Genomic DNA, 52,567 nt, shown 5'->3' with positions numbered 1-52,567 from the left:
GCCTGGGTGGAGATGGGTACCCGCAGGGTGGATGCAGCCCATAACTCATCCTCTTCACTGATGGGCAGAGTGGGTGTAGCTAACAGCTGCTGATCGGTGATCGTAAAACATGGCCAAAAGGAGGTTGTGATATCTTTGTGTTTCTCATTTTTTTATTAGAATGTGTTTACAAATAGTTTAAGATAGGGAGAGATGTTTTCTGAACTCTCCTACTACAACTAGTGTGTCTAAGTATGCAAGCTGTGGGACTTGGGTTTGCATGAATTGAGTTGTCTATCAGTCATTTTAAAGCCTTTGAATACCCTTTGTGCGTACAACCATGCCAGGAAATACACATAACTGTATTTATCTGTCTACCCGCTTATCTCTGTGTATCTATCAATGAATCATTTGTATAGCACACATATTCAGTGTGTGTGTATGGATATGCATGTATGTGCTGTCATACGAATGACAAATACGGTACAGATGTGGGCAGGTGGGTGGATATATACCTACACACCGCACATTTCTTTTCAGCATATAAAATAGTTCCACATACTTTGTATGGTAAAGAGGTATAAATGTGTGTGCAGGTCGGTGGGCAGTGTGAATCTGTGTTACTTAAACAGCTCCACCCCTTCCAGGTGTATTATTAAGTATAGTAAGTAGGGTGATATAGATAGATATGGTTTGTTCTGTATGGTTATTAACATACAGCCTGGCCAGATAGAGCATGTAGGTGCACATGCATGTCCGTGCTCTTTATGGAAAGTTTCTCTTTCCATAGACACGTGAAAACAAAAAAACCTAAGCAGCCCCTCCCTCCGCAAGCAGCCGCAGACAGGCAGTGAAAAGCCTCTACCCGTGAAGGTTTTGCTCCAGCACACACTCAGCTCTCCCCAGGCAGGACGTGGGTGGGGGCCACGTTCACCCCATGTGTGCTTGAGGGCAAAACCCTGCACCCGCTGCACCACGGCCGCAGCCAGCCCCGCGGGGTGGGGGATCGGGGCCTCCTCGTCCCGCGGAGACGCACGGGAGGAGCCGCCTCATCTCGTCTCGCCGAGGCTGCTAGGGTGTTCCCACAGTCGAGGGGAAGAGGGACTTTGGCTGCAAGTGGATGGAGTGGACTGGAAAACAACTTGTGAGTAAAGGCGTGATCATTACATTGCACGGTGCTAGAAAGAGATGCTTCAGCTATTGCTCCCAAATGCTGTTTTTTTTTCTCTGGGGAATTTTTAAGCTTTATCTGTCCTGATTTTTTATTTCTCCTTTGTGGGTTTCTCCTGTCTGTCTTCTTTTCCCAGCTGTCTATCCCTGGCTTTAAAAACCCCAATGAAATAAAATCCCTAAGGGGCTGAACTTCAGGGAAAAAAGATCCCCAGCAGTAAGGAAATGGGAAGAGAAAAAGGAAACAGTAAATCAAGAAAATAGTTTGTCATTTTGTTGACGTCTTTAAAACAAACCTGTTTTACCTAGTTGTGATGTCCCTGTTTAAGAAACGCGGAGCTGGTCTGTGAAGCAGAGACAGACCCAGCAGGGATGAGTCAATGCCAGCGAAGGGACTCCAGTGGGGACATTCTTCACAACTACAAAGGTAAGAGAGAGTGGTTGGCATCAGCAAACACTTTTGCTTCTTCAGGAAGCAACTTTCTGTATCTCTGATAGCATCAGCAATCCCTCACTTTCACTGGGTGACACCAGTAGATCTCCCCATGGTTCACCCAAGAGGACAATACCATTTTCCTCACCCTACACATGCAGATCATCCCACCATGAAGGAAAGAGAGGACATATGGTACCAGACTCTCCTGGCTAAGCTGCACGCTCCTCACTGGAGGACATGGCTGAGGTGCTGAGGTGAAAGAAGGTGACATGCAGCAAACACAGGAGCATCTCAGAGTTAGGAAAGGCAAAGGAGGCACTGGGCTCCAAGAGCACAACAGCAATGTACACTCACTCTGGGAGCATGTTAGCGGTGAGAGAGGGAAGAGGAAAAGCTGGTCGAGTCCTTGCTGGAGAGGGAAAGCTATCCATGGATGATGTTGAAAGCATTGAAGGTACGTTTGTATGAACTGGGAAGAGCTCAGCTGGGAGCTGGTGGCTTCAGTGTAACTGTCAGACACAGGGCCACTTCCCCTTATGCAAGGTAGGTGCACTCAGGAGTATTAAATGCTTTAAATCACGTGACATGAAGAAATTCCTGCCAAGGTGTTTCAGGATTCAGCTAAGGACTCCCTCTTGCAGTGACTTTTGGGAACGGGTGGAGAAAAAGTGAGGTTGCGAGACTGAAGAAGGACAAGTGAAGGACTGGGCTTTAAAAAGGGGAAGGTGCTAGAGCCCTCTCAGCTTAATTCAACTGCTGGGAAAATGCCAGCGCAAACAAACCAACCCTTTGCAAGTACCTGGAAACAACAGGGAAGTGAGGGATTTATCAGAACCAAACTGGGGGATTTATCAGAACGAAACTGGGTTAAACCAATGCAGTTTTGCTGCTATGGCAGCACAACAAACCCTGAGGATGTTGAGGAGCCGTCTGAGCTTGGTGGGGTTTCTGCCACCACCTCTCCTGTGCCATTGTAAGGGAACGGAGGCAACACAGACCTGGTGCATCCACCACAAGCTGGATGGGAGGCCAGCATCCATGGTCTGAGCACAGGCTCATTGCCAAGCTGGGAGGATGGAGGAAGGTGGCTATGCAGGGCCTGTCGCACTGCTGGGGCTTTCCAATCTACTCATTAATGAGATGGGAGATGGAGCAAAGAGCATCTGAATTGCCTTCATAGGTGAGGCTGAGCAGGGTGGTGACTCCAATGGAGAACTGGAATTTAAAGTGAACTGAGCTGAGTCCAGGTTTTTCACTTCTCCATAGGCTGCCTCTCAACAGGGCCAAGCGCCAAGATACCCCTTGGGGCAGGAGTGGCAGCCACGTGGTAGGGGCTGGGGAGCGGCTGGGGAGGGGGCTGTTCTGCTGGAAAAGCTGTGGGGACGCTGAGGGTCACAAGCTGGCTCTGAGCTGCTGTATCCCACCCAGGTGTCACAGGTCAGGCTTTACCAGTGTCAAGAGGAGCACCACTGGCATGAAACAGTCAAGTCTACCCTCTTTCCTCTGCAAACTGCCAAACGGTGGACAACGTGGCCTCTGAGGGGAGATGTAATGTTTAGACTCAACTGGAGAAGGCTGGTGACAGGGGATATTGCAAGAAACATTCAGATTGTGCAGGGAGAACGGGCAGGGACAGCCACGCAGGGGGAGCTGAGGTGGTGGCTGTGCCTTGGGCATGCACTGGGGGCTGGTTTCTGGGTCCAGGCTTGTCCTGGGATTCTCCAAAAAAAGCAAGCCTTGGGATTAAGGAACAGCCTGGCCCTTTCTCTGCCTTACGCAGCAGGTTGGAAGCTCAAGCAGCATTTCGAAAGCCTGCCTTGTCCATCCTGAAAAACAGCTGTAGAAACAGCCTCTCCACTCAGCTTATCAGCTCACCGAGTGGAGCAGAGTGACTGCGATTAAAAAGAGCTGTTTCCTGTTGCACGCGATCGCTGGCAGAACCGATAAGCTCAAGGATTTGATCTCACTCCAAAACTGTCACCTTGGTACCCACAGGAGAGCCGTAAATTCTGGGAAAAAGATCCTGGGAGGTGTGAGCAGCGGAAACCTATGGCCCTTGGCGTACGCGCGTGCAGCACTTAAGAGTTTGGACAACAACCAATCTCTCACCGTTTCAAGCGGCTGATCACTTCCTCGGCACTGGCAAGTCACTGACAACCCGTGCGAGCACAGGCGTGCCCAGCTCATGGGCACGAGACGGCTGCAGCACCCACCAGCGGCGCTGGACCGTTTCCTACAGGTGCCTCACAGTTTCCTTGCTCACAAGCGGGTAACCTCGACTCGCAGCGGGTTTTCCATCGCCTGCACTGCTGGACGGTTGTGTGATACCAGGCGTGTAATTGCAGCCCTGAGGATGGTGAGAGCTGGTCTCTGGATGGGATGAAAAGACAAAGTTTGCTGGTTTCTTATCAGCTGTTTGCTCATGCTTATCGCAATCAATTTGCTTGGATTTTCAGACCCCTAATTAACCTGTAGGTGAGCAGTCGTGTCTCCTGGTGCTAGTAACTGTGCACTCTTTATCAAATAAGATTATATTTTCCACCCTTGCAGGACATACTGAGATGCTGCTCAGACTTGAAAAGGCCATGATTTATTATTATTATCTTCTGCTGCTGCTAATTCCTTACTATGAATTTTTTCAAGACAAAAAAAATGTTGGAGATGGCTTAGTTTGGAGAAATTAAAAAGGCAACTTAAATACAATCAAACTGACTGTGTGCTTGGCTTTCCCTCTCCCCAAATGCCCCCATCTTCTGTATTTGCTAAAGCTGGAGTAAAACTAGAATTGGGCTGAATTCCAGGGTGGAAAATAGAGATGTGACATCAAAATATTGCTTGGTTTGTGACCTGTTCCCTTATAAACTGTAAAAAAATCATCCATTGACTAAAGCATTGGGGGTTTGGACATCTGTCAGGAGGAGGTTTCCCTGCAGGGTGGGGGGTTTAGAAGGAGCCGAGCTCGAACAGCATCGTTTTCTTTGCACAAATACCTTTGCTTCCCTCAGAAACTCGGTCGACTTGCTGGGTATGTTATTAAAGCAGCCACGTGACGATGGAAAATTGAAGCTGGGAAAATGAAAGCATCCATGAATAGAAACCAGGGCAGGAGGAGAGGTGTCCAGAGCTCTGCTTCAACAGGAATCTTTGTGCGTTTGCGGGCTGTGGAGAGGCGGCCAAAATGGGACTCGAACCACGGTGGGGAGGAGAAGCATCTCCATCTCCATCGGCCCCGCTTGCTGCCAGCCCTGCCATCGGCGCGGGCGCTCCTTCAGCCCTGGCGCGGGGCCGCAAGGCGCCGGGGGCCACGCGTGCAGCTGCAGGGCGCCGGAGCGTGGCTGCGGGGAGGGAGCCAGCCCTGGCCGGTGTCGGGGCGTCACGGCCCGGAGGGTGCGCAGCGTGATCTCCGGCGGGGACCTGCTGCTGCTGCCACAGGTTCAGGCGCCCGCAGAGAGAGGGCTGCGTGCGGCTCCTGCGGCAGGAAAGCCCCTTTCTGGGCAGTAAGTTCCTCTCCAGGCTGGAAAGTCCCTCCTGAATTAGTGCTTCAGGTGAGCTCTGTCTGTTTATCTCGGGAGACAGACTTCTTCCATGTCAGGGAGATTCCGACCGGTTCGAAACTGCTGTGTATCCCATTCTCCCACAGAAGCATCCAGGCATGGCCCTTTATGGTGCTCCTGTAATACCTGTATATCACAGAGGACAGTGTTTGCAGGGAAAAAGAGCTGTTTTGTACCTGGTCCACCTGCGTGCCACACAAGAGGTTCTCTCTCTACTTTATTTTGGTTCTTTCCTATTTTTTTTTTGGGTCTTCTGACTGAAGCCTTTGTTTGAGTGGGGTCATACCTGGCTCTTCCTCTTGCCATTGCCAGCACAGGTTGGCAGAGGTGCAGTGTTATCTGGGGTGATTTCACAGTTCCCTGTCCTGTTCCCAGGGTGATGGTCAGCCTTGTTTCAGTGTCTAATTGTATCAGCTGCTAACTGGCAACTCGTTACAGAAAACATGGAGAACCAACCCCTTCCTCCCCGCTACATGTGTTGCCACAAGAGAATATGACCCTACACTTGGAGGAGGGCTGATGCTGAAATCCAGCTGCCACTATGACTAGAGATGGCCCATACAGAAAAGGCAGGAGGGGGAGGTCTCCAGAAGGGCCCTTTAGCTAAATGAATTTTGGGTTGGGATCACAAAGTTGATGACCATGAGGGGAGTGCTGGTTGTGTGCTATGGGAACTGTCCAAGGAAGCTCACTGGCATCCTCCCTCTGTAGCTGTGCAGCGGGAGAGAGTCCAGTTCTAGAGAGAATAAGGGGGAGGGTGAAGGTTTAGGACCAGCAGTGGCCAGCTGAGAGGTGAGGAGTGAAAATATCCAGCAGCAAGTGGGAAATCCCACCTTGAAAGATGCTTGTGAAGCATCACCAAAGCAAGAGCACATCTGACAAAGGGGTGCCATGTAGCCAATGCCACCCTTTTCCCCTCCTATGCAACCACGTGGGGCTCGTACCCCACTCGTGTCAGTGCATTGGCCTCACAGCTCACCTTCCTCTGGCATTTGTATGGGAAACAGCATCAGTGTGGTGGTTCCTGCCTGTGGCTGGAGCTCCTGCACGCTGGGTGACTCCTGCTGAGGAAGGACAGACACAACATGCATCAGAACTGATGGACAGGCACAGGACAATAAGCTATTGAACCATGATGCCCAAACCCTGGGCATGTTGAAGAAGATAATTCTGATGCAAGCAGGGACAAAGCTTTTGCAAACAGGATCCCACGTGTCTATGCCCCAACCACGCTGCCCACAGGGCTGGTCTGGGGTCTACTGGTGCCGCCGTGCTCTGCAGCGATTCTGTACCGGGGCCAGGACACGTGCGTGGGTCCTTTATGAATGGGAGTGAATGTGAATGAAAACAAGACAGGGGAAATGAGGATGTTATCATCTGCTGTTGTGTGCTGCTGTTGTTTCCCCGGAGCCTTCCTGCCCGCAGGACGGCTGCTCGGGGCGGCGAGCCAGCCAGGGGAAGGGGATGCTGCTCATCGCAGCAACTTGGCACCAGCGCAACGAGTGGGAATTGAATGCAAGTAACGCTGACAGCCAGTTCAACTGCCTGCTCCTGCCTTTCTCTCCCAGTCAGGAAGGAAGTAGGTTATTTTTAAATCTGGGGCCCAGGTACGTAACTATACCTAATGCTTTTTCTCATGTAAAAGAAGATGGGAAGTGATACGGTATCAACTGCAGTTCCCACGCTCCCTCTATAAGTACTTTCTCCCCTCAACCCACTTACCCCAGAAAAGCTCAGCACCTCAAGCACTGCTCTAGATAACACCTGGGGTGATGATCTGACCTAGCAGGGCCCTGGCTATAAGTGGGGACAGCACTGGTTGTGGCAGTCACCGGCTGGAGGGGTCGGCCCATGCTGTTGAGCTTTCCTGAGCACTTTGTGCAGTGAACCGTGGGTGCATGCTCACATGCTCCATCGGCTGGCTGGACTGACGGAGCTGCTGGGTTCACCCCAGCCCTGCCTCCACATCCCACAGGGAAGAACATTTATCTCCTGATTTGGGCTGGGTCTGCCGGGTCCATACATCCCTCCCACATGCCAGCCTGGGCTTATGCCAATGTGCAAATGGGTCTCAGCCCTAACTGAGTGTCAGGGCACTGACAGACCTCAGCAGCCCTGCACAGCCTCACCTGGGGCCCCGTCTGGGCTCATCCTGGGAGTTGCACTCCCGACACTGAGTCACGAGTGGTGACAACGTGGCGCCCTGCTGAGCACAGCCAGACCTGCTCCAAACAACGCCTCTGTCAATGCAATGTCAAACTTCTCTGCGAGCGTGTTCCAGAAGGGGCCGGGCATCCCCTGCCCAGGCTGCGTCCCTGTGCTGGCAGCAGGCAGGGGCTGCTCTGGGCAGCTGCAGGGGCTGGCATTGAGCAAAAGCAGATGTGTGCGAGATGCTCCGGGCGGGAGGCGCTGGCAGAGGCACAAAACGCCGCGCTTGGAACAGGGAGCTGGAAAAGTATCTCCTTGGACAGACTCCTCTTTGTCTCTCGTAGCAACGCTGTTTATTTCGAGGTGCTGGGTGTGCAGCCTCAGGCACTCCCTCTGCCTCGGCTGGGAGGCGGCGGCGCTGGAGGAGTTGTCCCCGCACAGGGTGGTCGGTGGCACGGCAGAGGCTGTGCCAGCACCAGGGCTCAGCGCGTCTGCCCCGGGACAGGCTCATCCCAGAGCAGCCTGACCTGCATGGCTGGATTTTGGGGATTAGAGGCAGGGCACAGCTGAGCCCTCTTTTGCCTGCTCCTGCATGTCCGGAGAGCACCGGGTGAGCATGACCCGCACGGGGACAGCTTTCTCCTTGAGGGACTTCTCTATGAAAGAGGAAGTTGTCTTGAAATAACTCTGGCGCTTCCCTTTTCGCTTTGCAGACTTTGAAGTGTGCTGCAGAGCCCGGCAGCCGCCCCGGTGCTCTCCCGGCACCCACTGACCTCCTCGCTGGCAGAGCGGACCTTGCGATGACTCCTCCAGGACCCCGCTCTGCCCCTTCACACTGGACGGGACTTCGGGTGCACGTGTGACTCGCCGGGCTCCCCGGTGCCTGCCCTGAAGAAGCAGGTAGAGTCCTGGAGGGTGCGTTGCTCCTGGGTCCATGCATGGGGAAATGCAGTGCTCATCTTTTGTCTTGTCTTCTCTCTGCTCCTTTGAGGGGGACCTGCTGCTCTGCTGGTCCCCAGTGCTGCGCTTTTACTGGGGAGTGCTTTATGTCTTAGAGATTGCCAGTGTGTGCGTGAGTGCTGCATCCTTGTGGATGAAGGAGCCTGGAAAGCACTTGAAAGGGAGTTGGTTTGGTTTCCTTTCTCAGGGTGAATTAGGGGAGGGGGCACCGATGGTGCTGGAGAAGAACGTGCTGCTTCTCTGCAGGAGGGGAATATTTGTGCCAGCTTCCCTTGCTGCACCCCGCCAGCGAGCGGGGTCCTGGTGGGAAACACAGGGTTTGCCCTGGAGCCTGTGCCAGGGAGGAGCGTCGGGACTTTGCTGCCTGCGCCCCTGGAGAAGATGCGGGTAGTTCTGATGTTGTTACTGCTCTGGCACTTGTTCAAGGCCCCCAGCCACCCGCTGCACACGCATCCCCTCTGCACGCCTCGCAGACAGCAACTGCTCGCTGCTCGGCCCAGATGGGGCGAGTGCATTACATCACTGACTTGGGGCTGTTTCAGCACTAGCTCATGCTTATTCATTTTGCTCTGTGTGAAACAACTCCCAATTGCAAGGAACGGAATCACCTGCCCAGAGCCGCTCCCGGCCATCACCCGCTCTTACCCCGGCATCGCTGGGACTCCCCCTCCCAGCTCCTTGCCCCGTAGGGCAGGCAGCGCTCAGGCACCCAGCCCCGGGGAGAGGCTGTGCTCCAGATTTTGCTGCAGTCTGGGGGTGGCTGGGGCAGTGCACGCTCCGGCGCTGGCTGTTTGTGCAGTCGTGTGGCTGCCCGGCTTCCCCTCCCCTTGGCCTGGGGCCTCGTCTGTCCCTTGGGAGCCCAGCGCGCTGCAGCGGTGACACGGCAATAAACAGCGATGGTGGTGGCGATAACGAGGAGTGTGCAGCAGCCCCGTCCAGAAAGGAAACAAAAAGGGCAGTGCTCGGGGCCCGAGCTTAAAAAAATGTAGATGAGCCAACTCTGTGCAACAGGCAGGTTTTAGTCCTCCTCCCTGCTCCGCCCTGCTAAGTATTTTCCTCTGCATCCTCTGGCTGCATCAGAGGCACCAAGCCTGAGCCATCACACCATGACCGTTCACCTCCCCGGGATGCTGTTGCCTTCCCATGGGAGCTCTCTGAGTGTCTATGCACCTTAGCAGCAGTTTTTCATTGTGTCTCTTGGCTAAGCCTGAACACAGAAACAAATCCTCTGTGCTTCAAGGATTGATTTATCACCTCTGAGTGTTATACAAACTTTTAGGTCTGTACTTCTTTGGTACTTTGGTCATGGAGCGAGTATGTGGCTCCCAAGGCTTTCTCAACCAGTTTCTGCGTTCCTCTGTGGATGGCCCAAAGCCATGACATATTCATTCAGCCTTTACAGCTTAGGGTCCCACTGAACATCTAAAGGTACGTCCTACATTTGTAATGGAAGAAAACATGGGTCAGTCTGGTGAAGGTGTCTCTGCCTGTGGCAGGGGTTTGGAACTCGATGATCTTTAAGGTGCCTTCCAACCCAAACCATTCCATGATTCTATGAAATATATGGCCAGACTCTGCTCTGCCACATGAGTATGTTCAAACTGCACAGCTTTCTCTCAAACATTAATTTGACCTGAGGCAACAACTTGAGTCCTCAAAGCCTCAAGCTGTTCTGACAAGACTTGGGCTAGCTGCTCTGCCCTGCAGCCTCTTCCCACCAGTGGTGAGGTGCTGGGGGTCCATCACTGGCATAGGGCTGTCCTGACATCAAGTGCTGGAGGGCTGCTATGACGATCAGCTGTGATGGTGTTTCTACCCCAAAACAGCTTGCCATGTGTCGTAGCAGAGTTCCACGATGCAATCCACGAGAGGGCTCGGAGTAAATGCACGCAGACCAATATGGTCGTTAAGCAAATCTCATTTATTCGCGTATCTGAGGGTACATTTATACTATTTCACTACCGTGCACGCTCCGTGTGCGTGTCGTCTTAATCCTAATTGGTTAACATACCTTACATGTACTAATATGATTGGTGAGCATGCTTTGTCCACGCGCCTCTATATTAGTTCTAATTGGTTTATGCTAACAGGCCATACTATGCTGTCATGACATTCTTCTTGTATCAATCTTGTTTCGACTTCTACATATTTCGCTTGTCTCAGTAGCCAAGGTCCTTGCTCGTCGTTATGATTGGTCAGTTCATCACCACCTACTACCACCCCCTTGGACATGGCTCGTTCAGTACGTGACCATTGTCTCGTAGAAACCCCACAGCCATGTATTTTGGTTCTTTTAGTCCTGTTTCCTAATGAGACAGAGCTATGAGACTTCACTGTCTGTTACCTGTCCATTATTCTGGCATAGCCCATATTCCTGGCTGGATGCCCCGAAATCAGACACTGGGCAAGATGGCAGCTAGCAATGGTTTTACTGGAGTTTCCTGGACCTTATGGAACAACATGTTCAGGTTGTATGATAGAAACATTGCTTTTTTTTTTTCTACAAAAATAAAATAATCTCTGCTTCATGGAAGGGCTGTGGGGGAGGTGAGTGGCCACTGTTCCCCATTGCCAGGCACCAACGTGCACATCTCCATTGGAACAGTTTCCACCTTCCCTTTCATATTCAGATGATTTCCCTCTGGGAGTCCTATGACTGCTGTCTCAGAGCAGTCCCACTTGTGTTGGACATGGTCTTGCTCCACTGGTGACATGGACCTTGATGTAAAACCTGTCTGTGGCCCTTTTGGCAAGGGTTCCCCTGTGTGCCATCTCACTGGGCTATACTGAATTCCCACCTCCCCACCACCTTCTGATACGTGGGGTGGGCACAGCTACTGTTGTGGCAGGGCCACAATGACCTTTTATCAGCCACCTTCGTATGGGTTTGCAGCTGGCTGTTGGGATGTAGGCAGCAGCAGCACACCTCCCCAGCCTCCCTTCTGTGCCCAGCCTTGGTGGGGAGCTGTGATTTTCACAAGAAATGGGAGCTCCTCTGCTCCAGGTGTTTGGGAAAGAGCTGACCCAGGAGGACTCTCATTTTGGTTGTGTCCAGCCTTCCTAGTGCTGACCACGTCTCCTACCCAGACGTGGGGACTTTCAGGGAGTTGCTTTTCCAGTTGCTTTCTTGCTTTTGTGAGCTTTGCTGGTGTTAATGGCTGTTCTGAAGGCAGATGCTGTGTTGGCTGAGTCACGTCTTTCTATTTTGAGGTGTGACATGCCTTGAAGACAGCATCGTCCATCAAACATGGTTTGGGCAGGAGCTCTCCAAGGGAGCTGCTGATGTGAGTGATTTGTGCTGAGATGGGTTTTGCTTGTGAGTCTCTAATGTGAGTGTGATTCTTCAGCCCAGACTGGCGTTACTGGGGGGTGTTCATGGTCCTACTGAAAGCAGTGGTTTCTGTTGTTGCCCGTACCATGTAATGAAATCTCGTTAAATCTCATTATTGACCTTGTCCTCCTGGTGCAACATTATATACTTGCCCTTTCCTTGCTAATCTGCTTCTCTCTGTGCTCCATCTTATCCGTGTCAGCAGTTGTCAAGTTGTTCGTTCCCCACTGCCAGGGCAATGCCAAGAGCACACCACTAGCCTGGTCATCTGCTGACAGTGGGGGAAGGTGCCATACACAACAAGCTGGGGTCACTCTGGCTCTGGTCTCCCTCCTCCTGTGACTCCCTCCAAGCCCATGGGCACTTGCTCTGTGCCCTCCCTGAGTCCCAGTGACCTCCCCTGGGCTGTTGGGCAGATGTGGCCACCTGAGTGCAGCTTCCAGCCCAAGCTGGGTGAAAGCTCTTCTGCTACGGAGGGAACAGCACTGTGTCCCTGTGCAGAGCCGGGCACTGAGACACAGTCACACCACCCAGAGAGAAAGTTATAAACAGCACTGGATTCACCACTGAGACTTCTGGATACAGGTGCACCCGTGGTGGTCCCTTATGGTCTGGTCTCCAGATTGTGCCTGTGGTCAGGTGAGGCAGGCGTGTACCGGTGTGCTACCACCGGCCTCACTGCCCGAGTGCTGCAAGGAACAGCAACGAGATGTCATGGCCCCAGCTCAGACGTGTTCGTGAGCTCCTGCCTGAGCACATCTCACTGCAGCCCAGTGGGAGCTGCTTGCTCCACAGCACGAGATGCTGAGCACACCCTGAAACTGCTGTTTAAACCCCGAATTTCTTTGTGAGGGGTAAAGGATTTGCTGTCAACACAAAACTGCTTTCTCCCAGCTGGTGACATAGAGCACGTCTGTAGAGTGAAGGGGCTCTACCACCAGTGACCATGCTGGTGAAGGGACTGTACGAGGGAGGTGTTGCTCAGAGAATGGGACTGTACGGAGGCAGGGAGCAGCTGTGCCATCCCACAGCCCCTTCCACCTCACGAAAGCAGCTGGCTCCCTGCCTTGCCTGTCTCAGGCTGGCCACATTTGGGAGCCTGAGCTCTGGCCGTTTTTATTTCCCCCTCAGGTGGACAGCACTTACCTGGGCTGTTTGCACGAGCAAACCTGGCAGCATTTTTCAAAACGCACTTATTTTTTCCCTCTGATTGTTTTTTCCAAAACCGCCTCTGGGAATGGAAAGAGATGCTAAATCTAAAAAGCTGATGCTTCCGGAAAACTCGTTTCTTTCCTTAGAAAGAATGAAATGTGACGTTGGCAAGGAAGTCTCCAAAGAGTCGTTAGTGTCCAGGAAGCCGCTCAACTTCCACGCCAGCTTTAGCAAAGGGCTTCGGGGCTCATTCAGTCCTGATGGGCAGATGAATGTCTGCTGCAGTGCGAGCTATGAAGGTGTTTCATTAGTGAAATGGCTGTAAGAGCTGTTCTCGCCTTCTCCCTCCATGGGTGTGAGTCTCCTGGCGGGGATGTGCCTTGCCAGAGGAGTCAGCAGGCAATCGGAGCAGCAAAGTGTTGCTGGAAAGCAGAGTCTGAGCTTGAGATGCATTTCCTTGGCAGTGACAGCCTCAGGGAGAGCATCTGGTTTCATATCAGAGCTGTCTGAAACCACAAGCCCTGGCAGGTTTTGGGCTGAATCTGAAAATCAGTCCAGAAGGGAGGCTCCAGGCCGGTCCACAGCACACGTGGTCCCCCCGCCTCTTCTGCAGGTCTCCTCCACCCCAGCAACCTGTTGGAACGGGGTCAGAAATGAGGCAGGTGATCTTTATGTGGTTTTTGATTTCATAACGAAAGTTTCGCTTAGTTTTCATTTTAACTGAGACATCTTGCTCTGGGGCAGCTGATGTAAGGTGAGATGGAGCCAGACCCTGCTCTCGGTGTTTATTCTTGGCCATGGTTCAGGTCCTCAGGGGACCTCAGCCCGGAGCTGCTGTTGCCTGGACAGTAAGGGGGGCTGGAGGTTGGAAAGCTGCATTTGTCCTGCTTTCCTACCTGAGCTGTGCAGCTGAGATGGAGGTTCTGCATCAGGGCCAAAAATAGCAGCTACCTCACTGGCAGATGGACATGTTTCAAGAGGAGGGTGCAAACAGGATGTCAAACCTGCCTCTGATGGACTCCTCTGGATGATTTCATAGAATCGGAGAATCATTTTGGTTGGAAAGGACCTTTAAGATCATCAAGTCCAACCGTTAACCCAGCACTGCCAAGGCCACCACTAACCCATGTCCCTCAGCACCACATCTACTTGTCTTTTAAATACCTCCAGGGATGGTGACTCCACCACTGCCCTGGGCAGCCTGTTCCAGTGCTTGACAACCCTTTCCATGAAGAAATTTTTCCTGATATCCAATCTAAACGTCCCCTGGCACAACTTGAGGCTGTTTCCTCTTGTCCTATCACTTGTTACCTGGGAGAACAGACTGATACCCTCCTCACTACAACCTCCTTTCAGGTACTTGTAGACAGCAATAAGGTCTCCCCTCAGCCTCCTTTTCTCTAGGCAGCATCAGTTTGTCCTGGTGTAAGCGATGATGCTGGGTCCAGAGGAGCAACTGCACAGCGTTTTGGGAGCTGTCGGCTGCAGTGTTGAGCATCCTAGAGGATGCAATGTCAGATCCTCACGTTGGCTTGGGGGAAAGGGCCCTTCAACTCACGCAGTGAAGAAGTCCCCCTTTGGGTCACAACTGATACTTGTGCTCCAGCCAGAGCTAAAAGGAAACGTGGGCTGGGCAGCCGCCCCGGAGCTTTGTAACGTTAGACGAAGCTTCTGATGTGCTACTTTCATAACCGATCTCGCTCGGAGGGAGAAGGGGGAGGGCAGCGCAAGGGGGTGGCGAATTCTGGCCTGCCCCACGGGACATCTGCCGTCTCATGACGAAACGCTGTGAGGACATGTGCTCGTGTGCCTCACGGCTGAGCACTTGCCGCGTCTCCCTTCAGGACACTCTGCCGCCGTACAGCTCACTCGCCGCTGCCGATGGTATTTGTACGATCCTTCCTTGCACTGGGAGCAAGCTGGGGTGTCCGCTGCAGGAATGGGAAGAGTTGGGATCGGGTGCCCCACTGGCGGTGGGGTGGGGGAGAGGGGAGAGGAAGAGCACCCGGGGGAACAGCTTTCCGTGCTTCGTTCCTGTGCAATACGCGGGCTTTTCTTTGCGAGCGTCTGCAGTCGAGCTGATAAACAACCACAGGAAACCTCAGATGTACCCGTGTAGTGAATTTGTAACTAAATACAGGGCTGCAGAAGGCGTGGAGAGACTGGCTGTGGAGCAGGACTAAATATAACTCAGAGAAAGCAAGCGTGTGCGCACCATGGGCTGCGCCTGCCCTGCTGTGTCACTGCTGTCCTTGGGCGAAGCGGGGAGGTGGGAGAGGGGACGTCCCCCAGGGCTGGCTGTGGTCAGCAGAGCTCCAGGTAATGGAATTCGGGACCCAAGGTGGGGTGTGTTGGGCAGCAGAGGATGCCTGGACACGTCGGAGAGCCGGGGCAGGGTGGAGCGACCGAGCTTCCCAAGGGAGCCGATTGCTGCTAGCCCAGCTCCCATTGCCAAGGGGTTTGGGTTTAGGTTTTCTTCCACAGCTTCAGATATTTCTGCATTGCTCGGTCTGTGTCTCATGTGTTTCACCTAGTCTGGGGTTTTGGTTTTTAGTGACTTCCACCAGCTTTTGATAATCCTTGAGAGAGAGCAGAAGGTGTTTTGGGGAGGCTGTGCATCCCCATGTTGAACGTCTCCAGGGGACAGCCTGAGTCACTTCTCTCCACTGAGTGTGATGGGGTCGAGATGACTCATGTGGATGGACACATCTCCATCCTTCTACCATGGGATTTTCAATTTCACCCCAGTGTCCTCACACACTGAGGGCTTAAAAAGGACTGAGCTTCAACTCCTGCCATGGATCAGAGCTAAGAGGGAAATATCCTTCTCTTGGGACAGGGATGTGCTTTCCTGCAGAGCTGGACTGTTCCTCCAGTGGGTGCACCAGGCTGTGGAGGCAATCCCACTGCTGTACTACGTGCTTGCTATGAACTTTGCCTGGCTGGGCTTTGTCATAGTGGTCAAAAGAATGGAACAGGCTGGGAGAACTGGGCTGCTACGGGGTGGGACATGGCCCAGGTGGCCTCCTGGGACTCAGGTCTGGTCCTGGTCAGACTGGATTCCCCTGCAACTCGTAGAGGCTCTTGGGTGTTTGCTGGCAGTGTGTTGGCAGCACCTCTGAAAATCCCCCCGCTCTCTTGGTGGTCAGGCTGTGACTGCGTGATGCCTTGCTTTGACTGTCTCTGCTCAGGCCACGGTTGCTCAGGGGTGCTTGGAGGCTGATGGTCAGGTGAGCCCTCCGCTGGTGCAGGACCACGTAGTGCTGAGTGTGATCCAGGGTCCTTTGGGACCGCAGGTGATGTAGCCTGACACCTATAAGGGTGCTACCCATGTTGTAACTAAAACAATATAACAAGGGCTGAGTGAGAATGGATCCTCCTTCATGGAGGACAAGAGCAGCTGATGCAGCCCAGCCTGGTCTCTGCATGCAGTAGGGACCGATGACCCTACAGGGACCAATGACCTTCTCTCTGTACAACCTCGTCATGCCCGACCAGCCGTAGCTAGGACCCTCCAGACACATCCAAAAAGCAAACAGGGTAATGTGTGATCTGCTGAAACCTGCCTTGTCACAGGGTCTTTGCTGTCTGTCCTGCTAACGACCAGCCCTCAGAGAAGGAGAAGGGCATCAGTGTGGTCTCCTCACTGTGCCTCCCTGGCTGTAAGCACGGGGGAGAGGACAACCCTGGAGGAAGGTGACTATTTCCTTGTGCAGGCCTGGGCCAGAGCGTGATGCAAATCGGGAACCCCTGCTTAGGAGGAAGGTGGTTCAATGGGGTGAGCATTGGGAGGGCAGAGAGGTGAGGAGGAAGGCAGATGACTGGAGGATTCCAGCCCCAGTGGCCTCACCTCCATATGGGACTGCACCTCATCTTATATTAACTTGGCTAAAATAGAGCAGCTGTCACAAACTGTTCCCCACCTCTGGGTCCCCATTAACTGCTGCCCTGCAGAGCAGGGACACTGAGGATGGGTTTATGGGTTGCTCAGCACCCGATGTTCAGCCAGGTCCTGCTCACGCTGTCTCCAGCACCCTGGTAGGTTGGAAAAGGAGGATGAGGCTGCAAAGCACTTTAACCCATGGTCTTATCTGCCAGTTTCCAGGGTGAACTGTACTTTCAATGCAAAGTTCTTCATTTCTAAGCATATAGCCAGATGGTTCCCATAACTACCCCAAACTCTTGGGAAAAGTGGCTTTTGAGTCACTAAGGTTTTTTTCAGTAAAAACCTCATAGTTATCGAAAACTGAAAGGAGGAATGTGACTTCCCTTCTCGCCCTTCCTTTTTAATTTTTTCCAGCAAATGAAATAAAATACAGCTGATGCCATGGGTATTTTAAGAATTGCAGAGAGAAAGCGGGGATTTGCAGCTCTGCAAAGAAGTGGGATGAATGCAGAGAAGACTCTGGTCTTGCTGAGCTGGCAGACAGCAAAATAACCAGTTACGGGATGAAATGTGTCTCGTGTCTGCTGCAGGGAAGGGAAGAGATCCAAGGAGGGAGGAGGGGGACAGAAAGCACAGAAGCCCTCACGGGTGTGGATCGGGGAACTGAGCAGCTTCTACCTCTCACCAGCACTTTTGCAGGGCTTGCTTTTATGCCCTGCACTGTCATATTTCCCCTCGACTCATCTATCGTCTCCCCACGGTCATGTGTGTTGGCTGGGGCCTGTGAGCCCTTCCTGTTTCTGGGCAGAAAGCTTGTGGCCACCAGTGAGCTCAGACGTGCACACCGAGCAGAAGCAAGCCCTGTCTGCGCTCGGCAGCGTGGTGCGTGGGCTCCGGTGCCTATGCCGCGGGGTTCGCTGCTTCGCCGTCTAGCTCCCACCTGCTGCACCTTGGCCGAGGAGCCGGTGCCCTTCCTCTGCGCCTGATCCACCGCCTCCTCCCTCCTCCTCCTCCTCACAATGTGCCTGCTGGGACGGTCCTGGGCCCCGAAGGGAGCTGCAATCCTGGGAGCTGGAAGGACGCAAGGGAAGGTGAGTGCAGCCCGGAGCAGAGCAGGTCTGGGACAGGGTCCTTCCTTGCGTGGTCCTTCCGCTCCCACTGGCAGCGGGGACGGTGCAGGGCCAGGCTGTGATGGGGGATCCTATCCCCCGCCTTCAGGGGAGCGGGGCAGGGGTTCCCAGGCGAAGGGTCTGTTAGTCCAACAGGCACTGGAACCAGTGCAGAGTCCATCCCCAGAAATGGGGACAACATCCCCCTGCTTGCACCATGTATCGGTCATTTCAGGAGAGATGAGGCAGGCAGAGAGGGCTGTCTGTAGTGGGGGGCTCTGATGTCTTGTGCTCCCCTTCCTCCGGGGACTGCGCTGACACTTGCTGTCAGCAGCAATCCGTCTGCTGCGTGGGGATCTCAGGATGGAGCACAGGTAATGCTGAGGGTCTGGTCCTACAGACTCAGTGAAGTCCCCTTGGCTGAGAGTGTCCCTGCATGAGGCACCAGGCCAGCAGTGCAAACCTGACAGAGGGGACCTGGCTCGCCTGGATCCCTGGATGAAAAGGGGGAGCTGCAGTGAAGCTCAGACACATCTCTGTGCCTGCCATCCCCATGCAGTGCATGAGCAAGCTGTGGGCATGGGGACCCAGCCAGCTGGCTCATAGCATGTGGTGGGTCAGGGATCGATGGGCACATAGTGCAGAGGTGGCTGTAACTGGGGTCTTTAGCCCTGTGGTAGGTGACCAGAAGGGGTGACAATGGCAAAGCAGCAAGCAGGAAGGGACTTGTCCCTGCATGCAGAAGATGCAGGGACATCTCTCTCCATCTTCTCCAGGGAAGGAGTCACATCCCAGCGTCACATCCCAGCGTGTCGCATCTGGTCTCACAGGGGATTTATGGCTGCTGTGTCCTGGGAACAGGCAGGCAGAGGTGCACAGGGTGGGTGTTGGGGACTGATCCTGTCTCAGCAGGACAAGAAACTGTGGTGTGGTGATAGGGATCCTGCTACACCCCAGGTTTCTGAGTGCCAGTGTGTGACATTTCACACTGCTCTTATGCCAGCACTGGGGTCCCCATGGTGTGTGCCTGCAGTTCCACACACCCTCTGCTAAAATGCTTTTTCACCCAAATCAGCAGCTCTAAGTGTGTCATTGGAGCTTCAGGTGGTTGTTGTCTCCCTGCAGTGACACGTGGCTTCTAGGTAGTGTTCAAGAAATCGCTCCTGACAGGTGATGGGCTTCATCCCTTATGCTCAGTCAGCCTCTGCCCAGAGCAGCTTCACTGCCAGGGCAGGGGCTGGCAGTCTCCTTCCCAGTGGTGCAGGAGTTGGGTCTTTGCTCCCTGACACTGTCTGCTCAGCCAAAGAGGTGCCAAGGTCAGATCATCTGGTGTAAATCAGCCCAGCTTCATTAATGTCACTCAAAAGCTACCCATGCACCCCAGCTGGGGAGCAGCCTCCATCTCCACGGGCAAGGAACTGTCTGTAAATGCTCTGCACAGTGGTTGAATTTAGTCCTTGGTTACATCACAGGCTCTTGCATCTTCCAAGCCTTCCTCACCTTGTTACTGGGTTTGGATTTGTGTCGGGGTGATTGCAGGGCCAGCTGCTGTCGGGGAAGTCCTGCTGAAGTCCAGGAGGGAAGGGCAGGCAGCATCCCCGTCTGTCGTGGCTGGGGAGGGCAAATATGGTCCTGCTGTCTGAAGTGCTCTGAAGTGGGGCTGATGCTGTCCAGCCCTTCCCATCCTCAGCCCTGCATCCCCCCTCCTTTGGTAGCCCTGGTACCCTCACCCTTGGGGAGCAAAGCAGGCAGAAAATGTCCCCAGTGAAAAATGGGTGATTTTCTGCTCATTTAGGTCCCTGTGCTGGTTATGCCCAAGCCAAGTGAGAACCAGTAGCTGGTGCCTGGCAGGAACCAGACTGACCCCAGTCTTCCTCACCAGACTGTTTCTATGTATGTCCTTTCATGCCTTTTCTCATACAACATTTACCTGTCCTCCCGCAGACGGCGTGACTGGGCTCTGAATGTGCTGGGGACCATTTTTTGGCATTTTATGCTGAATTTTCCTGGAATACCCAAGCACTCGGAGAAGGCAGGTGGATGATGGATTCACTCTCAGCTCCTCTTTGCCGACAGTGAGGAAAGCCATCACTTTTTAAGCAGACAGGTGAACCGAGAACTGAAGTTTCTCAGGCAGGAGGATCTCACGTTGCTCTGGCCCTGTTGAGTCCTTTTCTAAATCTGGAAACCGAGCGCTGGCGAGCAGGTACCACGTTTGGTCACCAGCTCCCCTCCCACGCGCGGGCAGGTAGGATGCGGATGTGGAAAACCACCGACGCCGTTCGTGGCGGGCTGTGTTTCGTTTTGGCAAGCGGCTGCTCCGAGCCCCGAGGCAGGAGGAGCCCGGTGTGCAGCCCCGGCTCTGCTGCTCGGCGCAGGCACTGTGGCTCTCCCGCGGCATCGGGGACCCTGGTGTTTTTCCCAGCAGGAAATATCATTTTGAGGACCACGGTGCCAACCAGCTCACCGGCTGCGTAACACCGCTGTATGGTGTTTGGTGCTCTCATGCATGCAAGGGTTTAGGAGAATCAGCACTTTCCTTCTGTAGCCAGTGATTACAGAGGGTGATGTGTAATTTGTGAGATTAGGAGGATTACTTGATGCTCCCCTCCTCTGGCGCAGCCCAGGAGGCACGTCCCATTTCTGCCTGTAGAAGCAGAGCCCCGTTTGTCCGCAGACGTACGGCTGATGCTTGGTGCAGGCGGTCAGGGCTGTGGTCAGCTGTGGCCAGGGCATGAGCGCATCCTTCCCTTGCTCACCGCTCTGCACCCAGGGTGCTGAGCATCTCCGGGGAGACGTCCGGTGCCTGGACAGGGGTGGCAGCATGGGCGCAAGGGGGGAGGCAGGCGGCTGTGCCACAGGCAGGAACAACCTGTGGGCAGCACCGCGACGTACCCGCAGGCAGAGCTGCTGCCATCAGCACGGGATGCAGAGGAGGAAACGGTTTGCTGACCTTAGTAGTCACCATCTGCCCTGCTACACACCCCTGGTGCACCCCAGGGCGGTCGCCTCGGAGGAGAGGGCACATCCATCGCCGCAGTGGTATCTGTGTGCCACAGAGGTGTGGTTCCGAGGTTGGTATTGGGCATCCAGCTGAGCTGGAGGAGGGTTGGCATCTCCTCCCTGTTCCTGGCCCTGGACCAAGCTGCCTGCCAGCTGTGCAAGCAGAGGCAGGGGTTTTGCTATAGGCCTGCAGAAGGACCCCTGTCCTCACCTCCCTTGTCCTCTCCACTTTCAGCCGCGGCCGGGAGCTGCCCCTGCAGTGCTGCTGCTCAGAGGGCGGTGGAAATCCGCCGCGGAGGCTCATTGCCAGGCCTTGTTATCCGGCCCCGTGGCCAGAAATAAAGGCCACACGGGTCTGGGGTTGGTTTGGAAAACTTTGCGTGCTGCAGGAAACCTTTAATGAGCTTCTGAAAGCTGCCAAGAGCAGGATGCTCTCGGGGCTCGAGTGGTGCGTGGCAGGGGCGTTCCCGCGCGTGTCCGTCCATCTCCCCCTGCAGCTGCAGAGCTGTTTGGTTTGGTGATGGATATTTACAGATTTAGGACCTACCTGGGTGGAGTTAGGTCCTAAATCTGCAAATTAAATAGAGCGAATCCTAAATAGAGCAAAGACATGAGCGCAAGCGTGGGCTGATGGCCTGACTGTGCTTGGAGGGACGCAGAGGACTGGCGGGACTGCGTTGTTATTGCTGCCTGTGCTGGTTTGAGGAACGCTGGGGATGGGCTCTGTGTTATCAGCCACAAATGTGGGTGTTTCAGGGAAATCATAAAATTCAGAGCTCTGGGCTGGGGTTTTTTTCCATCACTAAAGGTAAGAAGAGAGGGCAAATCCTGCGGGCTGGAAAAGCCTCAATCTAGAAATGATAAAAGCCGTGCGGCAGCTCACTACAGGCAGCACAGTCCTGCGGTTCGTGCTGTGCCCATGGATGGGAAGATGGGAGAGGGCAACGCGCTGGGAGAGACACTGCTTTGCCACGGGCGTTGTGGGGCAGGACCATGAGGCACAGGGACCACAGGCTGGGAGGGACCTGGCTGTGGGGTAGGTCTCTACAGCTGAGCATCTCAGCGGCAGTATTTCACACAGAAGATGCTGGTGTCTGCTCTGCCCCCCTGCAGCTGCCCCGTGCCGACTCCCCAGCCTGCTTGTGGTCATGTCACAGGCAAATCTCCCTTCCTTCCTCCTCAGCTCTTGGGATTATTTTTTTTTCCCTTTCATTGGAGAGAACAATGCTTGAGGGCAAGGGAAGCAGGCTGGCTTCCCTCTGCAGCTTAACAGGCTCACGAGCTTTCCTCGGGGTTTGTTTCTCTGGGATGCTGGACCAGGATGGCAGCAGATCAGCACAAGAAGCATAGAAATCTCATGGAAATTTGGGCCTTTTTTTTTTTTTTTTCTGGTTAGACTTTGCATTTCAGACTCATTTCTTCTTAAATCCTGGGGAGGATAAAGTTCCCGATCCTGCCCTGATCAGCGATGCTGATGCTCATCCCTGGGTCTTCCTTGCTGCAGGAGGCTGTGGAGATCAAGTGTTCAGATGGGTTCAGCTTCAAGCTGAAGCTTTCTCCAGCAAAACATAGCCCCTGAGACATGCTGTGCTCACCCTTAGGGCTCATCCCCCACCCTGGGGTCCCATGCCCGCGGTGTCCCTGTGCCTTTACACTCCCCTCGGGGTTCAGGCTGAGCCTGATCTCCGCAGCCAGCCTGAGCTGAGCATGCCTTATTTTTTCGCAGGCGAGACACAGGACCCAAGGCCATGCCCGTGCGGAGTGAGGAGCAGCTGCACACTCACCCCATCATCGCAGACGCCCTGCGGCCGCTGTGCCTGCCCCGTGCTGCAGCCTCGGCCCGGCCATGGAGAGCACAGGTGGGTGATGCTGGGCCCCCGGGATGCTGGGGATCCCAACTGAATCAACCCACCTCATCTGCCACCTTGTGCCTTTATTACCCTCCAAAAAAGCAGATGAATATCTAAGGAGGCTTCACTGCCACTGGGCAGACCTTGCACTTTGCAAGGTGGTGGCAGACCATGATGGATAGATGGGAAATGAGGAGTGAAACAACTGAGGGACAGCTAAAAGATTGGCTGTAGAGGGGCACTTTGAAAGCACCAGGTCTGGCAACCATTCACATCTGAATTTTAAAGCAGTTTTATGTTTTACTGTAGTTTTTTGTGTCTCTTTTTTCCCCATCTGTGTTTTATTTTCACGCTGTTTCACAAGGTGATGTTGGTCTCCCAGCACCCCCAGGTCAGGCTGTCAATGTTGAAAAGTTTTATTTCATTTCTAAGCCACTACTGTTTGTCACTGGTAGGTTGAGACTGTTTTTAGATCAAAGTGCCTCTTGTTTGTGTTGGAACGAACGCTTTGAGGCTCTGCTCCCCATGAAGAAACCTCAGCGTATGGTGACTGCAGTCGCTTTGATTTAGAACAAGAGGACAGTATTTATATCAGTGCTCAGGAAAAACTTCTCCTGGTAATTAAACACATACAGAAATGAAAAGAACAGGAAATTTAAAATAGTCCATTATTGCGTAATTCCCTGGTGCAAAACCAATGAACACAATAGTGAAATTGAGGAGCTTTACAAAATCACTGGAGAGAAAACAAAAATACAAATTTCCAAGACATTTTCCCCAAATGACACTTCCAAAATGAGAAACATCCCATTTCAAAGGACATTTTTGCACTGTAGTTTCTCCCCGTGTGGGTACGATGGCATGAACTGTGCTGGCAGAGATGGCACTTTACCCATATGCACACACAGCTTCGCCAGTGCATGTGGATAATTGCAAACCTGAGTGTGTGGCTGTTTTCTAACACAGCTTTGACTGAAGCCACAGCAGTAAGTACTGCTCTGCAGAAGCAGCCTGAATTGAATGAATCCTCCATACAAGCACCCTTAAGTGGATGCACTCCCCTGGGGTCAGTAAATAGAACTATTTTGGCTATTGAGGTGTACTCACGAATAGGCCATCCCCAATACTTTAAATTTTGCATTTCCCAGTTGTCTTTTGTGCAGGGCTTGTGTCTCCTGCCCCTATACCGCAGTTACCATCTCTTTGGACCCATGGCACTGCTGTCTTGGGCTTGGAGAGGGCAACAGTGGCTTGTCACGTGTCTGGCCATGCTCCCTGCCTGCGAGCTGGTGACGAGGAGGCAGCAAGGATGCTGTGAGGAGCAAAGTGCTCCTGCTCTCTGATGTGCATTGCCTGTGGGAACAGTGGCAACTGTGCGGTGCCACGTCCACTCTCCTGGATGATGACCCTGGGCCACCGCTAAAAGACACAGTAGGAGAGGAAAAAAATCGTCTCTGTTTTTGCTTCAAACCTGTCCTGAGATGGTGCATGGGTCTTTGCGGGACGAGGGGCCAGATACTCAAAGCTGCCCCATCTCCTGGATGATCATGTCTTGATGGTCCTCTGCCCACAGATACACGCACTGGAGATGCCCCTCTTGGTCTGACCCTCCAGCTGAGCTCTAAAATCCCCCCAGTATTTTCCTGTTTCCTTCCTGTAGCTCCCAACCAGCCAGCTCCCAACCCACCTCCCCCAGTCACCATTCCTTGTAAAGCCCAAAGCAACGCCTGCTCCATCAACCAGCCCAGCTGGCTTTATCTCCTTCCAGAGCCAAGGAAGGAGGTTTGGAGGCTGTGGTCCTTGAACACAGTCCTTAAATAGTGTCATCCTGGCTGCCTCCTCTGTTTCTTGTAGATAAAGAAGAGTGCCCACCACTGCCCTCCTGCCATATCTCTAATGCTGGGGAAGATGAAGCCATGGCAGAAGAGGGTGTGGAGGGAATGGGAAAATTCAAGACCAAAACTGGGCAGGAAATGTGCTGGTAATGACACAAATCCCAAAAGGCAGTCCCATGGATGAGACAACTCAGACCAGGCAGTACGTGTCTGGAGCTCCCTTAGGACCTGGATAAATTGCACCTGGTTTACGTCCTTGCCGTGCACGCGAGACCTGCTCAGCCACTGCTGGCAATGGTCTGGACCCCACCAGTGAACATGGAGGCAGGAACCTGCTCCAGCAAAGGGCCCTGGGTTACGGTTACCACAAACATCTGAGATCCTCCCCTGGATCAGGCCATGTTCTGCCTGCTCCAGCCTACAACGTCCTACAGAATGAGAGCATCACCTAATAATACCCAATTTATATAATGCTTTTTTTAATTACGAAGGAGCAAGCATCATTTTGCTGATAGGGAGAGAGTATCCCAGCGTAAGACAGGCTGTGGTGGAGCAAAGGGAAGTTGCAGCTTTCCTAGCCAATACCCGACATGCTTTCAGGGCTGACTTTTATTTTACATCTGCGATGTGTCGGCGCACATGGCCAGCCAGCTGTCATGCGAGCTCACTCGTGACCACAAGCCCTCGCCTCACGTACGAGTCATACCCCAAACTGGGTCTGAGGTTGTCGGGCTTATTTTTGGCCGACAGCAAGATGCAGTTTGGTTTTGATGTTCACAAGGCACGTGTGGTAGTTACCAGGCAGAAGCACCGACCTTGGGTCCCTGGTTGTGAGAGCAGAAGGTGCTCGGGGCCCACAAGTGGGTGGTCGCACATCGGGGAGAAGCTGCGAGGGGTCGCGGATGGAAGGCAGGAGGTGACATGCCAGCCTGGTGGCTCTGCCTGTGTTTTCCACGAGGGGTGAGCTGCTGGTGTGGGCAGCAGACCTTGTTGCAAGAGTGCTCCTTGCGACAGGCATAAGGTTGAGGCCGAATCCATGCAGTACCAAAACTCAGAGGTGTTTCTGCTCTTTCATGGTGGCAAGATGTGGTTTAATTTTGTTAGTTTCTATATTTAATGTGTGATGGTTGTATTGAACAAGGGGAGAGAGGGGCTCTGCGGAGCTCATTCATGAACAGTCCTCTGCAGAGCTTCTCTACCACCACGTTCCTGCAGGAACACTTTGCTCGCCATTATGGCTCCTGGGGCCACCAGTCCATGGGACGGCATTCGCCCCGAGCTCCAGTGGCCCTGGGGAGAGCTCTGCCTTGTTTCCATTGAGGCTCATCCAGGCTTGAAACCTGCTGAGACAGCCATCCTGAGGGATGCGGTGCGGGTGCAGTCCCCGTACTCACCCAAAACACTGCCTCCTTCCCTGGGGCTGTCCCTGGGTGCCAGTCTCCCAGGGGTGCTGGCCTGGCTGCTCACATCCTCTTTGTCCCTGCAGAGGTGGAGTCGGACATCCTGCGCCGTGTCCGCACGCTGCTGCGAGAGCTGGATGGGCACCACCCCGCCTGCCAGTGCGACCGAGGTAAGAAGGACGCCCGGCACGGGGTTGAGCACCCGCTGTCTCCTACGCTGCCTTGCTGGGGCATTGCTTGGCCCCAAACCCCCCACTGCTCCCCACTCTCAGTCTGTGCCAGGGTGGGGGGGCATGGGGTGGCCTCACCTCCCTGGTGCTGCTCTGCCCTTTCTAATCCGCTCTCAGAGGTGCTAAACCTTTGGCAAGGTCCTGGTGTCTGCCTGCACCAACCTCAGCAGCTTTCATCCCTCCGTTACGTGGCTGATGATACATCCTTTACACCCTTCGCTAACCAGAGGGTCCAGCAGTGAGGTGGGACATCAAATGCCAGAGTTTGTGATGCTGTTCCCAGCTCTGACACCAACTTGCTGCACAGCCCCGTCCAACTCACTTAACACCTCCGAGCTGGAGTCTCCGCGTCTCTCCCTGCGGGGATATCGCTTTACCATGCACTGCTCAGCTCCTCGACAAAGAGTCAGTTGAAATCCCAGTGTTACAGTTTTGGAGAATAACACTTTAGCTGACCCAGCAACTGGACTGCTACAGCCTTAGGAAACTTAATTAATTCTGAAAATTTGATTTTACTTGGAGTGCACAGAATATTTTACAGTTCATTAAATTTGATTTTGTGTGGAACGAGCCGTAACATCTGCAGGACTGAGATGCTTTGGGGTCCTTGTTCTGAGTGTGAGCTATCGGCAGCCAGTGTTCAGGTGCCGTGTGCTGGGACCAGCAGGAACCCAGATTCCTCGGGCAGGCGGTGAAAGCAGGCAGTCATAAACAGAGCAATGGAGGGAACAGGAAACAAACTGCACGTCCATTGCCCTGCCTTGCTTTTCTCCAGAGCCCTAGTCCGAGGATCTCTAGGACCTTTTTCCAAAGGTTTCCCAGTATTAGAGGTACGATACATCAATGCTGCTTCCAGAATCAGGGCAGCAGCATGACTTGTCCCTTGCAGAGGGTCACTGAGTGAAGCAGAGGGCAGAGAAGCCTGGATTAGCTCTGATAGTGGTGTCAGTGTAGCATCCCAGTGGGTGATTTTTGCAGCAACAGTGCCCAGGTCTCCCGATTCCTCTGTGAAACGCTGCCCCTGAGCCATCGCTGCTCTGCTTGGCAACCTGACCTCTTTCTTGGCTTTCACTTCTCAGGGATGCTGCGATGGACCCTGCATAAAAAAATCGACCAGAACCCCAGTAACAGCTCTGTCCTGGTCAAGATCCTGGTGAAGGAGTTGGAAAGGGTGAGTGCCACCTCAGAGACATCCCCTGAGCACTGGGATCGGCCCCTCTGTGGTGTGTGTCCTGCTGCGGGGCCCGGGGGAGCAGAGGGATGGGGACTCAACTCCACCCACGGGGGCCTGCCCGCCCTCCTGGGGCATCCCAGGCTCGATGCGGCTAAGGTGTTTTTAGGGACCTTGAGTCTGCCTGGGGACTGTGGCTCATAGCAAAGAGTGAATAACTCTGTGGGATACCAGGGCAGAGCTGTAGCTTGTCCCCAGCTGACGGCTGCAGGGAGCAGGGTTTGCCCCAAAAGTGACGGTGAGATGGGCAGAGCAGGGAATGTCCCCAGGCTCCCCAATGCTGCAGCAGCCAAAGGCAGCCAGCCTTTGCAAATAGCAAAGTGCAAACCACTTCCCACCACCCCCAAATCTCCCTCATCCCACCCCTGTAGACACGGGTAGAGCGGAAATTCCTCCTCCATGTCACTCATTTCTTCCCCAGAGGGAGTCAGAGATGAAACATCTAACCTAGTATCCTGTCCTGAGAGCATCTGATGGAAACCTTGTGATGGACTTTTTGTTTCATTGATTGGTCTTGTCATTTTCTGGTCTTGTGTAAACCTTTAGCAAGCTCATCCTGGCATGACCTGGTTTGTGGTTTGAAGAGACGTCCTGTAGAAGTAGCACCTTTTCTATCTTACGAGCCTGCCTCATTCTACCCAACGCCCTCTCATTCTGATGCAGGGAGGAAGAGCCCAAGTCCTCCCTCCACATCCTCCTCCCCATCCTGGTGATGGACCCCTGCTAGCTGTCCTTTCTACAGAAACCTCCCCGTACCATTTTCTCTGCACCTTTGCTATTTCTCCTTTCAAACTAGAAGGATGGAGCCACCTTGCTCAGCATTGCTCAGCTCCTGTGTCCTGCCAGCTGCTGCTCAGCCCCGGCGGGGCCAAGCACCCTCTGCAGAGGCTGTCATCTCCCTCCGACAACACTCCCATATCACATACTTGAGCTGCGGCAGCCCAGTACGGACCCCTGCGCACATATCCCAGCACTGTGAACATCGAGCAGTTATTCCTAATCTTTGTTTCCTGCCTTTTAAGCAGCTCTGAGGCCATTTGCAGGCTGTCTCTCTCATGCTGTGGTGGTTTAGCTTCCATCAGTGCTTTGGGGAGGGATCTTAGCAAGTGGCTTTTGCAGATGCAGACAGACAGGAACACCCACATCAGCCTTGGCTGTGGATGCAGGGATTCCCCCGGAGGGCTTGAGTCTGCTTTCCTCTGCAAAAGCCATGTCAGTCCGTCCCATTATACCTGTTATCACTCTGCTACTCTTATCTTTCCTTGCCCAGGAGGGATGTCAGGCCTCCTGGTCTGTAATCCCCTTCATCTCCCTGAAGCTCTGCTTGGAAATCAGTGCGACCTTTTTTTTTTAATTCCTCTGGCACTGCAGCAGCTCTGAGCAGTCAGTACCAACCACAGATAATAATTTGGCAATTTCATGCTTGAGTTCCTACGGGGCTCTGGGCAAATATCTGTTGGCCTCAGCAATTCAGTATTATTCGTTTTATTGATCATTCCTAAAGCTTTGCTGCCATCAGTTCCATGTAACTCAGATCCATCAGCACAGCAGCCCTGAAGAAAAGTGCTGGAAATATCTTGGGGGTGGAAATATCTTTCCCAGGTTTCTCCAGGGGCATTCCTGTTGCTGGAGCTGTCAGTTAGAGCCAGGCTGCAGGGAGGGGCCACGGCTGTGTCAGCTTGAGCATCCATCTGGCTTTCCATGGGCCAGGATGGGGATGCAAGAGCATCTCTCCTCCCTGTCCACTCTGGTCTCACACCCACCAAATGTCCAACAGGCTTTTTGCAGAGGGTTCCCAGTTGTTTTATATTTTCACATGAATTTTTGCAACAGAAAGGAGCTCCTTAATGAGCTCAGTTAGAAACTTTCGCCTGCTCTATCCCACCATGAACGCTGCATATGTGCTTTGAACCTCTCAGTGTGCAAACCACGCTCCCGCAGCAGCTCCCAGAGCCTTCACGTCCCTACAGCGATGTCTAGCCCTGTGATGTGGTGGTGGCCACGGCAGCATGGTCCACCCCCACACACCCTTCCCCAAGGCTTGGCTTGCATGGGATGCCTACCAGACAGGACCTGTCTGCCCCAGGGACATCCTGCCCACCCTGATGGCCTGTGGTGGGACTCCAAATCCCACCCTGACCTGGGGAGCATCGCCCATGAGCCAGGGTGAATTCCCGTGCTCTCCCTGTGTGCCTGAGCTGCTGAGCAGCTGGGACCCAGCACATCCCAGGGGCTGTGGGGCCTCCCCCGGCTCTGGTCGCCGCTGCCGTCCATCCCAGCACCCTGCCAGGTGCTGCCTGTGCTGACTGCCTTTTGGTCCCACAGGCGGAGCGAGGTGACTTCAGACATTACATCATCCCCTTGCTGCACACGCTGATGTACACCTTGATAAAGGTAACCTACCGCGGGCTTCGCTGGGGCAAGATCCAGGGAAATCAGAAGCCACAGGAGGGGCGACCTGAAGTCACTCAGCACCTATTCCTGTGCTGAAATATCCCAGCACCTGCCCAGCAAAGCCCTGGGACTACCACAGGTGGACTCAACTGTGCACTTCCCAGTGTGCCATTTGATGGCTGAGACACTGGCACCTGTGACATGTATGGGAGTGACAGGTCCTTCCAGCTGACTCCCTTTTCTGGAGGTGTTTAGGTGCCTGATGTTGCAGGAAGCCACAACTTGGCAAAAATATGGGCCCACAGCCCTCCAGCAGGTATTGCTGGAGGTTTCCAAACCATTGTAGGGCCTTGTTCTGCTTCATATATTGCATTTAAATCTGGATTTTATTTGGTGTAGCTCTGTGCCCTCCCACCCTGGAGTCTGTTGTGGAGAGAGCACCATTAGGGATCACTGCCTGTGGCATCTCCTTATCTGCCCCTTTCTTGCTCCAGGCTCCCTGCATCTCCGACGAGCTCTGTGGCAGAGTGTATGATTTCTGTAAGAAGCTGCTCACCTTGCCCAAGCCTTTCTGCACCATCGGTTTGGACTATGCCACCAGGCTGAAGATGGAAAGAACAGCACCGGGTATAAGGGCTTCTCGGCTCTGCCCATGCACGGCATGGTGAATGGTTTGGGTCCTTGAGGCAACAGTAGTGGGGTCTTTGAGGGGTTTCCGTAGCTGAGCTGGCCTTTGCCTAATGCAGTGAGCCATGGAAGGGATTTCTGCAGGGGGTTGGCCAAACAGTTGGGGATCTTAGTGATGCATTTGGATGGGAGGGTTCCCCTCTCCTGATTTCAGGCTGCTGAGCCTTAGTTACTAGCAGAAAACCTTGGGGTCATCCTGCTGTTGGTGTAGGCACCACCAGAGTCAAGTCCAGCCCATCTAAGGCAGATGTATACACACCTTGTGTCTATATGGGAAACAGGGTGGTTATGCTCCCAGCCTGGGCATCTCAGTAAATTTTGTGGAGGTCTTCTTTAAAGTGAAGTCTCCACCTGAGATTGAGTTGCAGGCTGTCCAGCATGGCTCTCCCTCCACTACCTGTGCATCAGGTTTTAGACACTAAAATGTCATTAGTTTCTGCAGAGAACAGTCCCTTTTAGAAAGCAAGCCAGAGGACAACTCTATTTTCCTTTTTCCCTACGTTGCTCGTTGAATTTCTTCTTGCTAAATTTTCTTTAATAAGAGTCTTTAAAAGCAATCCTTTCAAACAGTGCAAGGTGCAGACACCTTGTGAGGTGGAGGTAAAATATGAGAAACCTGGTGGGAAATTAGAGAGAAAGTGCCATTCTTGGTAGTCTCAACCCATCACCATCACCCCCACCGCTCTTCCCCAATACCACTTTGTCTGGAGCTCCAAGGTCCACTTTTATCTCACCTGACTTCTGGTAAAAGAATGATTCAGTGGAGAGATGGGGCTTCTCTTGGAGCACCACGAGGTTCACAAGATGATTGTACCTGAGCAATGTGGGATGGATGTATTTTCCCCGCCCCAGAACTGGGTGAGGGTAAAGTACATCTCTACTGATTCAGAAACGCTTTTGTGCTCTTTATATCCACCCAAACGCTGTCCCCCGATGTGGCCCCGGGGACAGAGGCTGGGAGTCGGGCTCTGCCTTCTGCTTCCGACTCCGCTCCTGAGCTCATAATCCACTAAACAAAGGAAGAGGAATACAGGAAATAATCCCTGAATAGAACGGGTTTTCTTTTTATGTAGGATGGCCTATCTTTGTCCCTGACTATTTTTAACTCTGGGCCTGAGTCTTGACTCTTTTACATCATCTCTCCAGCAACGGGTGTTTGCTGACTTGGCAGACCCACCGTCAGCCTCCGCAACCATGGGCAGCACCGAGCTGCTCCGGCGAGTTGTGTTGTTATTTCTCATGCTCTGACTCCTGTGTGTTCATCTTCTTGCATTTGCTAGGTATGTTGTACCAACGAATGGTCATTTCCGAACAAAGTCTTAAAAGCGACCCGTACCCTTACCAGGAAAAGTGAGTAGCACCTCTTCTAATGGGTTGTTACTTTTATTTCTTTTATAGTCTCACAGTGAAATCTGTCCTTTTCCTGCACTCTGAATTAACGTCGGATGGAATGGACAATTTAGACATAAACCACATGGCGGCACGTGGTCTTGGGGGACACAATTTGGTGGCATCCAGTGCCTTGCTAAAATGAGCCTTGTGTTAGGAGAAGCATGTTCCTCCCGTGTGTCCCAATTTATTTCTGTGGTCCTGGGAGGCAAGAAGCCTCCCTTGGCAGGGAGACAAGGCAGAGAAGGGGGATATCAGCAGCAACCCTTTTTCTCTGCATGGGATAATGGAGGTGTGAGCTGCTCGTGCCAGCCCTGATGTCCGTAACATGCAGTCCTCATCTCATCTCCCTCTTTTCCCGTCCTCCCTCCCCACGCAGGATTTTCATCTTTGCCGACCCGGAGCTGCTCTCTGAAGCCATCTGCAATGCGCTGGTCACCGACACGGAGGCAGCTCAGGTCTCCCAGAGCCCCCGCGCGTGCATGTGCTATGTGATCATCCACGCCATGCAGGCGGCCCTGGGCGAGGGCTGCGACATCAGCAGCTTGAAGGCGAGCCTCCAGGTAACTGGCACCACTCCAGCAGCACCACGTATGGTTTTTCAATGGCCCTGCTCTTGCTGGGCACCTCAGAGCAGGGAAAGGTTTTCTGGCAAGTGGAGAGACCCTCGTGGCTCCTCACTGCTAGTCCCCAGTCCCAGTAGCCCCAGTGCTACTTGCAAGGCTGGGCTACGAGCAGAGCTGGTGTTAAACTAAAAAAATTCTTCAAATACGAAAGAGTTGCTGCAGCAGGACCTAGAGGTTCTGAATCTTCATTTTGAGTCTTCAGTTTTGCACAGCAAAGCTGGGCTCTGCAGCTGAAATATAGGCTCCTCTGTGAGCCACTGGTCATTGCAAAAACATCTCAGCAGAAATGTTTCAACCAGTTTTCTCCAAAACCTCCTTCAAGGAGCTGTGGGGCCACAGGAAGACAAATGTCTGGTTCAGAAAGGCAACTTCGCAGGGGCTGTCAGCAATTTCCACTCCAAGGACACCTTTGTGTGTCTGCTGTCCCCATCTCCCGAGGGTCACTTGAGCTGCCAGCTCTGCTTCTGACTCCCCAAGCTCGTGGCAGCAGGGAGCACAGTGCCCATCAGCTGCAAACCTGCCAGAAAAAAGCTTTAAGCAGACAGTACAGCCAGCATCTCTCCTCCTCCAGCCTTCCCTGGGGACAGGAGGACATTTGTGTCCTCTGCTGCGAAACAATTTTTGCAGGACTCATTTGACCTCTTTCTGCCCCCTCCCATGGCCCTGCCCGTGGAGTGTCTCCTCTTTTCACACCTCTGGGTGTTAACAGCTGCTCCTCGCTACAGGATATGCCCACGAGCGATGTCGAGCACTGGTTCCGGCAAGTGGTGGCGGCAGTCGAGTGTGCAGGAAACGAGGCGAGCGCAGACCGCGGCCAGCACGCAATGAGGCTGGAAAAGATCTACTGCGCCATCCTCAGCTCCTTGCAAGCAGGTGAGCTCCTGGCCAGCCACGCACGATGGGTTAAGGGAGCCGTGCAAGATGGCAGACCCCTTCCTCACGCCATTGCCCTCCTACAGCTGTCCATCCCCACCTCCCATCTGCCTCCACTATAGCAGCACCCATCACCGGCATCGGGTCCTTGCAGCCTGGCTCCTTGCAGTGATCTGGTGTCCAGGATGGCAAACTGCACATGGCAGTAGAAGGCAGATTTGTCACCTGAGGAAAGGGACTGCGGCAATCTCTGCTGCTAATTCAGCTGCCCTGAGGCCCAGAGACATGTCTCCCGTTTGCAAAGGGTGCCGTAGATGTCAACCAGGGGATGTTGGACAGACTCTCTAGTGCTCTGCTGGTGTAAGTTACATCCTGCCATGGCCTAGGCTGGGGAGACACTGTGCACCACTCCCCGAAACCTCCTTGTACTGATGTGGTGGACAGTGGTACTGCCATCTCCTTCCATCCCTGACAGTTCTCTGTTCCAGCCTGGTGCCATCAGGGCTACATGGGCTATTACAAATGTCCCCATCCGTCACAACTCCCCCCACAAATCTGGGGTAGACCAGAGCAAAATGGGGGTCATGCTTCCCTCTTCCTGGCTGCTCCTGGTGGAAGGTCCCTGCATCTTAACCCCCTCCCCGGAAAAGGCTGGAAACTGTCCCAGTGCAAGATATGGAGAGGAGCAGCCAGTGGTGCAGGGAAAGGAGTGGGACCATCTCCTTTTGGTGGCTGTGAGCTAGTCAATTGTCCAACTGCTTCTCACAGAGCCATAATGGGTTAAAAATAGACAGCGATGGAGGGGTCAGAGAGCTCCCCTGCATCTCAGCTGAGATCACCAAGGGAGGTCCTGCCATGTGTGTTGGAGGCCCAATGCTAGACAAATGTTTTATTTATTCTGCAATCCCTCTGCTGTCTGCAGCAAAGCAAGGGCCTTCACTTGCCTGTGCCTGTTTCCCCATCTTCACTTCTCCCTTTCACTGATGGTGTAGGTACCTTCTTATGGCTCAATTTGTGAGAGCGGAGGTCTGTGATTACAGCCCCAGGTCTGGCCAGAAGACAACTGGGGTGGGAGAGCCCTTGGGGTCAGCACAGGCAGTGTCTGAAGCAGAGCACCTGTGGTGGTTCATGCACCTGCACGAGAAAAGTGTCTGCTCCTGTATGTTACAAGCATCCTTGTTTTCCCCAGGTGATTCTCCCTTGGGAGGGCAGCAGGGTACCCCTCTGCCCAACCCCAGCATCAGCTTTCACCTCTGGACAGAAGACGACCAGCTCTGTGAGTGCCCGGGGGGGGCTGTGGCAAGTTTGGACGGTGCCTGAGGCTGGGAACCCTGTGCAAAATATGTCATTTAGCCCTCATTTTTGGGCAGTGAGTTTCATAACCATCACCCAAGGGCCACACTTGTGGAGGCTTGTGCTGACTGTGCCAGCCTTCCGTCTTCTGGGGTGTCATGGTCAGAGCAGGGGATTAGGGGGGGAAGAGAGGTGAAAGAGATGAGACGGGTACCCCTGTGGGACAGGCTGCAGCAGGATGTGCCCAAAGTACCTGATTTGGGTGATATTGAGCTCTTTTCATGGTGCAATGTGAAATGGGACTGAAAGACTGACTCTTCTTGGACCCGCTGGTGGAGATATTGACCCTCCGGTTTGCATGAGAAGAGGGGAGCTGGGGCAGGACTAGGGCTCAGCTGGGGTTTGGTTGTACTCCCCTCCTCAAGCTCCCTTCTGCCTGCAGGGAAGGAATTGGTGCTGTTCATCCGCCCACTGTCTGAGAGCTGTGAGCCTGAGTGTCTAAGCCAGGACCTGGACAACTTTGAGATCCCGGACATGATTTTGGACTGCGAGTGCTGCGAGCAGACCCGCTTCTCCGTGCTCTCCACTGACAGCGGCATCGAGCGAGACCTGCCCACGGTGGCCGAGGAGCCCTTCGCCCCTGGCAGCACCGAGACAGAGCAATCCCGGCTCCAAAGGAAAGGTGGCATTAAAAAAAAGCCATCGCCTCTGGAGAGCATGGCCTTCCTGCAGGCTGGCTGCAACAGTCCCGGGGCGAAGCCCCTGGCGAAGCCCCAGAGGAAAGCAGGCATCCCCCCGGAGCCTGCAGCCCCGCTCCAGAGGCTGCACACTGCCCGCGTCGTGCTGCTGGGGGACGACCGGATCCTGGGGCGCCTGGCCCAAGCCTACCACTCTTTGAGGTAACCACAGCCTCTTTGGCTCTGGGGGCTTGGGGAAAGGGAGGACAGAGTCGGGGCTTGCTCTTCAGCCTGTTGAAGCAGCCAGGATGGCTGGAAATGGGGTTGGGCTCCAGCATTAACCTGAGACAGGATGGGACTCAGGTGTTTTGCATCCAAATGCATCCGTCTTCACCGGCTGCGTGGCATCGTTTCACTCTGTTGGCCCAAATGATGCCATAGGGAATTTTCCCTTCTGTCCATGGAATGGGTTAAATGAATAATAAAAATGAAGCAAGATGTTTTCCTATGCAAAAGGGAAAAATCCCAAAGAAAAGCTGTTTTCCAGCTGCCCAGCCAGCTCACCGGGGCCAGGAGACCAACATGGGGTGGGTCTGGGTCATGGTGCAGGCAGCAGCCTGGGGAGCAGAGCTGGGTGCAGAGGGCACCACTGGTCCCAGCTGAGAGGCTGTCTGTGGGACGTCCCTTCCCCCATCATCTCCCCTTGCCAGATTTGGGAACCTGGGGGCATTACTGCCATCCTGTCACACTGGGCAAGGGAGGCATGCGAGGGGGGCATGAGCTGCTCTTGCAGAGCAGCTGTGGTCCCCTGGCATTGCCCAGCCTTGGCCAAGAGCTGTTTTCCTTCACCTTCCCCTTGTGACACAGCTATTTATTTTTCCATTTCAAGGAAACGAGAAACACGGCGAGTTTTTTCTGACTCCCAGGCTGAACCTGCAATTCTACTACATTCCGGTCGTGACAGGGCAGCCAAACACCTTGGCTGTTGGGGTGAGTCTGGGCTCAGCAGCTCTGGGCGCTGCCTCCTGCTGCCAGCGGCTGACAGCATTTTTGGAGGAAGAGCAGGGGAGTTTACAGGAATTCACATCCGTTAATGCCCAGTTCCAAGAACCAGGAGGATGGGAGCCAAGACAGGGCGGCTGGGCTCAGTTGCAGACTGACTTTGGGAATCCATCAGCTCCAGAGACATTCAGGTTGCTCCACCCTGACAGGTGATAACTCACAGCCTAGAAATGGTATTCGGTTTTGCTGCTGTGCCCCAGCTGTAGGAGGATCGAGGGAGCTTTAGCGAAGGACTGATGCTTTTCTCACCTCCCAAACACTTAGGGGAAGCAGCTGTCCCTTACTGAGTGCTTTGCCTGCTTGGTCACGGCCCCAGTTTTAGTTCTGCAAGTCACTACCTTGCAGTTTATCTTGGGCAAATTTCTTCCCCTCTGACAGCCTCGAGACAGGGATAAATAAACAGTCGCATTTCTCACAATATTTTAAACTGGCCCAGAGCTGGCTGTGAGTCCTGACAAATGTGCCATTACAAAAATGAGTATTTCTTCTTTTCGTTTTTCACTTAATTTTTGTTATTAAGCACCTGCTACATGAGTGCTGCAAGAAACATTTTGCCATCTTCTCTAGACCAAGCAGGGAAGGGGGAGGGATGGGGGAGCTGCTCACAGGGCATTCGTGCCCCAGCTCCCTCTGCCTTCTCACGGCTCCTGGTATTTTGAGCCATGATTGTGCTCTGAGCTGTGTGTTTCTCCCGCAGGACCACGCTGCCACCGGACAAGAGGAGCTCTGCGAGGTGGCCGGGTACCTGGGCAGAGCTGACCCGTGGTACGAGAGCAACATCAACACGCTGTGCCACATGATTCCCAAGTTGGCCACCATGGTACGAGGGGAACCTCCCCACCTCCCCAGCCTGGCCCGTTCCCCAAACACGTCCATGGTACCTGGGGATGAGCTCATGCCCTGTAGGGCTCCTCTGTGACCCAGATAGAGGGTTTCTCCCTGCAAACCCGCCCTGGGGCCCAGCAGCCGGGAAGGTGCACGCGGCTGACACTGCCCCAGCCCACAAGACCCATTTGCTGCGATGGGTTTTATTGGCCAAGGGACAGGAAATGGCAGATTTCAAGAAAGATAATGTAAATGAGGCATTTGCTGAAATACCCCTGGCTCTCATTTCCTGGCAGTTTGAGCCACCATTGATAGCCCAAAAAAAAGACTAGTAGGTGGGCACAAGCCTTCACTTCTCCCATTTGCTGACTAGTTATGGCAGAGCAGCTCAGCGCTGCCCTGGGCGACAGTTCATTGCTCGTTATTTATCTAGGAAGGTGTGAGGGTTTGTGGCAGTGTTTTTGAGAAGTGACTGTGGCTGATCCACTATGTGATTTGTCTCCCCAGCCGCCTTCTCCAAGCAAACATCTTGTGACCGATCTGTTCATCACCGATGTGATCGCGTACTACGTCCGCATGGGCATCCAGCCTGTCTGCTTCCAGGTCTACACTGTGAAGGTGGGTGCCACATCTCTTGTGCCTTCACGTGGCCCTGCAAGGGCTGGCAGAGCCCCACTGCTGGCAGAGCTGTGCAAAGTCAGTGGGGTTTGGGTGCTTTTGGCAGATCTGAACTTGGATCTCCGTGCTCCCCAGCCTCCCCTCTCCTTGCCAGGCTCCCAGATCTAGTGATTCCATGTAGCACAACTCAGACAGAGTCAATGATCCCAGGAAGGCTATTTCAGGATCACACAGGTCAGCAAAATGAACCTTGGAATTACCCCATAAGGACACAGATTTCATGCTCCCCTGGACTGGGGTTAGCTCAGGAGCTCTGGCACCTCCTGCTGCTTTAGATGCTGTGAGCAAACAGGAGTTTTCTGAGCAGCTTCGCCAAAACCTTCCTGTACCTTGCAGGGGCTTTGCAGGGCTTCCTGAAACACTGTTTTATTTATTTCCTGCCAGCTTTTCTCTGAAATGGTATCAGAGTGAGACCTGGCATTTGATACGAGAGCAAAGAACTACTGTATTTGGTCATGTAACATCAACCCCCGATCTGCTCCTCTGGCAGTTTTCCCCCTTCAAAACTTAGGGTGGCACTGATGCATGTATCTCCTTTTAATCTACCCATAGCCAATGTGGTAACCTATTGCAGCAAAGGAGCAGCCACTACATGAGCAAACTGGGATGTGGCTTGCAAAGAGCTCGAAGAGCTTTGGTAATTACTGGTAGAGCATCACCAAGACTTGAGTTAATATCATGTAGCTTGTAAATGCTTGGAGCAGCTGGTCCTCAGCTTGTGTGGCTGGGGATTTTGGTTTTTTGTTGAATTTTTATTCCACTCATTTCTCCTCCAAGACAAAAATCAAAAGCGACCAAGAGAGTGGGTGACTCAAGCAGGGGAAGAGGAACTCACTCCAGATGTGGTTTTCAGATAGAGGCACCTAACTTACCCTGTTGTATACAGGGTGTGATGCTGCTTCATCTGGAAACACTAAGCCTGTTTGGCCTTTTTGGTTAAGACCATGCTGTTCCTCTTTGGCTGCAGAGAGTTTTCCTGGAAGTGAGGGTCAGCTCCCACAGGAGTTGGATGTAGGGCTGGGAATGGCTAGGAGAGATTCTCCAGGACTTTATCTTCATATTTTACTCAAAACAAGCCCATGAAAAGAAAATAATGAATAGGTTTGAAAAGACCAGTTGATTTAGGTGTATTAGATTACATGCCTTGATGGCCATTACAAGCCAGCATCTGCAGCCAGGCCTGGGAAGCTGCTCCCCTTGACCTGGGTTGCCTCTGGCTGGGAACAGACTCACCTCTGAGTGCACAGTGACACCCAGTGGCAGGGGACACTGCCCGTGGCTCTGCTGGCCAGGTCCACCGGCCTTCTGGCAAGGCCTGCCATGCTCTGGGGCTTCAGAAAGCAGAGCAAAAGCAGTTATCTCCATCCCACAAGCCGCCGGCTGCATTGACGAGGTCATAGATTCTGTTTGATGATGTCACACCTGGGTGCTCTGGAGAACCTTTTGATATCACAAGCCCAGTGTGACATCACAGGGTGACTGAGGAGGAGCTGTTCTTAGAGGTTTTCCTCTCTTTCAGATTTTCTTCAATGACCCCGCACAGGAGCCAGTTGAGGACGTGTTCCTCACGGAGCTGCGCACCCAGGTGCAGGACAGCGTCTCCCACAAAGGTCCGTGCATGCCCCCAAGTTGAGTCCTGCATCAGGAGCTGCCATCCTGGGCGGGGGTCCTGCCGGCCCCAGCTCCCACTGACCCTGTCCCTCAGCCTCCAGCAGTCAAGGCCATGACGTGGGGCAATATCCCTTTTTCCCTGATGAGCAGGAGGCCTCCCTGAATGTCTCCAACTCCCTCTCGAGCACATGACACCAGGCTAAATGAGAGACCTTGGGGTCACTGGTTCCTGGTCTCAACCAGGTTTTGTAGACTGTGGCTTTGGTTGTCTCCATGACCCTCTGAAGTTGGACCAGCACTATATTTTTGTTGAGGAAACAAGCTAGGCTTTACATCCATCCCCTTTGCCAGATATTTTCCTTGTTAGAAATTCTGCTTCTTTGAGTTGCCAGTGATGGGACAAGGGTGCTTGAAGGCTGGACCATTACAGAGGTCACATCCAGCCCTTCCATCAGTGCACCCCAGTGTCCAATCCAATGGACGGGCACGGATCCTCGAGTGAGTCCATCTCACTGGACCCTTTAAGTGCACAGAGCCTCAACGAGGAGAGAGGGATGGTGTGCTAGCTCACGACTGCTGTGTGATGGAGGGGGTGGCTCATCCCATGAGAGGACCCCTCTCTGCTGACCACAGACAGGTGGGATGAGTGAAATCTCAATCCTACGTTGTTCCCTCCTTGCAGAGTTAAGCATGACCAAGAAGAAAATGACCCTGGATGGCCCTGGCATAGATCTCACAGTAACATACAGAAAGGTAAGGGGGACTCTGGGCAGCCCAAAATATCTCTGTCCACAGAGAGCTGTCCACAGCTCCCAAAAGGAGCGCTCTGGCCCTCCTTCTTTCCTCTGGAATTGCACTCCAGTAGAAGACAGAGAGGTCCTGGTGAATTTTAAAAGCTTATTAGCTAACCCCGCATTTGTGAAAAAATTCCCCCAAACCTCTCCATGTCTAACCTCTCTGCCAGGGTGAATTAACAGCCTTTCCTGCAGGTTGTGGTGAGCGACCGGGTGAAGGAGCTGACAACGTCCCTGCGCTCCACAGGTCTGGTGATGAAAGCCATCCCAGCTGATGAGGCTGAAGGTGGGTTCCTCCTGCTTGAGGCCTTGCGAAGAGGGTTTGCTGAGTTTTCTGGTGCTCAGTAGAGTAAATCTGACCATAGTACTTAGTGCTAAGTGCCTGCGCTGTGGGGGTTGAATCAGTGACATGCGTATATGGATATCACCACAGTTTGTGGTTGCATGTTTTCTCATGAATGACGTGCCTGGGGCTCCCTGTAACATGGGGTTCAGCACAACCATAATCTAGGCTTGGAAGCATCTTCCTCTTGCTGCAGCCTTCCTCTTTTACCTTGCCCTTAGCATAGCCTCTGAGGTTTCCACCCTGAGCATGATCCCATGCAAACCCTTAGCCCATGGAGCTTGCTGGAGTCCTCCTTTTCTGCTGTCCTATGTATCCCATGGACCCCTGGCAGTGCACTTGAGTGTAGGATCTGGCACCAGTCCCACTCAAAGCTGAGCTGAGATCATGCCATGGTCCAAGTCTAACATGCTGCTTCTATTGCAGATTTGGTGTGTCTGAATGTGAACATCACCGAAATCATTAAGATCAACAACTTGTCAGGACGATCGTTCTCAGTAAGTAGATGTGGATGCTCACAGTCCTGGAAGGGCTGGCCAGTGCGTGGAAATCCCTACGACAATGGTGAAAGGGGAAACACTGTGCGGGGAAGGAGAAGGCTTTGGGGCCACCCTGCTCAGAGAGTGATTTGAAACTACTTTCCACGGAAAAGTCTAGATTTTTGAGCCAAAGCCCCAAATGCCACCCCTGCTACTCAATGCCACATTGAATCCTGTCTCAGGAAATCTGAAGGACTGAGCTGCTACTGGGGTGATTCAGTGCCTCTAATTGCCAACTCAATGATCGATATGCAAGAGATGGGACTGAAAACTTGGGCTTCTGTCCTTTTTGTTTTATGTGAAAGTTCAAGTAGACCCCAGAGGACACGCTGCCCCATGGGATTGTATCACTGCAGTTAGGGTGTCTTAAATATTATTGTGCCTTGGTCATTTGGGGTTGCCCTGGAGCCTCCAGTCTCTCAGCTGGTATTTTTAGCTAGCCAGCGCAGTTTTGCTTATTTTCACCTGGCTTTTGGAAACACCAAGGTACTGTGGCCCACGCTGGCCTCCAAGATACACCATGGCCCTGGAGAACAGACCATGCTCTGCATCAGATATCCCAAATCTTGCAACGTGTGCAAGTATTGCCAGTTTGGAAGGTTTGCCCTTGCAAAATTCGATCAGGTTGTGATTACAGAAAAAGGACAAGAGAGACACCTACACTTCCCTCCTTAAACAAGTCACATTGTGTCACATATGAGGTTAAAAAAAAGAGAGAAATTTCATAATTTATCCCTTTCATACCCAGTACACACACACTCCCCATCACCGCACAGCCCAGGGAAGTGAAGTGAGACACTCACTGGGCTCTTCCTCCTCTCTCAATACAGGCTGTGGCAAACAGGTTGAAAACATGCAATATCAAAATCAGGAGCAGAGAGCAGAGGCCCTTCATGGTGTGTCTGGACAAAGACAGCAGAAGAACCTACAGAAATGTGATCAGGTGAGAATGCCCCACACGCTCTGAGCACCTCACTGGTGACCTTGCATCCCGCCCTGCAAGGGCTCCCAAGGTAGCAGAACGGTTTCCTAGGGAGTCCTAGTCCTGATCCTCATACATGACAAAAGACCCATGGGCAAATACATTGCTTGTCTAAGGAAGGCAGGGCAGAGTGGTGCGCTCCTACCTTTGTGTTTTGGGGTAAGGCTTTACCCAAAACCACCTTTGTGTTTTTGTGAAAAACAAAATGGTTCTTCCATATTAAGTAAGGTGGTGTCATTAAGACAGTGGAAGGATAGGTACCTCCAGGGACAAACTCAGATCTTAGACACTCAGATTGATGATATTAAACTAGAAGGATCTGTGGACTCCCTCGAGGGTAGTGAGGCCTTACAGAGAGATCTGGATAGGTTAGAGAGCTGCGCAATCACCAACCATATGAAATTTAAGAAGAACAAGTGCCAGATTGTCCACCTGGGATGGGGTAATCCTGGTTATATGTACAAACTGGGGGCTGAGAGGCTGGAGAGCAGCCCCATGGAAAGAGATCTGGGGGTTTGGGATGATGGTAAGTTGAATACGAGTCAACTGTGTGTCCTGGCAGCAAAAAGGGCCAACCGTGTCCTGGGGTGCATCAAGCACAGCATAGCTAGCCGGTCGAGGGAGGTGATTGTCCCACTCTACACTGCGCTGGTGCGGCCCCACCCCGAGTGCTGTGTGCAGTTTTGCACACCTCAATATAAGAAAGACATCAAACTATTAGAGTTTGTCCAGAGGAGGGTGACCAAGATGGTGAAAGGTCTCAAGGGCAAGAGTTATACGGAGTGGCTGAGATCACTTGGCTTATTCAGCTTGGAGAAGAGAAGGCTGAGGGTTGACCTCACTGCTGAGGGATGACCTCATAGAATCATGGAATCTTTTTGGTTGGAAAGGACCTTTGAGATCATCGAGTCCAACCATTAACCTAACACAGCCAAGTCCAACACTAAACCACTAAACCATATCCTTAAGCACCACGTCTACTAGTCTTTTAAATATATCCCGGGATGGTGACCATTCCCTGTGACTTCATCACAGTCTATAACTTCCTCAAGGGGGGCAGTGGAGAGGGAGGTGCTGATCTCCTCTCTCTGGTGACCAGCGATAGGACATGAGGAAATGAAATTAAGCTGTGTCAGGGGAAGTTCAGATTGGACATTAGGAAAAGGTTCTCCACCGAGAGGGTGGTCGGTCACTGGAACAGGCTCCTCAGAGAAGTGGTCATGGCATCAAGCCTGTCAGAGTTCAAGGAACGTCTGGATGAAGTCTTAGTCATATGGTTTAGTTTCAGGTCGTCCTGCGAGGAGCAGGGAGCTGGACTTGATGATCCTTATGAGTCCCTTCCAACTTGAGGTATTCTATGATTCTATGATCTCTTTAATCATATCATGGAGCTGATGCTCTCTGCACTGACTGCGTTCCTCACCAGGTTATCTCAAACATACAATGGTGCGGGGGAGAGAATTCAGCCCTGTGAAAACAGCAGGGATCAATGTGTCTGTAGTAGTCGTAGTGACATATGATGTGTTGGAAGTGAACAGACAGGGTTTGTGGTTCATCAGACTCTGGTCCTCAAGGGCTGATTTGCACATGCAGTAAATATGTTCTTGTGCTCTTGCAGCGTGGAAGTGTCCCCTTGCCTAGAGCCCAGCTACTGCTTGCAAAAGACAAGGACAATGAAATTCAGCCTGCACGAAACAGAAGATGTGGGGCTTGTGAAATACATGCCCAAGTCTCTGCTGTTGCCTATCAACACATTTGCAGGCATCATCCAGTGAACAAAATGAGAAAAAGCTGATATGAGTGGTGTGACATTGCGTCATCACAGAGGAGATGGAAAAAGAAAACACACTAAAAGCCACCAACAGTGATTTTACAACGGTAATGGTGTAAAAAGCTGCAACAGCAGAGGTGGGTAGGGCTCAGGGAGGACAGCCGTGCCCTGCTGAATGACAGTGATGACCACAGCTAAGAGCCCCCTGCCAAGGGGCAGAGGGTTGCTGAAGAACTGAGTTTTAACCGTTTGCACAAGTCAGGGAAAACCTTTGAGCTTCTTCATTTCAGGAAGACTGGGGAAAATACAGCTGATGTGCTGGTGCTTGCTGTGCTTGTGGATCACAGTTGCCATCAGTAATATCTATTATGGTTACATCTCACAGCCTGGCAGGGGATCGGGGCTGTTGCGCTGGGTTCTGCACAGCAAACTCTTCATTCTGGCACAGGGTGATGTATTTGGGCAAACCAGCAATTATTCCTCTGACTGGTTTAGGAAACCTCATTGCAAGCCTGACCACAACTGGGAGAGCATGTGTGTTTAATGCAGCTTCTGTGGAAGCTGGTGGAAAACCTGCTGTTGTTTCAAAGGGGCCACACAAAGCATCGATGAATGGTGTGAAACAGGGACATGGGAAATCCAGCGCGATATTTGGCAGAGATGAACGGGGCAAGAACAGCTCAGGCTGCCCAGACAGTGCTGTGGGATATGCTCGGCTGTGAACGGTATAGATCTGCTTCAAGAAGAAACCTTATCCGAGCAGACAACAGAGGCTGCACAACAGCTCTTTGATGTCTGAGCTGTTCCTTTGAGTCCACCTGGGATTTTGCTGTGGCTTCACTAAGTGACCTCTCTGCATCTGGTCTGGAGCCTCACGAGCACCGGTTGCGTTCCTCCAGTTGTACATCAAGGGAACAACCACCTACAACCCCAGCAGCAGAGGACCTCCTCCGTGAGGTCAGCCAGCAATACCTCTGCATCCCGGTCTGCCTTGCAGTCCTGGTTTGGTCTGTGTCTGCTGTGCAGGTAAGAGATGTAGAAGAGTGGAGCATTGCTCCTGGGAATGACAGATGGGCAGGATGCCTGCAAGACTTCTTCATTCCTTTCCTCTGCTGCTGCCATGGTGTAGAAACCCTCCCCTGGTTTGCAGATGGGCCGGGCTGAGCAGCAACAGCACAGCTCCTGCTTCCACCCGGGCTCAGACTAAGCTGGTGTTAAGGATGATCGTGTAGGAGGACCCTGTCTTCATTCCAGTTTGTGGCTGACTGAAAGAAAGGAAGAAACACAATGTGTATTTACTGACTTTCTGAATGGGATCTGTGGTTTCTGGGGTGTCTCCGGGGAGTCTTCCCTAAATTCATGTTGGAGGGGATTTGGGGGCATTCCTTCTATGACACTATCATTTTTTTATTCTCTTGGCTCCCAGATAACTCGTTACCTGGGTTGCCTTCACTCAGGGGTGCTTGCTTGGATCAGTAGCCCAAAGAAAGTGTCCTTTAGCTTTGTATATGTGCATAGCAGCTATTCCCGGTCATCTCTGGCTGTCACCGACAGGGAGTCCTGGGAGCCAGCTCTGTGCTAGAGGGTGATGCTGACCCAGCTGCAGTGGCATTGGCAAACCCTGATGTTAGCTCCGATGGCTGGGGACAAATCCACCCCTCTGTCCTGTCCGTGCCAGGTCTGCCCAGCCCTGGGGAGCTGTACCTCTGGGAAGTCACCTCTTTTTAACCACCCACACCTGGAACAAGGAGCCCACCTCCAGGTATCCCAGTTTGGGGTACTGGAGAGGAGTTTCCCTTCCACAGAACTGCTCTGAGATTGTGGGTTGTCTTGGCTGCTTAGGCCCCATGGAAATCTTCTTTGCATTTCTTTTCACGTGCACAAAGCTTTAGGGGTTCAGCCCTCAGACTTCCCTGGTCCTTCTCTTTGCCAACAAGCACAGGACTGCTGTATTCCTGCACTTGTCCCGCGTTGTCACCTGGCATAGCAAGCTTCCTGTTCCCAACCTAAAGGTTTATTCACCTCACCACTGAAACACACTTCTCAGGGCACAGCAGCCCTAAAGCTCTCGGCAGGTGCTGGGCTATTTAGCAGTGTCAAAACCTCCACGTCCCAATGAAATATTTAATCACAAATCAGCACCAACAGTTGAAAGATCATGTTGGGCAACAGCAACATGACCATTTCCTAAGGAAGCTACCTTGAAATGCTGGCAGACACAGCCCCTCGCTCCCAGCTGAGCCAAGCACAGTCCCTGTCCTCCCACAGGAGTCACAAGGCTGCAAGATCTCAGCAACAGCGTTCGGTTCTTCAGCACTGTTTTTCACCTCACGAGTCAAAAATTGTTGATGCCCACCAATGCCAGACTTAGGCAGCGAACATCCCGGCCCTGAAGAAAGTTGAAATTACACAGGAGACTCAGAAACAACTCAGGAAACGCCTGCTTGCACCAGCTGTTTTCCTCTGTGAGCTGCTGCATAGGGTAACCCAGGGTTTAAGGGGTGACCAGTGTCTCTTCACACCTCTGTGCCCTTGGGGCTTCATTGGGAGGTTCGTGTACCCTGGCACACAAGGCAAATGCTTACAAAGCCAAGAGACCATGCCCTGGGTTGGACTGTGGTTTGCGGTGTCCAGAGTTTACTCTGTACAGTTGTAAATGATGTAGATGGATTATAAGTTATTTGTATAGGTGTCAGAGATGGATCTGTATCAGAAGGTGCAATCCTTTTAATGCCAATTAAAAAAAATAGAAAAAAACCAGCAGAAACTGACAGTTTCAGGTGTTTTTATGTTTGTATGTGGCTGGGGTGGGCAGGGAATAAGCTGGTAGGAACAGAAAGACATCAGTGTCACTTGACCCTCTGTGTTTGATGTCTTATCCTCCCTGCCTGGGGACTACATTACATTGAGATTTCATGGCCAAAGAGCTCTTTTGTGAAGGGAAGGGGAGAAATGGCTGAATTGCAGAAATTTGGAAGCAGTATTCTATAACCCCTATGCTGGCTGCCCCTCGATTCCTCTCTGTGCTGGTACGCTGTCCCCACAGCCTGTTCCCCTCAAAGTCTGTCACTTCAAAGCACCCTGTTCCCTCAGCTGGGCCAGCACTTGGCACGGCACACGTAGGCTTGGGCTGGGAAAGGGGTGAAGTGCTGGCTTTCTCCAAGCATCGTCTAGAGCCCACTGATCCTACTGACCACAGGAGCTGATCATTGAGAGAGCAGAAACAGTTCATGAACTCACATTAACAAACAAGCACAGCTGTGAGAAAGAGAACTTCACAGGTTCTTTTATTTACCCCTTAAAATTGCAGGCAGCTAACGCAAATCACAGAGTACAGGGACAGTGTTCAGGTATACCTTGTACCCAGGAACTGCTGGCTTCAGAGCAGCTCCATCTTCTGCACAGGGTCTGGGTGAAATGCCTGGAGGAACGTGGCAGGTGGACTTCAAGGAGATAAGGGTGGACACAATCGCCTGGAGACTGCGAAAGTACAGGAAACCTGAGTGCAGGGTGCCTTCATAAATAGCAGAGCCTGGAGGTAGGGCTTGCAGGCACAAACCCTCCTGGCACAGCTGTGTTAGGGGTTTTACCTGGTAGGATTCCCCACCTCCCTCCAGCTCATTGGAGAGACTCCCAGCGTTTCAGAGTCGCTCCTGAATACATTTATTTAAGCCATTATATCACACCTGTCTCTGTTACACCAAAATGCCCCCAGCTCTCTCTGCGTGCCCAGCGTGTTGCCAAGCAGAGATGCAAACAGGTCTCCAGTGGATGGTGGCTGATGCTGAGCTGGCTTGGCCAGAGTCCATGTGTGTCCCTGCATGGGGGCTTGGTGTGTCACCCCACGGTCCCAGCTGCGTTATGACAGGTCTGGCTCCCAGTGTGAGACACTGCCGCCCCCTCCTCCTGCACAAACCCAGACCAGCTCGGGTGGCAAGCAGCACTTTGGCACTTGCAGGTAGTAAAGGTGATCCCCAGCCAGCTGCCTGTGAGCTCTGCATCCTGAACAACTTCCTCCTTCCATCACTGCTCCCAAAATACTGCCTAGCACAACCTGAAAATACCCACTGGCTGTAAATTATTAAACACTTTGTGAAAAAAGAATAAAAATCACCTCTTTTCCAAGGAGCATTCTGCACCAAAATTAAAACCTTCAGAGGCAGAATGAACCCAGCAATAAGATATCCTGGTATAGAACACTTTTACATATAGAAAGAAAATTCATCTCCCACCAGTTCCATGGGAAAACCCACGGACTAATCAAGGTGAGGGGACAACGTCGTGTGGCCACCATTAACAGTGGATCAATGTATCTTTGTCGTATGACCTCCCCAGCAGTACTGCTGCAAATTGCTGGGAATAAATCAGCTCTAACATCAGTGTCCACAGCCCCGTGTGTGATTTCAGCAGCTCTCTGCTCAGGCAGCTCTTCCCTTTTCTTGGCTGAACTTGCTGGGCCCTCCATGGGCACGCAGCGTCCAGGCGGTCCTGCCTGCCTTTGCCCTGCAGCATTCAGAGGACAGACCATAAAGCCAAATGAGAGCAGTCTTCAAACACAGCTGGGATAAATGCAGAATGGGGGAAAAGCTCCTCTTAAAGGTGTTTCAAAGCAAGGAAAATGTGATCTCCCCATGTCTTGCTTCTAGCTCATCAAAGTCGAGCCTCTGCTGGTTCCTGCGCTGTGCTATGCTGTTGGCGTGTGTTCTCGGCGTGACCCCAGGGGCTGAAAACAACTCCATGGGATTTTGGTGTCATCACAGCCACTGAAACAGTCCCTGTGAACACCGTTTGCATGAACACGTGACATGCCACGCAGAACAGCTGGCTACAAAGCACTGTAGTAAAGCAGGACTATGAACACATCACTCAATGCATGGGAACAAAAATGAAGAGTCTGTGCTGAAGGAAGGGTGTTCCCCATCACAAAAGATGATTTAGGAGATCTAACTGCACCGAGCTTCTGAATTCAGTGATTCATGAGCCCATTTTTATGTGTTTCCTTGCATCTTGCCCACTGCCACAGCAGAGGCATTGCCACATCTGCAGGGACTGGCTGGAGACCACCAGCACCAGAATAACTGTTCCCTTATGGAGATGCACAGCGTAAATGCTCAGCACACAGCCCTTGCTGAGGTCCGCAGGGCTTGAAAGGAGAGGAGCAGAGTGAAGGCATTAGCACCGAGAGGAGCTGTGAGCAGAGAGCTGTGAGGGTCACGAGACGCAGCTGCAACTGTGGCAGCTGCCCTAAAGCAGCTTAAACTGTCAGGGTGTAAAATTAATTTGGGAATGCTCGGGATAAGATGAAAGCCAGGAACGATGCAAAGAGGGATCAGTGCTTGCTGTGGGATTAGGATGTAAATTTGTTTTCTGACATTCATAGAAATAAGCCCTAACAGCCCTGAGCCAGACTGGCTGGCTTCTACAAGGGAGTTATGGAGTTAGATTACAGTCACCGGTGATAAGCGGGGATATGGCTGCCCAGATGAGCCGGTTACCTGTCAGTGGGCAGGGGAGGGATGCTACAGACAGGCAGAGGATCCAGGCCACTTCAGAGAAAAAAATCCCCCACATCCCTTATCTTGTGTGTGAGAGGCAGCAGAGCCTCTCTGCTCCTTCTTGCAGCGGCTGGGATGCTCCTGGTGGGGGAAAGACCTTGGTACAGCGACCATGGACACCCCATGGCCATGGTCATCCATGTCCTATCCCACGGCAGCCTGGGCCTTCATCTTACCCACGCTCTGCAAATCTTATTGCCTCCAGGATAAGGTTAAAAATAAATGACTGTAAAGGATCGAAAACAAATGTTAATCTGGAGAGGAAGCATTAAATGTGAGCTCATATATTCAGCCTGGGTGTCGCAGTCAGGTTTCACAGGCCACTGGCCATGTAGCAAAGCCTGGCTCCCTGCCCAGTGCACCCCCAAAAACACCCTCCCGGCCTTGTGCACCAGGGGGGCTCCTCGGCCCCATCACGGCCCGCGGGACCTCCTTGTCCCCCCGGGACGCCGGGGCTGAGGGGCCCGGGGCTGAGGGGGCCGGGGCTGAGGGCCCCGGGGCTGATGCGGCCGCGCTGAGGACCCCGCGGGGAGGGAACGCGGCGGGACGCGGCCCTTCTCCTCCCGGCCGGCAGGCGGCGCTGTCCTCCCCACCGCCCGCCGTCTCCTAGCAACGGGGCGGGCCCGGGGCGCGGCCCCGCGGGCGGTGGCAGGTGCGGGCCGGGACAGACCGGGACAGGCCGGGCGGGCGGCGGCGGCGACCCGCGCCCTGCAGGTACGGTCACCGCCGCCCAGAGGAGTGGGGGGTGAGCCCGGAGGAGGAGCATGCGGCGGCGACATGAACGAGCAGTGGGACGTCGGCCGGGCCCTGGCCCTCTCCGGCCTCTTCCATGTCCTGCAGGGCGCGGGCAGAGCCTGCGCGGCCCCGTTCCTGACGCTGTACCTCCGGTACCTGGGGCTGCCGGCCCCGCTGGTGGGCGTCGTGGCCGGAGCCCAGTACCTGGTGGCAGCTCTCTGGGCTCCCCTCTGCTCCTGCTGCTCTAAGAGCCGCAGGAAGAGGCGCCTTCTGGTTGCCAGCTCCTTGCTGGGCTCGGCGGGGGCCAGCCTGCTGCTCACCCTCATCCCACCCGCTGATGGGGACGCGGGGTACAAGTACTGTAACGTCAGCCAGCAGCTGGGTGACCGAGGGGCTGCCACCACGGTGCCCAGTCTGGGCACGAGCAGCTACAGTGTTTTAAACATGAGTGCTCTTATGAATGCAAAAACTGCGTCAAAAGAAACAATGCAAACAACTGCCGATGTTTTGATAGCGAGCAGAGAGCCAACACCAACCAGTTCAGCCTTCCAGGGATTACTTGGCCTGACAGATACGCCTGAGGAAAAAGGCAGAAGGGTTGGTGAAGGTGATACAAAGACAAATGGCTACTTGGATGGTCCCTTCAGATGGACAGCTTCTGTGAAAGCAGTTAACCAGAAGACACGAGAACCAGAAATGCCGGCTTCCTACAGACCTCCCTTACGTGGACTCGAGAACGAAATGAGCAGTGTGGGTTCTGCTGCAATAGATCTTGCTGATAATGCTGAAGAAAGCCTTTCTGCTACTGAAAGTAATGAGCTTTCTTTGTTTAAAAGAACTATTCCTACTTTTGGAGATGCTTATGTGTCTGGAAGCCTTTCAGACCACCAGAAGGATGCTCAAGGTGGCAGCTTTGAGGCTGTGCAAAACATCTTTCAGGACAGAAAGAATAAGATTTTTCTTATGGTACTGGGTGCTGTCGTGCTTTGGGAGCTGTTGGCTACTTCTTCCGAATGGACAGTGGATGAGAATTTCTATGAATATCTCGACTTCGTTGATGCAAGTGACAGGTATGGCAAGCTGTGGATCTGGAGTTACCTGGGTGCATCTGTAGGCGCCTGCAGCATTGCTGTATTTGTGGACCAATTGAACTGCTTCATCAGCGGTACAATCACCCGCCTCGCTGTCCATTTCTATGGCTACGCTCTCCTTATAATACCGTCATTGCTTGTCAGTGTCTTTTTTCCCATCCATGTTCCCAAGAAAACTGTCCGTGTTAACAAGACCGCCAAAGCCCTGGCCCTGCTGTGGAGCGACAGCCAAGCGATCCTGTACACCATCACCATCGTCCTCACTGGTGCGGCTGGGTCTGCAGTGCACAACTTTCTCTTCTGGCAGATGCAGGACCGAGGCAGCAGTGAGCTGTACATGGGGCTCGCTGTGGCCGTTGGGCTACTTGCTGAAATTTTGCTTTATTTCTTCAAATGGAAGTTGCTGAGGACTTTCTCAAGCAGCAAAATTGTTGTAGTCAGTCTAAGCCTCCTGGCAGTACAGCTTCTGTGCTACTCCTTCTTGTGGACAGCGTGGTCAGCTCTCCTTATCCAGGTTTTATCTGCCTTCAGTAGCGGTGCTTTGTGGTGGGTGGTTAGCATGATGGTGGAAGACATAGCCACTCCAGGCATGGAGAGGTCCCTGCACACTGTTCTCCAGGGACTCTGCTACTGTGGAGGAGCAAGCTTGGGCAGTTTTGCAGGAGGATTTGTTGTGAAGCACTTTGGCCTAGCAGTTCTGTACAGGGCGTGCTGCATATGCCTGGTGCTGTGGCTCTTCTTGTTCTTAATTGTCCAGTCTAAATTGCCACGGCAGAAAAAAAATAATTATTCTCGTCTCCTGGCTGCTGATTTGAGCAATGTGAGTGACTCTGACGAGGAGAACGAGAGGGACTGGCTGGTAAAGGCTATGAAGGATAAAAGCTTTAATAGGAGTTGGTCCCAACAGCACGGGATCAACTAATCTGTACTTGAATGTAGGAGGTGGGGTGGTAACATGCTGTGATGATGATGCCCAGAAACGGCCATTAATTCTAAAGTGCTAAATATATATGGTATATATCTGACAGGATAGATTTTTATTTAAAAAATGTTATAAATCTTTTTGTTTTCTTAATTTGTAACATTCTTGTAGTAATTTTTCCTTTTTAACTTATGTTAAAAAGTTTCCTTTTTAACTTATGTTTTGCTTCCAAAATCATAACAAGGAATTTCAGGTATACATTTGCTGAAACGAATGTAGTTAAGTTTTTAGTCAAAAAGCAAACTTGAATTCTTGCTCCCCAGAGCTGATGCTGTGGAAGCTGCGAGCAAAAACTGTGACCTGTACTTCGACACAATTGAATGAAAAATATTGCAATGCTGACAGCACACTAAACTTTTTCAAGGTGCTGTGTCTGTGAACTCCTT

The 52,567-nt window shown here is 52.8% G+C and overlaps 2 protein-coding genes across 2 annotated transcripts; both read left to right on the top strand.

Moving 5' to 3' along the window:
* Positions 1–14,811: 14,811 nt before the first annotated feature.
* PIK3R6 (phosphoinositide-3-kinase regulatory subunit 6) lies at positions 14,812–46,585 on the top strand. Its single transcript, XM_068413170.1, is given in 22 exon segments — positions 14,812–15,049; positions 17,031–17,707; positions 22,455–22,587; positions 25,900–25,983; positions 27,123–27,214; positions 29,600–29,668; positions 30,163–30,295; positions 31,636–31,705; positions 32,124–32,307; positions 33,096–33,243; positions 34,433–34,519; positions 34,979–35,435; positions 36,103–36,124; positions 36,126–36,203; positions 36,973–37,095; positions 37,608–37,718; positions 39,298–39,388; positions 40,072–40,142; positions 40,379–40,469; positions 40,953–41,023; positions 41,896–42,008; positions 43,666–46,585. Coding segments are annotated over 20 exon segments (2,265 nt in total). The 5' UTR covers positions 14,812–15,049; positions 17,031–17,707; positions 22,455–22,574; the 3' UTR covers positions 43,823–46,585.
* Positions 46,586–49,288: 2,703 nt separating this feature from the next.
* Positions 49,289–52,203, top strand: MFSD6L (major facilitator superfamily domain containing 6 like). Its single transcript, XM_068413548.1, has 3 exons — positions 49,289–49,319; positions 49,769–49,924; positions 49,984–52,203. Exons 1-3 carry the CDS (start codon positions 49,289–49,291, stop codon positions 52,119–52,121), a joined length of 2,325 nt encoding a protein of 774 aa, XP_068269649.1. The 3' UTR covers positions 52,122–52,203.
* The last annotated feature ends 364 nt before the right edge of the window (positions 52,204–52,567 follow it).

Source organism: Nyctibius grandis, chromosome 15, assembly GCF_013368605.1.
Source record: "Nyctibius grandis isolate bNycGra1 chromosome 15, bNycGra1.pri, whole genome shotgun sequence".
NCBI classification, from domain to species: domain Eukaryota; kingdom Metazoa; phylum Chordata; class Aves; order Nyctibiiformes; family Nyctibiidae; genus Nyctibius; species Nyctibius grandis.
The sequence above is the reverse complement of the archived record's forward strand: the minus strand, read 5'-3'. Positions and strand labels throughout refer to the sequence as shown.

Bases quoted from the DNA above. Each gene is read 5' to 3' on its own strand.
- MFSD6L (XM_068413548.1), top strand. From the start codon at position 49,289: ATGGCTGCCCAGATGAGCCGGTTACCTGTCA. The intron at 49,320-49,768 runs GTGGGCAGGGGA...CTTGTGCACCAG, and splicing joins GATGAGCCGGTTACCTGTCA to GGGGGCTCCTCGGCCCCATC. The intron at 49,925-49,983 runs GCCCTTCTCCTC...GCCGTCTCCTAG, and splicing joins AGGGAACGCGGCGGGACGCG to CAACGGGGCGGGCCCGGGGC.